Source organism: Caloenas nicobarica, chromosome 34 (assembly GCF_036013445.1).
Source record: "Caloenas nicobarica isolate bCalNic1 chromosome 34, bCalNic1.hap1, whole genome shotgun sequence".
Taxonomy (NCBI): domain Eukaryota; kingdom Metazoa; phylum Chordata; class Aves; order Columbiformes; family Columbidae; genus Caloenas; species Caloenas nicobarica.
The window spans coordinates 874,177-945,136 of record NC_088278.1 but is presented as its reverse complement, the minus strand read 5'-3'; the positions used below and the strand labels follow the sequence as shown (position 1 = coordinate 945,136).

Below are 70,960 nucleotides of genomic sequence, written 5' to 3'. Positions count from 1 at the left end.
GGGACACACCTTAGGGCTGAGGTACCTCCCATCCCTTCGGAGTGGCAACAGGAGGTTTTCATCGAACAGATGAGCTGTGAGCATGCACGTCATGTATGTGAGGTGAGAGGAACCTCAGGTGAGATGAGCCCAGGTGAAAACAAACAGCCATTCCTTGAGGTTCCATGAAGGCCTGTGGGGCAGACAGTGTCTAGAGCTCACCTCATGTTGGATGTTACATACCAGAGAAATCAGCCTAGATGCAGCACTGGGATATTTCCCCACTTAAATCGTTAGTAGGAAATATATTTGATAAGTTTAATAGAAGAGACATACATTCATCTGGTCAGGTCCTGGGCCATAGGCGTTTTATGGATGGGTATGGTGTGTTATGACATCAGCTGTGCCTCAGACACTCATAATCCAGTAAGCAGTATGTGACTGTGAAGGGGACAGTGAGGTCAGTTCTGTCTCTGGAGGTGACAGCCCGGCAGCAGGAACGTGGCTGGGAATGAACCTCTGCATAAGTACCCACAGGCCCTACCCAGGAAGAGGCCTTGGAGACAGGTTGTCATGTCCATCCCACCTGAGAACATGATGGGACAGAAACAGGGACATGCTCATGTCTATCAGAGAAGCTGAAGGTCCAGCAGCAGTCATGGTGAGGTTACTTCTCTCTGGTCTAGTGGAAGACCACAAGAAGACTAACAGGTAGGGTTCCCTGCTTGATGGGCAGTTTCTGAGGTGGTATAGCTTTCCCAAGTAGTAGGAACAACCAGGAGAGGAAAAAAAAGCTACCAAGTGCAGATTGGGAAGTGGAGACTGGATATCAGGAGGAAAAAATGTCACTGGAAGGGCAGTGCTGTGGTGCAAGAGGTCACCCAGAGGGAGCTGGATCAGCCCATGGTTTGTGTTCCAAAGAACAGGCAGGGAGGGTGCAGACACATCAGTGAAGGGACAGAAATGCTGGGGTGAGAGCAGGTGGGGAAGTGAGATGGGTGTCTGCAGCCTGCAGGGAAAGAGGGGCAGGTGTAGGACTGTGTAGAACAGCCTGTGATGGAGATGGCAAAGGGCACTGGAGGGGCTCAAGGCACCAAGAGAACCCAGGTCTCTGTCCCCTTGGCCATGGCAGTTGTCTCTGCCACTGAGGCCCGGGAGAAGACACGTTGTCCTCACGGCACTGGGGCCTCGTTGCCTCCTTGCAGCCCCATGGGGAAGCTGGAAGTTGTTTTACCAGTGTTGTCCTTCCCTCGGCCTTGCACACCCACATCCCACGGTCCCAGGAAGAGCCCTGAGCCGTGTGTGAGGGACAGGATCCCCCTTCCCATTGCCTGGAGGTCGTGGCTTCTCCTTTCTGCTGCAGAAAGCAAACCAAGGGGTTTCTCAGCATCAGAGCTGAAGAAAACACTAAAAGGAGACCTCATGGTGGCTACAGCTTCCTCACAAGGGGAGAAGGAAGAGTAGGTACTGATCTCTTCTCTCTGGTGACCAGTGACAGAACCCAAGGGAATGGCAGGAAGATGTGCCAGGGGAGGTTTAGGTTGGACATGAGGAAAAGGTTCTTCACCCAGAGGGTGCTGGACACTGGAACAGGCTGCCCAGGGAGGTGTCACGGCCCCAACCTGACAGTGTTCAAGAAGAGACTGGCCAACATCCTCAGACACACGGTGTGACCTGTGGGGTGTCCTGTGCAGGGACAGCAGTTGGGCTCGATGATCCATGTTGGTCCCTTCCAGCTCAGGACATTCTATGATTCTATGAAATACTAGGTTAAAAATCCATGTTTTCATTGTGCAGCTGAGTTGTAAACATACACATCATGTGCATGTCCACTGCGTGCATGTGGTGAGATGAACCCAAGGGAGCACTAATGCTATCAGCTATTCATTAGAGTGCCATAAATGACAGTTGGACAGAGGTGGTGTTCAGGGATCTCTTCTAACCTGTGTTATTGTAGGATTCCATGAATCTTTTCCTTGGAGAGCTCTTGCACATCAGAATAGACAGAGGAAGAGGAAGAATGGAAAAAAAGAGGCAGAAGCAGAGATATAAAATGCCCCAGTGTAAATACAGCAGCTCCTCTGAGGAATGTTTCTCTACTCAAACCCTTGATAGGAAATCTATTAGATAAATTTGATGAAACCAGCTTAGTTTTACCTGCTCACATGGGACATCTTCGCTCCAGGAAAGGGACATATTGGTCTCGGTGGCCCAAGGGGTCCAGTGATGTGATATCTTGGTCTTGGTGGACCAAGATGACTGGAGATGGTACATCCTCGTCTTGGTGGCCCAAAGTGTGCAGGGATGGGACTTCTTGTGTTCAGGAATGGGACATCTTGGCCTGGGTGGTCCAATGGGCCCAAGGGTTGGGACACTGTAGGACTTGGTGGCTCAAGATGCCTGGAGATGGGACATTTTGGGTCTTGGTGGCTTAAAAGTTCCGGAGATGAGACATCCTGCATCTTGATGGCCCAAAGTGTCCAGGGATAGGACATTTTGTGTCCAGAGATGGGACGTCTTGGATCTAGGGATGGGACATCTTGGTCTCAGTGGCCCAAAGTTTCCAGGGATGGGGCATCGGAGCTCTGAGATGGGTCATTTTGGTTCACAGTGGCCCAAGGAGTCCAAAGATGGGACATCTTGGTCTTGGTTGCCCAAGATGGCTGGACGTGGGACATCTTAGGACTTGGTGTCCCCAAAGGGTCTAGGGATGAGACATCCTTGGTCTTGGTGTCCTCACAGTGTCCAGGGATGGGACATCTAGGCCTGGGTGTCCCAAAGTGTCCAGGGATGGGACGTTTTAGGTCTTGGTGGCCAAATGTGTCCAGGGGTCTGGGATTGGACATTTTATATCTTGGTGGCCTAAGGGGTCCAGAAAAGGGACATCCTGGGTCTTGGTGGTTCAAAGTGTCCAGGGAATTGGCATCTTGGCCTGGGTGGTCCATGGATTGGGGCATTTAGGTATTGGTGGCTCAAGGGGGCTGGAGATGGGACATATTGTGTCCAGAGATGGGACATCCTGGGTCTTGTTGGCCCAAAGTGTCCAGGGATGAGACATCTTGGTCACTTTGGCATAAGGGGTCCAGGGGTGGGACATCTTGGCTCTGGTTGGCCCAAATGTCCAGGGATGGGACATCCGGGGTCTGGGATGAGACACCCTTGCTCTCTGTGGCCCAAGTGGTCCAGGGATAGGACATTTTTGGTCTTGGTGGTCTGAGGGGTCCAGAGATGGGACATTTTAGGTCTTGATCACCCAAAGTCTCCAGGGATGGTACATCCGGGTTCTGGGATTGGACATTTTATGTCTTTGTGGCCAAAGTTGTCCAGAGATGGGAAATCTTGGTCTGGGTGGTCCAAGGGGGCTGGAGATGGGACATCTTAGGACTTGGTGTCCCCAAAGTTTCCAGGAATGGGTCATCCTGGGTCTCGGAGGCTTCATGGGGTCCAGAGATGGGATATCTGGGCCTGGGTGGCCTAAAGTGTCTAGGGATGGGACATCTTGGATCCAGGGATGGGACATTTTAGGTCTTGGTCCCAAAGTCTCTAGGGATGGGATATCCGGTGTCTGGCATGGGACATTCTGGCTCTCGGTGGCCCAAGGAGTCCAGGGACGCAACATTTTAAGTTTTGGGGCCCTAATGGGTCCAGGGACAGGAAATTTAACCCTGAGCGGCCCAAGGTGTCCAGGGATGGGAGATTTTGGCTCTTAGTGGCCTCACAGTTTCCAGGGATGGGACATAGCGGCAGCGAGAACGACTCCGGTAGCAGTGCCGGCCATGGCAGCATGTCCGGCTGCCACCACGTCTCCTCTTTCACCAGGACAGGGCCATGGTGGAGTGGCCACCTCCCTGTCCTGCCAGAGGATGCAGCTCTGCACCCCCAGCCCCGCTTTTAAAGGGGTGCCTGGGTGGGGCCCTTTGTGACATCACCAGTGACATCACAATGCCCCACTGTGGCAGTTGCACATCCCCCTGAGATCCAGAGCCTTCAATGGGGCAGTCGATGGCTCCTTAGCACCTTTTGTGTCCCGCTGTGCCTGTCCCCACGTACACACCAGGGTGGTACCAAGGTGCTGACAGTCACATCCTTCCCTGCCCCGGGCAGGGTGACTTCACCTGCACCAGCTGGGGGGCAGGAGGGGTGGGACCCTCAGTCAGTTGACAGGGTCCTCAGCAAAGGAGGTGCCCAGAGAGACTGAGAAGCTTCTGGACTATGTTGTAGTATCCACAGCCTGTCACGTCCTGCCCTCAGGTATGAGTGCGGAATGGAGGGAATGGAGGTTCTAGTTTTCCTGTTCCTGGGAGAGTTTCATCCTTGGTGGAGGAGGGAGCTGAAGGTGTACCAGGTAGGACTTCTTTCATGCTCTGTGAATGTTCTTTTGGATTATGCCACCTTGACACCTGTTTACTCAGTTTATCAAGGGGTAAGTAAGCCCTCCATTATATCTCCGGGAACTCCCTTTTTAATTCCCAAAACCCACCATTGTTGTCGCATCTTAGGTTGTTCCCCCTTTCCTCTTCTAATATGCGGATGCTTCTTTCTTGGAGCACTGGTAGCAGCAGCAGTACTGGTAGAAAGGGGCAGATTCTTGACTTCAACATGACAGATTCCTCTCGACCTTTCTTCTAGGATTTTTACAGGGCCACATTTCCTATTATAATGCATCAATTCTTGTGCTGCTTCCCCCCACATCCACACCTTTTTAGTATTTGGTTGGCTGGGGGAAGTCGGGACAGGGGTGAACAGTGAATCAACGGCAGTGTCAGCTCCATCCCTCTGGCTCCCGCTTCTGGTACCCTGGCTTCTCATCAAACCTTCCAATCTTTCTACTGGGCTCATCAATGCAATTGTCCTTTGAAGGTTAATCCCAGTAGGTTTAAGTGACTCTGGGAGTCCCCTTATCAAAGGAGTGATCATGTCAGGATTCACTGGCATCATCATTGGGGATTCACATTCGGGAATCAATTTGCTTTCATGCATCATTTGCAAGCAGGCTGCTTTGTGTACACTTTCTAGCAATTGATCAGGTGTGACAGTGATTGCCAGGGGCTCTCCCCTATCGAAAGGGTTTAGCCCTCCAGCCCAATAAGCAGCTCGCTGGGTTAGGGACCACGGGGCACGTCTGTCACCAGTTGTTAAGAAAACTTCATGCCCCCAGTAACCATGAGCTTCCTGTTCACTTAACTGAATTTGGTCTCTCCCAGTTAGGGATATGTGCCACACGTGCTCCGTTTCAGGTTCTTTAGGGAGGCGCCCATACTCTTTCTTTAGTTTGCCAGCTCGTGGCAGTGTGAGGTGTTTGCTTAGTTGTAATGTGAGGGTCAGTATCCTCCTCATTTGCATAAAAATATTCTGTTTTCACTAAGGGTCTCACGTGTGGGTATTCCTCATCACGTTTTCTCACCTCCTCCAATTCTTTCAGAGGGTAAATTTGATTTATTTGTTGGATACTTTTCTCCTCTAGCTCCCGCTCCCTCAGCACTCCCGTGTTTCTTAAACATTCCTCCTTTAGAGTAGCTTTTAATGAGCGGTTTTCTTCCCTCTTTTTCTAATTGTTGTGAACAATTTTCTAATTGTTCTAAATTGGATATTGTTTTTTGCAAAATCTGCACCAGATTTTCAAGGGATTCTATAATTTTGCTTTCATTACTACGCTGCCTGAGGCGATCTTCAATCACTGCGACTAGGCTGGCTCCTCGGACAGCACAGGCTGTAGCTTTGCTGTTATCTGATCTAAACTTAGACTTAGCCTGTAGAGAAATCACTCGGTCCACTACACTCTGTAAACCAGCCCAATTATCACGAGCCCAGTCTTCTCCAGATACGGAGGGCCGAGCCCCATACTTTGCTAAAAGTGTGTAGAACGAGTCTCTATCTTTCCCTAACCAAAAATCTTGATTATCAGCCTTTTCAGTCATTCTTATTATGAAGGGACCAAACCCACTTCAGGAAGGGACAACTTAGTTATACAAAAGCACAGCAACTGCTGTGTCACCCTTCTCTTTCCCGAGTGGTTGGAGGGGCCAAAAATCTGCTATGGGAAGGCTCAACATAGTTACACAAAGACACAGGATTGCCCCTTCACTCTCCCTGGCAGGCAATTCTCATCAACATGAGAACAACACCTGTTTTTGCACTTTGAGATCCCAGAGACAGAGCCCTCAACTCAAGTTTGGAGCACTCAACACCAAGGCGTGCATGGTGTGTGGGAAATCTGAATCGCCCCCCCTTGCTTTCTGGACACCTCTCACCTTATCGGGTGTAGGGCCAGGTGTGGATGGAGTGAAACTTTCTTCCCCTATTACAGACCACACAGTACTCCTGTCCATGACACAAATTTAATGTCACAGTCCATTCGTTGATGGACTCGTGATGGTTCATTTACTTTGATCTCGAAGCGACCAAAATGCCAAGGGGTCATAATCCAACCAAACAGTGTTAACTTTATTATTTTCTCTGTAAATCGGCACGCGATAGAGAAAGTGGAGAAAAGAGAAAGAGAAAAAAAAAGGGGGAAAGAGGATTAGCTACCACCACGAGTTCCAAAGGCGTCCCTATGGTCTCAGGTCCCGAAAGCAGCGTCCTGCTGGTCCTCCGTCATGACGCGTGATCCTTTGGTGGTGTGAGCTCCATGATGTCCACTTGGGAATTGTCTTTTATGCTTCTTCGCCCCACCTCGCTCCCAGGGATTGAGGCCAATCACTGCCTTTTTTTCGCCATCCAGGCTTAACTGCGCAGGTCTGAACAGTCCCCGCTTCGCTTGCCAGAACCCGACTGCGTCGCCTCGGTTCAGTGGTCTCTTACTGGTCCGCTGGGTGACATCAAGACCTTTGTCAAGCCTCTGCGCATGCTCTTCTTTGTTGGCCTTAGTAGCAGGGAGGAGGTGGGGGCAAGTTTGGCTGAGGCAGCAGGTGAAATCCATCTTCTGGACAGCAGTTATTGTCCCCAGGTCGGAGAGACCTGTAGAACACAATTCCTTTTAGGAGGTGGGGACAAGTCTGGCTGCGGCAGCAGGTGGAATCCATACAGCAGCCATTGTTACCTGTAGCCCCCGGGTCGGAGAGACCTGTGCAACACAGTTCTTTTCCTCAGGCCTCTCTCCAAGCCATTGTCCAATTCTTTCTGTCAGGGTATCTGTTCTCCAAGTCCCTGATGGTGATGTTGAGGGAAATACTGTTCTTTGGACCGACTTTTACAGGAGGTCATGGAGAACACACAGCCAGGCTCTTCACCATGGTGTGTGGTAGAAGCACAAAAGAGAATGGGTGGAAGGTGAGAGAGGTTCAGCCAGGACACTCAGGTCACCCAGAGAGGCTGCACAGGCTCTGTCTTTGCAGGTTTTCAATCTCTGATTGAATTAAGGCTTGAACACCTTGGTCTGACCCAGTTTCTGACAGGTTGGACTGCAGACTCCTGAGGTCCCTTCAACCTCAGTTCTCCTAACGATCCCATTTTGATGCTGGGCTCTGTTTCTAATAGAAGCAGAGCAGACGATTTTGGGCCATGAATCCCCCTGTGCTGTAGGTGACCATCTAAACCAACATCTCAACCAGTGAACCAGCCAACAGCTCAGTGTGACTCGCTCTGGGCAAAGTGTGAGGAGTCCTGGGCAGGGAAGGTTTAGAGGGCATGGGGTGCTATGCAAGACACAAAATGATCTTGGCTTAATGCCTGCAGGCCCAACAGATGTCACTTAATGTCAATGAAAATTAAAATAAGAAGAACTGAAGACAAAGATCCAAAGCAAAGGAAGGTGTCAACATACTTGTCTTTATTTTTCTTTTTTTCTTTGGGAGGGTTTCTTTTCTTTGAAAAGCAAAGAGTTTTCCAGAACTGGGAATGGATTTAGGACACAAATGTCTTCAGCTCCAGGGACACAAACATCTGGTGCCAGTGTAGATGCCCCGGGAACCCCTGCCCAGGCTCCCCCTGCATTGCAAGGTGCTCTGGTCTCCCCCAGGTCCTCTGTGATAGAGGCCAATCCCAGGCCAGCACCTCAGGTGCACTGGGGCCCCGAAAATGGCACTGACTGTTTATGGTGAGACAACTGATGACTGATGTCTGCCTGGAAAGCTGCACTTTGTTTTTGTTGTTGTTGGTTTGGTTTGGTTAGGTTTGGGTTTTTTGGGGTTTTTTGGGTTTTGCTTGTTTGTTTTGTTTGTTTGTTTGTTTCTGGGGGTTTTTGTTTGGTTGGTTTTTAACATCTTAAAACAAAAATTCCACAACAAACAAAAAAACACCCACCAGAAACACAAAAAAATGCTAAACAGTGAATTACCAGGAAGTGTACTAAGGGTACGAAAACAAATATTGGTCTTCTCCTGTACTTTTATTTCCAGCACTCTATTATTTCAACTCCCTCGTCATTCAGGAGTTTCCACCTCTCCTGATTAAATGCCCATGTCAAAGGACAACTTTCCAGCAGACTATCTGGACGTTTGCCCTTCCCAGTGCTCTCAGGTTTCCTCCTCCACTTGCTCTTTGGTCATTCAGTTGCCTCTCAACTCTCTGGTTTCTGCTTTGAGCTTCAGGGAGTTACAAACTTGCCCCATTCTTCAGAAGTCTAATTAACATGGTAGTTAATGTGTTAATTGTGTTTATGTATATCCTTTCCTATCTCTCTGTCTAAAACAGTTCTTGTGTGGATGTCCCTTGTGAATGGTGGACCTCATTAGATCCAGCTTACACACACAGTTGAGGAAAGTGTTTTAGTGTTTATGAAATTGTGTAGTATTTACACAGGAGAGCAGGTGGGAGCTGGTGTGCAGGAGCTGCAGCATCCACCTGCAGAGCTCAGTGGAGAAGTCTGATGTGAGGAAAAGTGATGCAAGTCCCAGGTGGCCAATGAGGGAACGGGCAGACTGGGGGTGGGGGGTGAGGAGCAAGGTTGTCCATACAGTGTCCAGCCTCAAGGGACTGTTCTCCTGCCTGTCCAGATGTCTTCAGGAGACCCTCTGGATCAATGTCCATTGCAGAATGCTGCTGTCACTTCTTCTGCACACTGAAAAATGACAGAAAATACCCTTGAAAGAAAAAACCCTCCTTTATGAAATCTTCTTTGAAGTCTTCATCAGTAAGTGTCCCATTGAAACCTCCCCAGTTAGTTCTACAAGTCTTGAAGATTTGAAGAAAATTAGGAAGGAAACATGGCTTGTTAGGGCTTTCTGTGTTTTAATGAGCCCCATGGCGTATTTGGTGCTGAGTCCATGAACCTCAGATACCAAGGACAGACTGAAGAATCTCCTCAAGAAGCCCAAGTCAGAAGCAAAGCCCAAAGTACCTTGAAGCATTAATGGGCCCCACTGAGGGCTGTTACTGACAAAGCCTCCCCAGGGACTCGTTAGAGCAGATAATTGGAGGCAGTGATTGCATCAGGCAAAGGCAAAGTGCAGCAGCTCTGATGCTGAGAAAGACATTGATTTGTTTGATGAAGGACAATGGCCAAGCCTTGACCCCCTGCCCCTAGGAAGGGAGATCCTGTCCCTCACATGTGTCTCAGGGCTCTTCCTGGGGATGTGGGGATGATGCCCAGTGCAGGACAATGGTGTGACACTCCCTGGGGGGTGCAAGGAGGCAATGGGGTGCCATGGCCATGACAACCATGTGTCTCCTCTTCAGCCTCGCTGTCAGGGACATCAGCCATAGCCAAGGGGACAAAGACCTCAGGTCTTTCAGGGACATCCAGCCTTGCCAGCACCCTTGGCCATCTCCACCACGATCCATCCTACACTGTCCCAGGCCTGTGGCTGTTTCCCCACAGGCTGCAGACACCCCATGCGCTTCCCCAGCTTGTTCTCACCCCAGTGTGTCCCCACCTGTGCTGCTGTCTCTCCATCCTCACCCGCTGTTCCTTGAAACACAAAGCCATGACTGATCCAGAGTCCTTCTGAATGAACACAGCACTGTGCTCAGAATGACATTTCTTTACCCTGAGGTCCACTCTGGACCTCCAGAGCTGCAGTTTCTGACGGTTTTCCTTTCTCATGTTGTTTCCCTCTACCAAAAAAAAAAAAACCAACAAACCCAAAAAAGTGCCATCATCTTGGAAAGTGATTTTCAAGATTTCTGAAGCTACTAGTACTCTTTCTTGTCGTGGTTTTACCACAGCCACCAACTAAGACCATGAGAGCTGCTCACATCCTGCTCCCGGTCTCCAAGTGGGATAAGGGAGAGAACTGAAGGGGAAGGGAGAAACCTGTGGGTTTAGAAAAAAAAAATTATAAGACAATAAAAATAATACACTACTACTACTAATAGACTAGAATATACATAAAGTAAAATATATGATACTCAGTGCAATCCCTCACATAACTCCAGTTGTGCCAAACAGACAGCCCAAGAGAAGGGAGCGCCCTGGTCCTGAACAGCCGATCCCAGCAAGAGAAAGTAAAAGTGCGAAAGGCCCAAAGGCCAACTGCAAAATGGCAGAACGGCAAAAGGCCAGACTGACATCGAACTTCTGACAGAATGAAACTTCTGAATGGAACTAACCAAACTAGCCAGAAAACCCAAAGTAACGGATGTAACAAGCCCTAAAAGCCGGCTCCAGCTTTAGACTGAGCATGACGCTAATCATAGGGAATATTTCATTGATCAGCCTGCATGTCAATCCAGGTGCTGTCCTGTCTGTGTCCCCTCCTGCCGAGTTGCATCTGCAGCTGGATGGCCAAAGAAGCCCTTGCTTTCCCTGACAACAGCCAAGATATCAGTGAGTTCTGACATTCCTTTCATACCAAATGGCAAACACTGTAAAGCTGCTAAAAGAAAAAATTAAATCTATCCCAGGGAAGAAACAGCGTTATTATTCTCGTAGCAAATTTAAACAAAAGACTGTATTAGCTATGGAGGAGAGAGATTCAAAATGCATGAAGAAAATTAACTCAATCTCAGTAAAAACAGCACGTTTCCTCAGCCTCCACTTCACCAGGCTAAAGAAGTTTGGGTCTCTGAACACCTCCACACATGACCCAGACTCTCTCCGGCCACACGACATCTCCTCCCCGTTCCTCCAGAGTGGGGAACCTCCCACTGGGACACCCCGCTCCAGATGTGACCACACCAGTGCGGAGTCAAGATGGACAATAACTGCCCTTGGCTGGGTGGCCACGCTCCTCCCAGTGCAGCCCAATGTGCTCATGGGCATATTCCTGTTTAGCACCACGGAGGGTTGTGACCAGCGGCACAAAGCCCAGCAGGAGGTACCATGAGGAGCACTGAAGGACACTGTACTACCCAACATCTCCTCCTCACAGGTGTCCCTTGGGTCCCTGGAACCACCTCAGTGACAAGGGGGAGAGCACTGCCTGTATGGGGTGGAGGAGATGGGGTCTGGAATGAGGGTCCTGGGGCAGTTTCTCCTGGTTGTTCATGCAGCAACAAGCTGGGCTGGATATTTGGAGAGAGGAACTCTTCCTAAGGGCCTCCAATGGGCATGGGGATGGTCTACAGTTTCCTGCATGCTGCCTTTTCTGGTGGAGATCACAGAGGCTGCCGGCCCTTTAGAGGACCCAGAACAGGCCTTGTCCTTCGTCCGGTCACAGCTGGACCCCAGTTCTCCAGCTCGGCCCCAGCTCAGGAGCCTTGTCTAGGGGTGACTTTTGGGGTAAGGTTGACAAGAGGGGTGCATAAGTTTGTCTTAAGGACATGTGATGAGCACCAGGACTGAAGTACCAGAGCAAAATGATGTGGCTTCTGGGCGAATACTTTCTTCGGTGCAAATCCCGAAACAGAGTCCCAGACTTGCTTTCCATGCCACCCTTCACGAGGGATGATGCACTAAGAGATGGCAAGTGGGGGACACCAATCCTTCTCCAGCTACTTCCCGGGCCTGGTGAAGCACCAGGACAGCAAGGACTTCTGGCCCTGCACCCTGAACTCTGGGTATAATCTTGGGGCAGCTGAACACCAGCATTTTTCTCTCCAAGGCAATTTCCAGCCCCAGTCAGCTCCTGTCTGATCTCCCTCCATCCCTCCTCTGATCTGGTCTGGTGCTCCTGGCCCCTTCCCTGTGCTCCCCACAGGGCCCCAACCTGGCACTGATGCTCTACAGAGCAGGTTGGCTGCAGGACCATGGGGTGACTCCACACTGGTTGTGCTGCTCCGTGAGGGACACAGATGCAACTGCATGGGCTGCACTGTCACTGAGCTCTTTCCCAGGGGTCTGAAGCTCTGGAATGGGTTCAGAGCATTTCTTGGGACTCATTGGATTTTCCACTCATTTCAGTTCAGCAATCCCTTCCTTGCCCTTCAGGTGCCTGGAGATTGGTGCAGGAAGACACGGCCTGTGCCTTTCCCAGGGATGGAGGTAGGCTGACCAGCCCGTAATTCATCAGATTCTCCTTCCTGCCCTTCTTGAAGATGGGTTTGACATCCTCGTTTCCCCAGGATCTCAGAACTTCTCTGATTCTGCTGTCACTTTTGAAAGCACTATCCGGAATCATGGGCAAGGGTGATGTAGCAGACAGGAGCACTTGCAATGAGCCTGTCCCAGCAGCTGAGATGAATCTCACTGGGCCAGTGGGGTTTGTTCCTGGAGTCACACACAGAAATGCCAGGGTTCCAACAGGCATCCCTCTCTGAGCCGGTTTGAGGACTCCTTATGCACCCAGGGATGTTCAGAGACAGAGTCTGTCCCTTTTACACACAGAGGAAGGAAACACTCTGTTTCTCTGGCCTCCTGCTGCCACTCCCAAGGGACGGGAGGCACCTCAGCCTGAGCCCAGCTCTGTCACACAAGTGCCCATTGCCTGTCCCTGCCTGCGCTCACAGGACTGACACACAGCAGGACGGTGACCAGGCTGCCAGAGCACTCAGGCCTTGCACCAACACAAGGGATGAGAAGGAGAGTGTGGGAGTGGAACGAGAACAGCTCTGGAAGGCCAAGCGCTGGTGCTCCCTGGCAGTGCTGCCAGGCTGGACTCTTTTCCCCTCCTCCCATGCACAGGAACTGTCCCTGCAGCTCCAAACAGGCCTTGCAGGAAGGATATAGTGAAAATGAAGTCACTCCAGGATGCTTTATTTTATTTAAATACACACAGATCATGGCTCCTCATTTACACAGCCAGTGGTTAAAAAAGAAAAGGAGACAGTGAATTAGAAAGGGGATGAAAATGTTATCACTATTTAAAAAAAGGCTAATAACAACAGAAAATACAGATGAGAGACTGGACCTGTAACCAGTTACATTAAAACTGCAAAGTAGAAGCAGAAGAGCAGTTTATTGCTTCAGAAAACACTAAGATATGAGTTTCCACAGGGCATCCTTGAGCTCCTGGTTCCTCATGCTGTAGATGAGGGGGTTCACTGCTGGAGGCACCACCGAGTACAGAGCAGACACCACCAGGTCCAGGGATGGGGAGGAGATGGAGGGGGGCTTCAGGTAGGCAAACATGGCAGTGCTGACAAACAGGGAGACCACGGCCAGGTGAGGGAGGCATGTGGAAAAGGCTTTGTGCCGTCCCTGCTCAGAGGGGATCCTCAGCACGGCCCTGAAGATCTGCACATAGGACAGCACGTTGAACACAAAACACCCAAATCCTAAAGAGACACTAACCACAAGGAGCCCAGCTTCCCTGGAGTAGGACTGTGAGCAGGAGAGCTTGAGGATCTGGGGGATTTCACAGAAGAACTGGTGCAGGGCATTGCCCTTACACAGTGGCAGTGAAAATGTATTGGCCGTGTGCAGCAGAGCAATGAGAAACCCAGTGGCCCAGGCAGCTGCTGCCATGTGGACACAAGCTCTGCTGCCCAGGAGGGTCCCGTAGTGCAGGGGTTTGCAGATGGCAACGTAGCGGTCGTAGGACATGATGGTGAGAAGAGAATACTCTGCACCTAACAAGAAACCTAAGAAGACAACCTGGGCAGCACATCCTGCAAAGGAAATGGCCCTGGTATCCCACAGAGAGTTGGCCATGGATTTGGGCACAGTGATGGAGATACAGCCCATGTCGAGGAGGGCGAGGTTGAGCAGGAAGAAGTACATGGGGGTGTGGAGGTGCTGGTCACAGGCTATGGTGGTGATGATGAGGCCGTTGCCCAGGAGGGCAGCCAGGTAGATGCCCAGGAAGAGCCAGAAGTGCAAGAGCTGCAGCTCCCGTGTGTCTGTGAACGCCAGGAGGAGGAACTGGGTGATGGAGCTGCTGTTGGACATTTGTTGTATCTAAGCATGGGCACTGTCATAGGAGGAAAAGATAGTGACAATTTAGGGGAGACTTCTCTGAGCAAAACCAAAGCCGTTTCCCACAGACCCTTCCACAAAAAGACCCTTTTCTTTTTCCAGGAGAACGTCCCGGCTGGAGCCCTCATCGGTGCTTGATGAGTGTGCAATGAAGAGCAGGGTCTCTGCCCAGGGGCTCTTGAGGAGTCAGCCTGAGCCTGTGTGATGGGGTGGGGCAGGGGCCAGTCCTGGGGTTCAGCTTTGTCAGATGGAACCGCTGCTGCTGCAGAAGGGACTGTCAGCATCTGTACCCGCAGGCCTGAGAAACTGAGTTTGAGAGGTTTGGCGCTTCTACAGCTCCTTCTCCCCTTCCACCCTGGAGAGTGTTCTTGGGTGACAGAAACCCTCAGCATTTCTGCTGCACTCAGGGAGAACAGAGCGAGTCCTGCGAGACCAGAGGATGCCTGTGGGTCAGTGCAGAGTGAGGGCAGCTGCTCTGTCCCTCTGTCTTCCTCCAGCTGCCCTGGGCTGGCACCTTTCTGAGATGGAGGCTGATCACACTGCCATGTTACCCTGAAAAGCCACCAGGCACTGCTGAGAGCAGGGGGATCCACCTCAGACCATGACATGTCCCACCCTTTCCTAAGGTCTCAGCCTGTTTAGCTCGGGATACACACACCTCATTCAACCAACCAAACAGCATTTTGTCTGTCACAGCTTCTCCTTGGAGCCTTCAGATACCACACAGATGCTGTAGGACTGGTTTGCATCCTGGAGGATAGTTCAGAGCATCTATGGAAACTCCCAGGAGATATCCAAGTGTCCTAATGATGCCATTCAGGGAGACTCAGCTCATTCCCCAGCCCCACACACTGCATTGCCCACAGCCCCACAGGTCAGAGCAAAGCTGGGACACGTGTTCCCATGGACACACCTGCAGGAAAGGACCCACAAGATCAGGCTGTGACTCTGCAGCTGAAACTCCCATCCCCAGAGAGCCTGACAGCAAGAACCAGATCACAACAGCAGTGACCCAGAGCAGTGGAGCAAGAAGGAAACTGCGGTGAGGGTGGGTGTGAGAGAGGCCAGGGCAGAGGCAGCCGGGCACTCAGACAGCGTCACCCTTCCCCAGCTGTGCAGCCACCTCCCACACACCAGCATTGCCGGGCAGCTGCTCTCAGCCCCTGTGCTCTGCAGAGGGAACTGGAGCTCTGGCTGCACAGGAGCTGCTTCATGCCTTGGAGCCTCCGGCCCTGAGGGCAGAGGCTTTGCTGGGTGGGAGAGGAGGCGAGGGGGCTGCTCACAGGAGGGATCTGCACTGCGGGGATCATACGGAGTTTTTTGTGTTCCCCCTCCCATAACAATTCCAGGGTTAGTTTCCTCTCCTTTCTGATAATTTCCCTGCTGCTTGGAGATTTTCCTCCTGGGAGGTGTTTCCCTGTCCATGTCTCTTCCCTGTTAGTACTCACAGACCCCATCCCACCCTCTGTGCCCTCACCCTGGCCCTACAGATCCTGCCTGTTCACAGGGCACTGCCTGGGGGCATCTTCCTGTTTGCAGGCTGGAAAACAGGACAGGTCAGATTTAGGCTGATGGGTTCTGCAAAGGTGATGCAGGTGCTGTGCACAGGCAGAGCAGCGGCTGAAGGGATGTTCTGAGGCTTCTGGCAGATGTACTGATCATTCAAAGTTGCAGTTCAGGAGTCTCAGTGACTTGTTTAAGCATGAGAGCTCATTTTCCTTTTATCCTTTCCTGCGCTCTCCAACCGTCGGGATAGGAAACTGAAAAGGCAGGCTCAGGAAAGATCCTTATCTGTTTAGACAATCCTTGCATTGATCTTCTGCTTGAGGCATCCGCTTGGAAAAATCCTGGGGGTGATCTGAAGCTGTGAAACAGCCCTGACCCACACAGCACCCCCTCCACAGTAGAAGCACCTTCCCTGCCCTGATAAGGGTCCCTCCTTCCCCGTACAGCTTCCCCCCACAGCACCGTGGGGATCTCCCCGGGCAGGCTGAGTGCTGACCCTGGCAGGCGGCAGAGTCCCTGCCCCGGCACAGCCCTGGGGTGCAGGGACCCTGCTCTGCAGGACAGCCCTGGGCACCCCTGGGTGCTCACCCACCTTCACAGCTGTTCAAAATTGCCTGACAAGAGCCCTCTCCTTACTATTCCCTCAAGCTGTGCCTGTGCTAACTTGAGGAGATGCCTCCAGGAGCTACAGCTGCATTGCCCTGCACCCAGAGACTTACCATGGCAAGGGCTGCAAAGATTTCTCCTCCAGTGAGCTCTCAGTCATCCTCTCCATCCTGACCACCTTTCATCTCTCTCTGCCTTGCTCGTCTCCCTGAGATCCCCAGGCAGAGCCCTCAGCCCTGCTGCGCTTTGCAGAGGAGCTGCTCCTGGGCAGAGCTGTCTCTCTGCAGCGCTGCCGCTTGCCATGAGCTCCCTCTGTCCCAGGAGCCCAGCCCAGCTCAGCAGCACAGGAGCAGCCAAAGGAGCTTTAATGACCCCTCTGGTGGGTTTGCTGCTGAGTCCATGAACCTCAGACCCTGGAGGAAGCTGAAGAAACCTCTCAAGAAGCCCAAGTCAGATTCAAACTCCAAAGTTTCTTGTAATGTTACTGCGTCCCCCTGAGGAACACTACTGATGAACCGACCCCAGGGTCTGGTTAGAGAAGAAAAACGGAGGCAGAGATGACAGGTCCGGACAAGCAATGTGAAGGTCTCTCTGATGATCAGTACACCTGGATGTGTTTCATTAACCAAAGGGCCAAGCCCTGACCCCCAACCCTGGGATGGCAGATCCTGTCCCTCCCACGTTGCCCAGGGCCCTTCCTGGGACAGTGTGATGTGGGGCTGTGCAAGGCCAAGGGCAGGACTATGGTCCCACACCTCCCAGGTTCCTGGCTGGGGACAAGGAGGCCATGAGGCCCCTGTGCTGTAAGGACAAGGTGTCTCCTCATAGGCATCAGACCTGGAGACAACAGCCATAGCCAAGGGGAGAAGAAGTTCCAGCTGTTAGTGTTCACATGCAGATGGTTTATCCTGATGAGAGCGTCTATCCCAAGATAACATCATGAGGAGTTACAGGACACTACGAATAGACCTGCAGGAGAAACTTTGCGGTCTTGAGGGGCTAGTGCTCGTAATGCCAGAGGTCTGGACTTAGAGGGGGAGTTTCCCTTCATGTGGGACGGCAGCAGGAATGTGTGGAGCTCTGCCCGGGGACAGAGAATATCAGCTGAAATTTGAGGACTCAGCGTGAGAGGGCAGAGCAACATGGACAGTGTTGTGGTGGGTGGACATCAGCTACTGACTCACTGATGAGGAAGAGGAATTAGATGAGGCCTCCTTCAGACAAAGGAAAGAAGCCTCATGTTTTCAGGCAGTGTCCTCATGGCAAACCTAAGATATCCCAATATCTGCAAGGTACCAGACATGCAGGAGGGGTTTGGAGCTCATGGACAACATCTTCCTGACACGGGTGACTGAGGAGTCAGTGAGGTGAGGTGCCCTGTGGGACTTCACACTTGCAAACCAGAAAGGGATGGTCAGGGATGGAACAGTCAGGGCTGGGAAAGTAGAGTTGAGGCTCCTGGAAGATGATAACAAGGCAAAGAGCAGGATTTCAGGAGAGCAGGCTTTGGCCTGCTGAGGGACCTTTGGGTCCCATGGGATATGACCTTGGTGTCTGCAGTGTTTTTTCTCTCACATTTCCTCCCTGCTCTCTCCAAACTGCTGTTGTGCAGCGGTTTTTACCCTTTCTCAAATACAATATCACAGAGGTGCTGCCAGCATCCCTGAGTGGCTCAGATTTGTCAAGGAGTGGGTCCATCTTGGAGCCAGCTCATATCGGCTCTGTCTGACATCAAACTCCTGTTGTCTTCTCAGAGAGGTGAGAAGTGTAGCACACCAACACTCACTCCAGTTCCAAGACTTTGCCATGTAAACCCAATACAGGGTGATAAAGTGTCGGATGTTACAAACTTCTTGATCATGGAGAAGAAATGGAAAAGATCTTCTGTTAGTAACCTGAGGAAGTCTCCAGTCAATGAGCAGGTTCCTATGGGGAACTGTAATTGCCCTGACATTCACTGGCCAGGCAAAGCGGCAGGTGCCAACAGTCCAGAGGATCTTGGGACAACTTCTTAACGTGACTGCCTGCTGGGCCAACAAGGGCGATGCTCACCTGGATCTGAAACTGGGAGACAAAGAAGAGCTGGTGAGGGATGTGCACATCAGTGTCCACCTTGGCTGTGGTGACGAGGCAACAGTGGGATTCCAGGCACCAGAGGGGAGGGAGGAAGGCCAGCAGCAGAGCACAGGCTGGTGGGCTCCAGAGGAGAAGACTTTCACATGCTGGGAGATGGTGGCCAATAAAGGTGGTGACATGGAAGTAGGTCTGAAGGGTGAAGGAGCTCAGGAAATCTGAGAAGCCTCACAGGACAGCCTGCTCCAAGCACAAGAATGATCTCTCCAAGTACCCATGAAAAGAAGACTTTATGTCATGAGGCTGCTTGTCTGAACTGACAGAGCTCCAGGGCAAAAAGGCAGGTGGGAGGTGGAAGCAGGTCAAGCTGTAAAGGAGGAATTTAGAATCCTTGTCCATGGATGTGGGGATGATGCCAAAGCTGCCCTGGACTTGATACCTGCAGGGGAGGCTGAGGGCAGCAAGATGAGCTGACATTGCTTCCTTACAGTAAAAGAATAGACAGGGAGAACGTGGGCCTGCTGCTGAACTTCGTAAGAGTAGTATCAGACAGGACTGAGGTACTTCACGGCTTCTTTGCCTCCATCTCCACCAGCAAGGTCTCCTGGGACTTTGTTCCTGAAGGCAGGAGTCTGGAGAACAGCCAGGAGTGGATGGGGCTCAAGTCAGGAGTTACCTGAGCAAACTCAGACACCATTACAGAAAAGGAGATGGGTCACTTGACCAGCTCCCTGAACACAAGTATCGCTGTGCTGTGGCACCTGAGATTCCCAGGAACACCCACCTCTTGGTCCAGAGTTGTGTGACTCCTCTTGCGGTGTCCTGGCCTGTCTCCTCACTCAAGTGGTGCTTTAGGCACCCACTTTTCTGACACATTCAGTCTTTATCAGGAGATTCTCTAGATCAATATTGGAGATTGTTGATACCAGCTGTTCTGGAAATGAGGGCATTGGGAGGGGGATGGAAATATAAGAAATTTGTCTTTATTACTATTTACTATGGAGATGCTCACTGTTTGGCTACAGTTCTGAAATCTGTCTAATCATCCACACCAGACTTGACGCCTTTAGGCAAGTGCTGCAGAGAGCCTTGGCTTGTAAGCGCATTTTGGCTGTTAATGAGCCCTCTGCTGCCATGGTCCTGAACTGCAGCTACTGAAAGAATTAACAAACTCCTAATGAAGTGAAAGGCAGAAACAAACCCCAAGTTTCTGAGGGTGTTTGGGACCCCACGAGGGGCCATCGCTGACACAAGCAGTCCCTGTCCCTGGAGGCTGCTGAAGGAAAAGCCTGGAGACGATGGTCAGAGGTGGTAAAGGCGATGTGGAGGTGGCTCTGGTGCCCTGTCAGCCCTTCATGGTTGTTTAGCATCAGAATGGCCAAGCCCTGACCCCCAGGGCCTGGCAAAGGAGACCCTTGCAGTCAAATGTTTCTCAAGGCTCTGCCTGTGGTCACTGGGAGGGTATTTGTGTTTTGGGTGTGGCTTTGGTGCCAAGTGCTGTTACTTTTACCACAAGGCTATGGTTTTCTGAGGATTTGGCAATGCCTGTGAGGTCCCCCAAGCTCATGCAGCTTCTTTCATAGACCTGCAATGGTCAACAATCACCTGAGCTGTCCCAGTCCCAAACTTGCTTGAATCCGCTCTTTGGATCCATGGCCCAGCACTGAAAGCACACATTCCTTCTTCTGCTGCCCTAAAATAAAAAAGAAAAATCAATCTATTCCACATTAGCACGATCAGCCAATGGTCTTTAGGTCTTCTTCTTTAACACGTTTACTACTATGCATAGACCCGTGTCTTCCTGCACTCCCATGTGTCTCTCAGACCTTTCACTCTTGTCCTCCAGGAGGCTGGTGCTTCCTCCGGGCTCATGGATGATTCCTGAGGACCATCCAAGCATGGGGAGTGCAAGAGAGGAGCAGAGCAAGGTCAGCTCATGGGCCATGCCTGAGCACAGCCCCCCCAGCAGCAGCCATTCCCCATCTCCCAGGCACAGCCATGCCCACAGCATGCAAATGTCACTGCCATATATGACTAGTCCAAGAGAAGCCTGCCTTCTTTCCAGGATCCCCCAAAGTCTTTCTCCTATTCCTCCTCCACCCGCAGACATCAGCCACATCCCACTTGCAGGCTCAGACATGGTTGTAAGGATTTGCTGAAGTCATCAGCCATCACCCTTTTCTACCTCACATCCCCTGACCCTCCCACACCACACATGGCCGCTCACTGCTGCTCAGGGCCTCTCTCTCTTCGGAAGAGGCCTTGAGCTTCTTGGTTCTTCCTGGTGCTTATTATCATCTTCCTCCCTCCCTCCAGAGCTCATGGTGAGGTTTCTTGTCCATAACAGCACCTTTATGACCATGTTTACTAAATGGGTGTCTTTTTGTGAGCATTTGTGCAGAAAGAGTAGTCTCAGGAAAAAAACAAATATATAAAAACTGATGCTGAGTGAAATGCCATGAAGACCTGAGGAGTTACTCCCATTGCTGTGTCTCTCCTGGAAGGAGTCTGTCCTGAGAAGGGCATCCGGCTTCTGCCACTCTGGAGAGGCACATGAGCAGTGTCCGTGCACCTGGGGAGGAACAGGGTGATTTTTGCCAGACCACCCTTCATCTGAACCACTTAGATATGTACTTACGGATGGGGTGTCGTGCCTTATACTGCAAATACCTATTTGATTGGCACTGCCAGTGGGGCTACCACAGATGCAGACTGCTGTGTTACAGATATTTACTGGTTTTAATACTGACACTCTTAGAGAAATTATACAAAGACTTGAATGATTATTGATGCCTCTTAACATGATTATCCACAGAAGGCCCAGCAGCTTTGCATCTCAAGAAATGGGATGCCAGAGGCCAAGGGCAGGATGGCTTGGGCTCTGTCCTGGCATCTGGAAACTGAAGTGTGCACCCATCTCCCAACACCTGCCCTGCTCAGTGAAGGGTGTGAGAAACTCTGAAGTCACAGTCATGACAGGTATCTTATGTGTAACTGCAGACAGTGTTGTCCTGCCAGCTCAGGATTGGAGCTTCCATCCCTGAAGGTATTGAAAAGATGTGTAAACATGGTGCTTAGGGATATGGTGTAATGGGTGGGCTTGGCAGTGTTGTATTTACTACTGGACTTCAGGACCTTAAGGGTCTTTTCCAACCTAATTTATGATTTGAGATAAAACCATTTCAATTCCCATCACCCCCAGCTTCCCCCGAGGTCGGCTGTTGTGTGGCACCACTCACCTGGCTCTCCAGGCAGGTTGGGCACTGGTTTGGTGCCTGCATTGGGAGTTTTCCCCTTTCTGGGGTAAAAGACCTTCAATGAGAGACAGTTGTAGAGATTTGGGTTGCAGAGATTTGAAGCAGTCCTTACAAAGTCTGAGCAGGCTCAGTTTTGGAGCCAGCGAAAAATAGAGACAATCTCAAGGATGTTTTTGAAAAGTGGTACAATCACTAATAAGAATAACAGGGAATTCCTTATTCTTGATGGTGATGATGATGATGAAGTAAAGTTTTTTCATTTCATTCCCAACAGTCATTATTGCTTCTCAAAAGAGCTGCTACGTCTCAGTAGCTGACCTCTTGCATGGAGTTCTTTTTAAGAGCTTTTTCTCTCACTTCTACTAGTTTTATAATTTAAAAAGTACATCCTAGGAGAGAATTGCCCTGAAATCATCCCTCTTTCATGCTTTTTCCCCCTTTTTTTCTGTTGTGAGAGGAGGTGACATAGGGCAGTTTTATTTCTTTTTTGACCAAAGAATGACAAGGAACAGATCTCAGGTCAGTGCAAAGGCAGAAAGGAAGCCAGAATGTTTATGTGGTGTGCACTGACACACACCATCACCTGCATTTCCAGTCTCTCAAGTCCCAACAGTGCAGCAGAGACTGGAGTTCTGAGCTCCCTTCATCTGCCCTTCGTGACACATGTAAAATGAAACTACCCCAGCCAAAAGTTGGTTTTGATTCTCTTCACAGCCTGAAGCACCACATGGGTCAGGAGACGAGCCAGGATACCCAACGAGGACTCACATGCTCTGCACTTAAAGTTCAGGTGCTCCCGAGAATCTCAGCAGACAAGTTGTGCCGATTCCTGGGTGCAAGGAGCTGGTCAAGAGCCCCGTCTCCATTTCTGTAACGATGGCTTTGCTGCCTGGCTGATGTGCAGACTCTGTACATGGATGCTGACATCTGTTGAGCAACCTGCTCTGTAAGGATGAACAAGGTGGGCATGAGGACAGCAAAACAGAAGAACCTGGGTGGGGGCAAATGAAAAGGGATGCACAAGATGTGGTCAGGGCTGTTTGGGGGCAGTTGTAAAACAGCCCTGCACCTCATGTGAATTTTTTCTGTGGTCAGAGAGAACCTGAGAACTGTCCCTAAATTGAAAACATGAAGGGGATGAAAGGACAGCATCATTCAGGCTGGATGGGACCTTGGGAGGTGTCTTGACCAACCTCCTGCTCAAAGCAGGGTCAGACCAGATTACTCAGGGCTTTATCCAAACACATCTTGGTCACTTTCTGGGACAGAGTGCATGCGCACCCCTGGGAAACAGCTTCCAGGGCTTGACTGTCCTCAGGATTGGAAAGTTTCTCCCTTTCTATAGCAGCTTTCCAGGCCTGACCATCCAGATTGGTTTTTACCCATCTACTTACACACTGACACAGATCATAATAGCCTACCTTGGACACAAGAATATTGTGGGGGATGATGCTGAATGCCTTGCTGACTTCCAGGTAACAGACCACCACTGCTCTCCACACATCCAGCAACCCTGTCCTTTCATCACAGAAAGCAAAGAGGATGGACAGGCACAACCTGCCCTGGGTAAACCCTGTCACCTTCAGACACCCAGAACTGGGGTCCCAGTGAACATGTTCTGGGGCACAGCCCTTAGTTCCTCTGCTCACCCATTGGCCATTTTTGAAAAGTGCACCCAATGTGTGAGAGCTGCCAGTGGTCAGGGAGTCCCCCCAGTCTCCATGAGCTTTCCAAGAAGGTGGAGAGTGGCCTCACTGTGACATGGTCCTGCTGTCTCAGCTCCTAGGATGCTGCCCCTCCTGTCCCATAGACTGGAAAGGATTGTGTTGGTTCCAGGGACCCCTGACTTGATCCCCATCCACTGCTGGTTGTTCTGCCTCCAGCCACAGAGGCCTGGGAGACCTTGCTGGTGAAGATGGAGGACCAGAGACACAGAGAATATCACTTCTCTCCCTTACTAAATTAATCAGTACCCACACGGTGTCTTTGTTTCTCCTTTAACTCTTCCTGCAGTAGTAACAGCTCATTATAGGGCTCTTGAATTGACTTACAGATCTAGACTGAGTTTTGATCTGGACTGTTGCTGTGCTTGGAGGCTGCTGTCCTTGCAGACCAGATGAACTAACTTCTGCCACCCTGCCTTGGCAGTTTATTCCGTCCGTGTCACAGCTCTGTCTGCAACACTGACAGCTCCAGCTCAGCCAGTCAGGTCCCTGGCTGAGGCCATTGCCTCACATCTGGGCTGAACCACCCCAGCTGTGGCGCCAGGAAACCTCTGAGTTGCCCCGTGGAAACCTGGTACCAAGTGTCCAAGACTACGTGCATGCAAAGGCTTTGCTTCAGAGCAGAGACATGACATGGCCAAAAGATTGCTGAATGTCTCTCTAGATCTAGGAGTATAAACCCAGAATATAATGCCTAAATTCATTCCGGTGAACATATTCCTCCCCCAGTTTGCAGAAATTAGATCCTTTGCTGTAAACTTTCTGGTGTTCTGTCTAATAGTGGGACAAGAAAAGCTGATTCTCCTACCAATTTATTTTCTAATAGGAAGAATACAATGCTGGCAAGAAGTGCCTCTGCAGAGGAGAGAGAATCAACATCACTGATTACTTGAGGTTGTTTCAAAGGATGTGCCCCCGGAGCCCCAGGGACAGCTGGAGGGAGCCCAGAGGGGACAGAGGAAGGGACATCATGGGCTGCTCTTGTGCTGCTGAGCTGGGCTGGGCTCCTGGGACAGAGGGAGCTCATGGCAAGCGGCAGCGCTGCAGAGAGACAGCTCTGCCCAGGAGCAGCTCCTCTGCAAAGCGCAGCAGGGCTGAGGGCTCTGCCTGCAGCACCGACGACAGAGGAGCCAGGGAGAGACAGGGAAACGCAGTCTGGGGTGGTGAGATGGCTGAGAGATCACTGGGGGAGAAATCTTCACAGTCCTTAACACAGTAAGTCTCTGGGTGCAGGGTGGTGCAGATGAGGATCCTGCAATTATCTCCCAGAGCTGGCAGATCCCATGGCTGGAGTGGAGGAGAAGGATCTGTTCCTTAGCATGGACAGGGCACGACAGCTGCCATCTCCCAGCTGCAGGGAGCCCAGGGCTGTCCTGCAGAGCAGGGTCCCTGCACCCCAGGGCTGTGCCAGGGCAGGGACTCTGCCGCCTGCCAGGCTCAGCGCTCAGCCTGCCTTGGGAGATCCCAACAACACGGAGAGGGGAAGCTGTGGGGGGAAGGAGCGACCCCCAGCAGGGCAGCGTCCTTCTGCTGCTGGCTTCTCCATGGGTCAGGGCTGTTCTTCCAATAGGAGGTTTCAAGGAGAAGATGTATACAGGTATTACTACAAAGATCAGGCGCTTTCCCGAGTCTGTCCTTTCAGTTTCCTATTCCAAGACTTGGGGAGTGGGGGGATAGAGGAAAGGATAAATGCAAAAGGAGCTCTCGAGTTGTAAGCAGTCACTGAGACTCCTGAACTGCAACTCAGAGTCATCAGTACATCTGCCAGAAGCCTTATAACATCCCTTCACCACCCCTCTGCCTATGGACAGCAGCAGTATCACCTTGGCTGGACACATCTGGCTTAGATGGACCTGTCCTTTTTTGGAGCCTGCAAACCTCTGTTCTCAGCAGTGCCTGGTGGCTTTTCAGGGTAACATGGCAGTGTGATCAGCCTCCACCTCAGAAAGGTGCCAGCCCAGGGCAGCTGGAGCAAGACAGAGGGACAGAGCAGCTGCCCTCACTCTGCACTGACCCAAAGGCATCCTCTGGTCTCGCAGGACTCGCTCTGTTCTCCCTGAGTGCAGCAGAAACTTTGAACCCCAGGTCCATCCCCTGCCCCCTGTTCCATGACCCCTGCTGCAGAGCAGGGCTGACTCCTGGGCAGCCAGCGGGCACAGGCCCTGCTCCTCACAGCACCTCCAGCCAGCACCACCCAGGGCTCAGCCACGGACCCGAAGGAAGGTCTGGAAAAGGACAAGGGGTGTGGAGCAGGGGAGGGTGTGTGAGAAATGGCTTTGATATTGCTCAGAGAAGTGTCCCCTATCTTTTCATTTTCTTTTCGCGTATGACAGTGTCCACGCCCAGATACAGCAAATGTCCAACAGCAGCTCCATCACCCAGTTCCTCCTCCTGGCGTTCACAGACACACGGGAGCTGCAGCTCTTGCACTTCTGGCTCTTCCTGGGCATCTACCTGGCTGTCCTCCTGGGCAACGGCCTCATCATCACCACTATAGCCTGTGACCAGCACCTCCACACCCCCATGTACTTCTTCCTGCTCAACCTCGCCCTCCTCGACCTGGGCTGCATCTCCATCACTGTGCCCAAATCCATGGCCAACTTTCTGTGGGATACCATGGTCATTTCCTTTGCAGGTTGTGCTGCCCAGGTCTTCTGTGTATTTTTCTTGTTTGGTGCAGAGTATTTTCTTCTCACCATCATGTCCTACGACCGCTACGTTGCCATCTGCAAACCCCTGCACTATGGGACCCTCCTGGGCAGCAGAGCTTGTGTCCACATGGCAGCAGCTGCCTGGGCCACTGGGTTTCTCAGTGCTCTGCTGCACACGGCCAATACATTTTCACTGCCACTGTGCAAGGGCAATGCCCTGGACCAGTTCTTCTGTGAAATCCCCCAGATCCTCAAGCTCTCCTGCTCACAGTCCTACTTTAGGGAAGCTGGGCTTCTTGTGGTTAGTGTCTGTTTATCATTTGGGTGTTTTGTGTTCATTGTGCTGTCCTATGTGCAGATCTTGAGGGCCGTGCTGAGGATCCCCTCTGAGCAGGGACGGCACAAAGCCTTTGCCACGTGCCTCCCTCACCTGGCCGTGGTCTCCCTGTTCCTCAGCACTGCCATGTTTGCCCACCTGAAGCCCCCCTCCATCTCTTCCCCATCCCTGGACCTGGTGGTGTCTGTTCTATATGCATTGGTGCCTCCAGCAGTGAACCCCCTCATCTACAGCATGAGGAACCAGGAGCTCAAGGAGTCCATTAGGAAAGTGATTTCATGGGCGTTTGTCAATACTGACCATCTTTCCATCACTGTCCACAAATGATGTCTAATTGTATCCCAATGCAGGCCTGTACCCTGTTTTATCCCTTTTACTTCGTTAGCATTACCCATATTGTTATTTATGGTTATTATGTTTGTACATAACTGTTCATGTTTAGCTCACTATCCTGAATAATGAACCCATTATAAATAGTTTTAAAACACCTGAAACCTGTATAAATGTTTTTCTAACACTGTGTCAGAGCTTAGTCTCCCATAGCATCTCTGTGACAAAATGACATCTCCAGAGTGCAGTTCTTCAAGATTTGGTTGTTCTTCCAAAGTTGTTTTCAACAACAGGCCCAGGAATTTCCCTCAAAAGGGCCCGAGGAAAAAGCTCGATGTCACCTTGGAAGCTGATTCACAACAGAGTTGTGATTTAAGACACAACCCTTGCTGTCTGTTGACAGTGGAGATGGGGAGTGGTCATGAGATACAGTCAGACTGGGCTGTCCCAGTGCATGATGAGGCAGAGGACAATCCTCCAGGAGAGGAATCTGGAGCTGCCCGAGAGCCCGTGAGATACACACGGACCGGCTGTGCCTGAGGTGGGCAGTGACAGGACCCCACAGAGTGAGACATGGCCCAAGGTGGAGTCATCAAAGGGAAAGCACTAAATGCAGGTATCTGCAGGGAAACAAAGAGGGACACAGACAATCTGACACAGACCAACTCCAACAGGCAACAGCGCCCTCACAGCCACCACACCAACAGCAGCACTTACACAACCATGAGCAACAGAACTGACCCTGTCCTGTTCCCCCTCTCAGACTGATCTGGTGTGAAGGTTGCACGAGTGTTCTGTACATCCTGGTTAGAACCTACCTGCAGTTTCACACACCCCTGTGGTCCCTCCAGTGTGGACCCGGGGTTTGGGTCAGCCCCGACTCAGAGATATTACCCACTTGGACATTCCAACCCTGGGGTTCTCCAGATCCTGGTGTCCTCCTCCTCCTTGCTAGCCTCACTTAGAATTGACCAAGAAGGTGTGTACATGCCATCGCACCCAAACGCACACACAGTAGTGAGCCCACTCACACAGCAAAGAGCCAGGAGCAGAGTTTAATTAGTTTTGTAGTTTAACGCTGACAGACAGCTCAGCACCACATAGTCTGTCACTCACTGCCCCACAGCAGGATGAGGCGGAGGATTGGAAACACAAAAGAAAACTCGTGGGTTGAGATTAAGACAGTTTTATAGGTAAAGCAAAATCTATGCATGTAATCAAAGAAAACTAAGGAATTCATTCACTGCATCATCGGCAGGAGGGTTTTCAGCCATCTTCAGAAAAGCCGGGCTCCATCACATGCAATGGTTACTTGGGCAGACAAACGCCATCACACCGAATGTCCTCCCCTCCCTTCTTCTCCCAGATTTTATTGTTGACCATGCTATCCTATGTTGTGGAACACCCCTTTGGTCAGTTTGGTTCAGCTGTCCCAGCCATGTCCCCTCCCAATTTCTTGTGCAACCCCAGCCCCCATGCTGGTGTGATTGGTGTGAGAAGCAGAAAAATCCTTGATACTGTGCAAGCACTGCTCAGCAATGACTGAAGCATTGGGGTGGGACAAACAGTATTTCCATCACAAATGTAAAATGGACTCATAAAAGTTGCTATGAAGATAATTAACTCTACCCCAGCTGAAACCAGTATGATAAGCAGGACAGACCATGGTGATGAGGCAGGGGATTTGGCCAGAACAGCACTGACCAGCCACCTCCCCACGGGCAGCTGGTCCCTTGAATCCCCCTCCTCCCCACTCTTCCACAGGCTGCTTCTTCCACGATCCAAATTTCTCTGCCCCGATCTCCTCACAATTCATAACCATCATCAGTTACTTTTTCCCCAGTGGGCTCAGGTTTTCTCCACTTGCACTCAAATTTGATAGTTTGCATTCCATTGCCTTGGTCCTCTGGGACTTCGGTGGCATCACTGGTGGCTCCTCCAGGCGCTGATGGCCTTGCAAGACTTGACTGCCCAGACAGTCCCCAGTGCTCCCCTCTGTGCAGTCTGGCCAACCTGGTCACATCTGCAGCCACCTGTGAGGCCCAGCTGGCACACACGGAGCTGCCCATACTGCTGGTCCCTTCTCACATCCCTCAGCTTCTCATGCATGTCCCACAGTTTCCCGTGGCACGTACAGGTGGTTTCAGCCCAGGGCAGGGCCTCACCAGGGGCTCACTCATCTTTCTGCAGCCTTCCCGTCTGGTGTCCTTGATGACCTCATGATACCTGCCTACCTCTGGCCAATCACATTGCTGTCATGAGGTGACCTCACAAGTAATAATCCAGGCATGTTGGCTTTGCCTACGTCTACCCCAGGTAACTGCAATAGAAGTGGCATCACAACCCACCTCCAGCCGTGTCATCTTCCCCTTCTCCTGCATCTCCCGTCTCCCAGGCTCTCAGCACTGCTGGGGGTGTTTTCCAGCATCCAGGTGACATCACCAGGCCTGTCTCACCACATGCCCAGTTGGGTTGTTTCCAAAGATGTGATCTCAAAATCCACCTCCCTCCCATGATGCCTCACCTTGCATCATCCTCTTCTGGCACCAGGGGTCACCTTCCAGCCAACCTCCCACACACTGCCCCTTTACCTGCCTCTACTCTTTCCTACCCAGCACAGGGCAGGGCTCCTCAGGAAGGCAGGCGGGTGGATGAGGAGGTGGAGATGAGCTCTGTGCAGAGGGGAGCCTGGCGTGCACAGCCCTTGCCTTGGAGGGAGCTTCATGGTCACAGGTCCTGGATTACATGGCAAGTTGGACCATCTCTCGGTTTGCTGGGAGGGCAGCAGGGCTGGGCACAAGCAACCCAGGAGGTTCCTGCAGGATGTGGAAGACAGCATTTTGAGACAAACACTGGACGAGCCGACTAGGGCCGGTCTCTTACTGACAGACAAGGTGGATCAGGCTGGGGATCTAAGGATGAGGGCGGCCATGGCTGCAGTGACCGTGAGATGGTGGAGAAGCAGGGCAACTGCAGAACAACAGTGCAGTCCTGCAGGAGAGCTGATTTCAGTTAGCTGAGGATCTCCTTGGGCTGTCCTGGAGAACAGAGGGACTGCTGTCTTGGATCTTCAGGGACAGCTTCATCAAAGCCCAGGAAGAAGCCAATCTGATGGTCAGGGAGTCGAGCAGGGCCTGGCAAGAGGTCAGGATGGGTGCACAGCAACCCCCTGCCTTAGGAGATCAAACAGCAGAAGGACGTGCAGGGAGGCTGAAGGGGAACAGGCTGCCCAGGAGACAGACAGACAGACACCTGGCCTGGGGGTGCAGGGATGGAGCCAGCAAAGCCAGCGCTGAGCAGTGGCTGAAATGGCCATGCAAGGGGAGCGCACCCAGGAGGGCTTCTCCAAAGATATTGTCAGTACAAGGAAGGCAGCTGAGGGAACCCTGGTCCCAGTGGCCAGTGGAGCAGGGGACGGAGTGACAAAGACAGTATCAAAACAGCAATTTTTCAGAAGAAAGATTCTTCCTTTGAGAGTGCTGGTAGGAAATGTACTTTGCTGAGTAACTGGGCGCACCTATGCATTTTACTCTTCATTTACCTCTACATAAATATTTCTTTTTCCTTATACTCACATAGAAAGACAGATAACACAGGTCTGTTGAGATCACTGTCAACATGACCATCTACAAAGAGAACAGTTCAATTAACCTTTATATTCTTCTTTCCTCCATCAGGCAAGAGTGGCCAACAGCTTCGAGCATGACTCACTCTGTGCCAAGAGTAAAAAGTGGCATTGACAGTCCAGGGCAGTGGATTTTTTGGTGCCTTCGACTCTGTGCAAGACACAAGGATTATCTTTCTTAATGCTGTAGGCTTTGGTAGGACAGAAGTCTAGAGAGCATTTTCTAAAAATAGAGAGAAAAAGAAACAAAATGAAAGATGTAGAGTGAAGGAAATGTCTTCTTGCAACTTTAAGCATCAAACGTTGTTGGTGTTGTAATTCTCCTTTCTTTGTTTTGATACTTTAAATACCAGTGTTTTCCCATGACATCAAAATGACACTATTTTGGATGTGCATTAAGAGCAAGAAGAGAACTTCTCTTCTTCCACAAGATTTGCCTTGTCAGCACTCTGTTAGTCTGTGCATCTGATCTCCCTCATCGTTCAGGTATTTCCTCTGCCCTAACTAAACTGACCATGTCTGAAGTCCCATTTCCAGCAGCTGATCTGCACACAAGCACTTGCGATCGGTCTCTGGATTGCCCTTCCTCTTACTCTTTGATCACTCAGACACTTGTCAACAATCCAGTTGCTGCTTCCAGCTTCAAGGAGTTAAAAGCTTCCTTGTCTTTCAGTAGTCTGTCTAATTCTGTCTTTAGCCAACTCTTTTATTGTGTTTATTTTCTAATTTCCTTTCTGTCTAAATCATTTCTTGCATGGTTATGCCTTGGAGAGAGTGAACCTCATTGGTGGCGGTTTTTCCTTGGCATACAGCTGAGGAATGTGTTTTCTTTTAACCATGATTCTTATCAGTTTATTTTGTTTGTTCAAAAGTAAGGAGAAGTCCCTCTTTGCCTGTGTGCAGCCAGGTCTCCAAGGAGAGCAGATGGGAGCTGGTGCAAAGGAGCTGGAACATCCAGCTGCAGGCTGCAGTGGAGAAGTCTGGTGTAAGGAAAAGGGATGCAAGTCCCAGGTGGCCAATGAGAGAAATGATGGGGTTGGGGAGGTGAGGAGCAAGGTTGTCCACACGGTGTCAGAGCTCAAGGGACAGCTTCTCCAATCAGTCCAGACCTCCTTAGGAGAGACCTGGGTCAATATCAGATAATGCTGCAATCACCTCTTCTGCACACGGAAAAAAAATAAACTATATCATTTATGAAATTAAAAAAAAAAGTCAGTTTTATTAGAATGTTTTTGAAATCACTCTCCATAACTACAGTAGGAAATGTCTCTAATTAACTGTACAAGACTAGAAGGAAATTACAAGGAGACATGGTTTCTTAGAGCTTTCTTCAGTGTGATGAGCCCCATGGTGCATTTGGTGCTAAATCCTTGAACCTCAGGTGCTGAGAGGAGATTGCACAAACCTCTCCAGAAGTCAAAGTCAGAAGAAAAAAGTACTAAGTCCCTTGAAGTATTAATGAGTTCCACTGAGGGCAAGTACCAGCAAAGCCTCCCCAGGGGCTCGTTAGAGCAGAGAACTGCAGGCCATGCTGGCAGATAAACAAAGGGTCATGTGCAGGCAGCTGAGGTGCTGAGAAAACCCTGGTTTTGTTGGATGAAGCAGAGAGGCCAAGGCCTGACCCCCAGCCCCTGGGAAGGCAGATCCTGTCCCTCACCTGTTGCTCAGGGCTCTTCCTGGGGCAGGGGGATGTGGGCTGTGTGATGCTGAGTGAAGGACAATGGTGTGACAGTTCCCAGCCTTACTGGGGTGTGCAAGGAGGCCATGAGGTGCCCCAGTGCCTGAGGACAACATGGCTCCTCATAGGCCTTGGTGGCAGAGATGATTGCCATAGCCAAGGGGACAAAGACTTGGGTTCTCTTGGTGACATCCAGCCTTGCCAGTGCCCTTTGCCATCTCCACCACGGGTTGTCCTCCACTGTCCCACAGCTGCTTCTGTTTCCCTGCAGGCTGTAGACACCCATCTCGCTCCCTCCCCTTGCTCTCACCCTGGTATTTCCACACATTGGCTGATGTGTCTCCACTCTCATGCTCTGTTCCTTGAAACACAAGGAGGTGGACTGATCTCATGCTCCTTCTGGATGATTTCTCATATCGCAGCACCACCCTTTGAGTGACATTTCTTCCTCCTCATGTCCATTCCAAGCTGTGCTGTGTGGCAGTGTTTCTGCTGTAGAAAGGAGGACCCTGAAAACTACTGACCTGTCAGCCTCTGACCTGTGCCTGGGAAGACCATGGAACAGATCCTCCTAGAAGCTGGGCTAAGGCACAAGGAATGGTGACTCAACCAGTTCCCTGGGCAGCCTGTTCCACTGCTTCACAACCTTTCCCATGAAGAAATGCCTCCTAATATCAATTCTGAACCTTCCCTGGCACAAGCTGAGGCCATTTCCTCTCATCCTATCACTTGCTACTCAGGAGAACAACAACACCCTCCATGCTACAACCTCTTTTCAGGTAGTTGTAGAGAGTGAAAAGGTCTCCCCTCAGTCTCCTTTTCTCCAGGCTAAACACCCCAGGGTCCCTCAGCTGCTGCTCAGAAGACTTGTGCTCCAGACCCTCAACAGCCTTGTCCCGTCCTCTGCACTCACTCCAGCACCTCAAGGTCTTTCTTATAGTGAGGAGCCCAAAACTGAACTGAGGATTCGAGTTGTGGCCTCACCAGCGCTGAGTACAAGGGGATGATCACTGCCCCAGTTCTGCCCACTACACTATTCTTGATGCACGCCAGGAGGCCATTGGCCTTTTTGGCCACCTGGGCACACGCTGGCTCGTGTTCAACTGCTGTCAATCAACACCCCCAAGTCTTTTTCCACCAGGCAGCTTTCCAGCCACTCTTCCCCAAGCCTGTATTGTTGCAGGGGATTGTTATAAACCAAGTGCAGGACCCGGCACTTGGCCTTGTTGAATCTCAGATAATTGGCCTCAGTCAGCCAACGTCCCTCTGTGTGGCCTTCCCACCCTCCAGCAGATCAACACTCCCACCCAGTTTGGTGTCATCTGCAGACTTACTGAGGGTGCACTTGATCCCTTCATACCGATCATTGGTAAAGAGATTAAACAGAACTGGCCCCAATACTGAGCCCTGGGGACAACACTCGTGACCGGACAACAACTGGATTTGGCTCCGTTCACCACAACTCTTTGGGCCCGGCCCTCCAGCCAGTTCTTTATCCATCACAGATACACCATCCAGGCCATGAGCTGCAGCTTCTCCAGGAGATGCTGTGGGATACGGTGTCAAAGGCTTTACTGAAGTCTAAGTGCACAACATCCACAGGCTGTGTGGCGGATTCACTCCCCCACAACAGACTTTCCCTCATCTGCTAAGTCACCTTGTCACCGGTCACCTTGTCACAGAAGGAGATCAGGTTGGTCAGGCAGGACCTGCCTTTCATAAAGCCATGCTGATTGGGCCCGATTGCTCGTCTCGTATGTGTGACCTCCCAGTCCCTTTCCCAGCCCTGTTCCTGCTGTTGGCCTGTCCCCTGCAGGGGCACAAGTGACTCACAGTCCCCTCCACAGCCATTGGCTTCCTACTGGACTGTGAGTTCCTGAGACACAGCTGAGCACATGGCATCGTACCCAGCCATCACCCTCCTTGTGCTCCAGTGTGTGAGCAGGTAAAACTAAGCTGGTTTCATCAAATATATCTAATAGATTTCCTATCAAGGGTTTGAGTGGAGAAACGTTCCTCAGAGGAGCTGCTGTATTTACACTGGGGCATTTTATATTTCTGCTTCCGCCTCTTTTTTTTTCTTCTTCTTCCTCTTCCTGTGTCTATTCTGATGTGAAAGAGCTCTCCAAGAAAAGATTCATGGAATCCTAGAATAATACAGGTTGGAAGAGATCCCTCAACACCATCTCTCTCCCACTGAACTTTATGGATCCCTAATGAATATCTGAAAGCATTTGCGCTCCCTTGGGTTCATCTCACCACATGCACACAGTGGACATGCACATGATGTGTATGTTTGCAACTCATCTGTACAATGAAAACATGGGCTTTTGACCTAGTATTCCATAGAATCATAGAATGTCCTGAGTTGGAAGGACCCACAAGGATCATTGAGTCCAACTCCTGTCCCTGCACAGGACACCCCACAGTCCACACCGTGTGTCTGAGGGCCTTGTCCAGTCTCTTCTTGATCACTGTCAGGTTGGGGCCGTGACACCCCCCTGGGCAGCCTGTTCCAGTGCCCAGCACCCTCTGGGTGAAGAACCTTTTCCTCATGTCCAACTGACCCTCCCCTGGCACATCCTCCTGCTGTTCCCTCGGGTTCTGTCACTGGTCACCAGAGAGAAGAGATCAGTACCTACCCTTCCTTCTCCCCTTGTGAGGAAGCTGTAGCCACCATGAGGTCTCCTTTTAGTGTTTTCCTCAGCTCTGATGCTGAGAAATCCCTTGGTTTGCTTTCTGAAGCAGAAAGGAGAAGCCATGACCTCCAGGCAATGGGAAGGGGGATCCTGTCCCTCACACACGGCTCAGGGCTCTGCCTGGGACCGTGGGATGTGGGTGTGCAAGGCCGAGGGAAGGACAACACTGGTACAGCAACTTCCAGCTTCCCCATGGGGCTGCAAGGAGGCAACGAGGCCCCAGTGCTGTGAGGACAACATGTCTTCTCCCAGGCCTCAGTGGCAGAGACAACTGCCATGGCCAAGAGGACAGAGACCTGGGTTCTCTTGGTGCCTTCCAGCCTCACCAGCGCCCTTTGCCATCTCCATCACAGGCTGTTCTACACCGTCCTATCCCTGCCCCTCTTTCCCTGCAGGCTGCAGACACCCATCTGCTTCCCCACCTGCTCTCACCCCAGCATTTCTGTCCCTTCACTGATGTGTCTGCACCCTCACTGGCTGTTCTTTGGAACACAAACCATGGGCTGATCCAGCTCCCTCTGGGTGACCTCTTGCACCACAGCACTGCCCTTCCAGTGACATTTTTTCCTCCTGATATCCAGTCTCCACTTCCCAATCTGCACTTGGTAGCTTTTTTTTCCTCTCCTGGTTGTTCCTACTACTTGGGAAAGCTATACCACCTCAGAAACTGCCCATCAAGCAGGGAACCCTACCTGTTAGTCTTCTTGTGGTCTTCCACTAGACCAGAGAGAAGTAACCTCACCATGACTGCTGCTGGACCTTCAGCTTCTCTGATAGACATGAGCATGTCCCTGTTTCTGTCCCATCATGTTCTCAGGTGGGATGGACATGACAACCTGTCTCCAAGGCCTCTTCCTGGGTAGGGCCTGTGGGTACTTATGCAGAGGTTCTTTCCCAGCCACGTTCCTGCTGCTGGGCTGTCACCTCCAGGGACAGAACTGACCTCACTGTCCCCTTCACAGTCACATACTGCTTACTGGATTATGAGTGTCTGAGGCACAGCTGATGTCATAACACACCATACCCATCCATAAAACGCCTATGGCCCAGGACCTGACCAGATGAATGTATGTCTCTTCTATTAAACTTATCAAATATATTTCCTACTAACGATTTAAGTGGGGAAATATCCCAGTGCTGCATCTAGGCTGATTTCTCTGGTATGTAACATCCAACATGAGGTGAGCTCTAGACACTGTCTGCCCCACAGGCCTTCATGGAACCTCAAGGAATGGCTGTTTGTTTTCACCTGGGCTCATCTCACCTGAGGTTCCTCTCACCTCACATACATGACGTGCATGCTCACAGCTCATCTGTTCAATGAAAACCTCCTGTTGCCACTCCGAAGGGATGGGAGGTAATTCAGCCCTAAGGTGTGTCCCCCTGCTCTGTATTCATCTGAGACGTCCCATGTCACGTGGAATGGACACAGGGAGGGATCTCAGTTCAAGGAAGCACATCCCAGTGCTGCATTCTGGTGGTTTCCCATGGGATGTTACTCTCAACATGAAGTGACCTCGAGACACTGTCTGTCCCATGGGCCTTCATGGAACCCCCTGGAATAACTGATGGCGTTTGTGCTCACTTGGGTTCATGTCAACTCGTGTACATTATGTGCATGCTCACATCTCATCTGTACAATGCAAACTTGGACTGCTGAGCTACTCATTCAGTGTCCCTCCATGGAGGGAAGACAACCTCTGTGAGCTGGGGTGAGAGGACAGGGCTGGAAATGGAGGTTGTGAGGGGCCAGTCCATGACGATGCCCTGGGGCAGCTTCCGCGGGGTGTCCAGTGCACAGGGGCACAGCCCAGCCCCTGCTCTGCTGGTCCTGCAGGTCTCTGGCAGGAGGCCTGGCTGTGAGAGGACACTGCTGTGTGCCCAGCCCTGCACACACACACTGTTTATCTCTACACTGCTGTTTACACCTGCAGGCTGCTTTCTTGTGCATGTCCTGAAGACGAACTTGAAGAAGACCTAAGCCCTCAGACACTGCCCTATGAACATCACTTTCCTTTATAGAAGTAGTGTTACGGAGGCCAGCTCTGTCACAGCAGTGCCCATGGCCTGTCCCTGCCTGCGCTCACAGGACTGACACACAGCAGGACGGTGACCAGGCTGCCAGAGCACTCAGGCCTTGCACCAGCACAAGGGATGAGAAGGAGAGTGTGGGAGTGGAACGAGAACAGCTCTGGAAGGCCAAGCGCTGGTGCTCCCTGGCAGTGCTGCCAGGCTGGACTCTTTTCCCCTCCTCCCATGCACACAGGAACTGTCCCTGCAGCTCCAAACAGGCCTTGCAGGGAGGATATAGTGAAAAACACATCACTACGGGACCCTTTATTTTGTTTAAATACGCACAGATCACGGCTCCTCATTTACACAGCCAGTGGTTATAAAAGAAAAGCAGACAGTGAATTAGAAAGGGAATGACAATGTTATCACAATAAAAAACAACTTCAATAAAAACAGAAAATACAAATGAGAGGCTGGACCTGTAACTAGTTACATTAAAACTGCTATGTGGAAGCAGATGGGCAGTTTATTGCTTCAGAAAACACTAAGATAGGAGTTTCCACAGGGCATCCTTGAGCTCCTGGTTCCTCATGCTGTAGATGAGGGGGTTCACTGCTGGAGGCACCACCGAGTACAGAACAGACACCACGAGATTGAGCAATGGGGAGGAGAAGGAGCGGAGCTTAAGGTAGGCAAACATGCCAGTGCTGACAAACAGGGAGACCACGGCCAGGTGAGGGAGGCACGTGGAAAAGGCTTTGTGCCATCCCTGCTCAGAGGGGATCCTCAGCACGGCCCTCAAGATCTGCACATAGGAGAAAAGAATGAAAATAAAACACCCAAATACTACTAAGAGACTAACCACAAGAAGCCCAAGTTCCCTGAGGTACGAGTTTGAGCAGGAGATCTTGAGGATCTGGGGGATTTCGCAGAAGAACTGGTCCAGGGCATTGCCCTTGCACAGTGGCAGTGAAAATGTATTGGCCGTGTGCAGCAGAGCATTGAGAAACCCAGTGGCCCAGGCAGCTGCTGCCATGTGGACACAAGCTCTGCTGCCCAGGAGGGTCCCGTAGTGCAGGGGTTTGCAGATGGCAACGTAGCGGTCGTAGGACATGACTGTGAGGAGAGAAAACTCTGCACCAATTAAGAAACATACAAAGAAGACCTGGGCAGCACATCCAGCAAAGGAAATGACCCTGGTATCCCACAGAGAGTTGGCCATGGATTTGGGCACAGTGATGGAGATACAGCCCAGGTCAAGGAGAGCGAGGTTGAGCAGGAAGAAGTACATGGGGGTGTGGAGGTGCTGGTCACAGGCTATGGTGGTGATGATGAGGCCGTTGCCCAGGAGGGCAGCCAGGTAGATGCCCAGGAAGAGCCAGAAGTGCAAGAGCTGCAGCTCCCGTGTGTCTGTGAATGCCAGGAGGAGGAACTGGGTGATGGAGCTGCTGTTGGACATTTGCTGCCTGTGGGCATGAGGACCTGTGCAAGGAGGAAAAGACAGTGACGGTTTAGATGAGACTTCTCCGGGAATAAACAAAGCCATTTCCCACAGACCCTCCCACAAAGAGACCCTTTTTTCCATGAGAACATCCTGGCTGGAGCCCTGGTTGGTGCTTGATGAGTGTGCAATGAAGAGCAGGGTCTCTGCCCAGGGGCTCTTGAGGAGTCAGCCTGACCCTGAGTGATGGGTGGGGCAGGGGCCAGTCCTGGGGTTCAGCTTTGTCAGATGGAACCGCTCCTGCTGCAGAAGGGACTGTCAGCATCTGTACCCACAGGACTGAGAAACTGAATTTGAGAGGTTTGGAGTTTCTACAGCTCCTTCTCCCCTCCCACCCTGGGAAGTGTTCTTGGGTGTCAGAAACCCTCAGCATTTCTGCTGCACTCAGGGAGAACAGAGCGAGTCCTGTGAGACCAGAGGATGCCTGTGGGTCAGTGCAGAGTGAGGGCAGCTGCTCTGTCCCTCTGTCTTGCTCCAGCTGCCCTGGGCTGGCACCTTGCTGAGATGGAGGCTGATCACACTGCCATGTTACCCTGAAAAGCCACCAGGACTGCTGAGAGCAGAGGGACCCACCTCAGACCTCGACATGTCTCACCCTTTCCTCAGGTCTCAGCACCCCACTTCTATCCCAGGACACACACGGCTCATTTCATAAACCAAACAGCATTTCCTCCATCATACCATCTCTGCACTTCTGCATGAGTAATCCAGATAATGCTAACGTGCTATAGGACAGGTTTGCATCCTGGAGGGAAGCTCGCAGCTTGGGAGAAAAACTCAAGGAGACAGCCAAGTGTCCTAATGATGGCATTTGATTCAGGGAGACTCAGCTCATTCCCCAGCCCCACACACTGCATTGCCCACAGCCCCACAGGTCAGAGCAAAGCTGGGACACGTGTTCCCATGGACACAGCTGCAGGAAAGGACCCACAAGATCAGGCTGTGACTCTGCAGCTGAAACTCCCATCCCCAGAGAGCCTGACAGCAAGAACCAGATCACACCAGCAGTGACCCAGAGCAGTGGAGCAAGAAGGAAACTGCGGTGAGGGTGGGTGTGAGAGAGGCCAGGGCAGAGGCAGCCGGGCACTCAGACAGCGTCACCCTTCCCCAGCTGTGCAGCCACCTCCCACACACCAGCATTGCCGGGCAGCTGCTCTCAGCCCCTGTGCTCTGCAGAGGGAACTGGAGCTCTGGCTGCACAGGAGCTGCTTCATGCCTTGGAGCCCCCGGCCCTGAGGGCAGAGGCTTTGCTGGGTGGGAGAGGAGGCGAGGGGGCTGCTCACAAGAGGGATCTGCACTGCGGGGATCATACGGAGTTTTCTGTGTTCTCCCTCCCGTAACAATTCTGAGTTTAGTTACCTCTCATTTCTGATCATTTCCCTATTCCCTGGAAATTCTGCCCCTGGGAACTGTTTCCCTGTCCATGTCTCTTCCCTGTCAGCGCGCACAGACCATCCCACCCTCTATGCCCTCACCCTGGCCCTACAGATCCTGCCTGTTCACAGGGCAGTGCCTGGGGGCATCTTCCTGTTTGCAGACTGGGGAAAAGGACAGGTCAGATTAAGCCTGACGGGTATAGCCAATGTGATGCTGGTGCTGTGCACAGGCAGAGCAGCAGCTGAAGGGATGTTCTGAGGCTTCTGGCAGATGTGATGATTAATCGGAGTTGCAGTTCAGGAGTCACAGTGACTAGTTTAAGCATGAGAGCTCATTTTCATTTTTTCCTTTCCTGCACCCCCCAACCCTTGGGATAGGAAACTGAAAAGGCAGGCTCAGGAAAGCTCCTTATCTGTCTAGACAATCCTTGCATTAATCTTCTGGTTGAGGCATCCCCTTGGAAAAATCCTGGGGGTGATCTGGAGCTGTGAGCAGACCTGACCCACGCAGCTTCCTCTCCACAGCAGAAGCACCTTTCCTGCCCTGATAGGGGTCGCTCCTTCCCCCCACAGCTTCTCCCCACAGCACCGTGGGGATCTCCCCGGGCAGGCTGAGCGCTGGCCCTGGCAGGCGGCAGAGTCCCTGCCCCGGCACAGCCCTGGGGTGCAGGGACCCTCCTCTGCAGGACAGCCCTGGGCACCCCTGGGTGCTCATCCAGCTTCACAGCTGTTCAACATTGCCTGCCAAGAGCCTCCTCCTCACAGATCCCTCAAGCTGTGCCTGTGCTAACTTGAGGAGATGCCTCCAGGAGCTACAGCTGCATTGCCCTGCACCCAGAGACTTACCGGGTCAAGGGCTGCAAAGATTTCTCCTCCAGTGAGCTCTCAGTCATCCTCCCCATCCTGACCACCTTTCATTTCTCTCTGCTTTGCTCGTCTCCCAGAGAACCCCAGGCAGAGCCCTCAGCCCTGTTGCGCTTTGCAGAGGAGCTGCTCCTGGGCAGAGCTGTCTCTCTGCAGCGCTGCCGCTTGCCATGAGCTCCCTGTGTCCCAGGAGCCCAGCCCAGCTCAGCAGCACAGGAGCAGCCCATGATGTCCCTTCCTCTGTCCCCTCTGGGCTCCCTCCAGCTGTCCCTGGGGCTCCAGGGGCACATCCTTTGAAACAACCTCAAGTAATCAGTGATGTTGATTCTCTCTCTTCAGCAGTGACGCTTCTTGCCAGCATTGTGTTCTTTGTATTAAAAAGTAAATTGGTATGAGGATCATCTTTTCTTCTCTTATCATTAGGCAGGACAAAAAGAACGTTACAGGAAAGGATCTAATTTCTAAAAACTGGGGGAGGAATATGTTCACCTGAATGAATTTAGGCATTATATTTTGGTTTTATACTCATAGGTCTAGAGAGATATCCAGCAATCTTTTGGCCACGTCACGTCTGTGCTCTGAAGCAAAGCCTTTGCACACATGGGATCTTGGACACTTGGTACCAGGTTTCCACGGGGCAACTCAGAGGTTTCCTGGTGCCACAGCTGGGGTGGTTCAGCCCAGATGTGAGGCAATGTCCTCAGCCAGGGACCTGACTGGCTGAGCTGGAGCTGTCAGTGTTGCAGACAGAGCTGTGACACGGACGGAATAAACTGCCAAGGCAGGGTGGCAGAAGTTAGTTCATCTGGTCTGCAAGGACAGCAGCCTCCAAGCACAGCAATGGTCCAGATCAAAACTCAGTCTAGATCTGTAAGTCAATTCTAAAGCCCTATAATGAGCTGTTACTACTGCAGGAAGAGTTAAAGGAGAAACAAAGACACCGTGTGGGTACTGATTAATTTAGTAAGGGAGAGAAGTGATATTCTCTGTGTCTCTGGTCCTCCATCTTCACCAGCAAGCTCTCCCAGGCCTCTGTCACTGGAGGCAGAACAACCAGCAGTGGATGGGGATCAAGTCAGGGGTCCCTGGAACTAACACAATCCTTTCCAGTCTATGGGACAGGAGGGGCAGCATCCCAGGAGCTGAGACAGCAGGACCATGTCACAGTGAGGCCACTCTCCACCTTCTTGGAAAGCTCATGGAGACTGGGGGGACTCCCTGACCACTGGCAGCTCTCAGACAGTGTGTGCACTTTTCAAAAATGGCCAATGGGTGAGCAGGGGAACTAAGGGCTGTGCCCCAGAACATGTTCACTGGGACCCCAATTCTGGGTGTCTGAAGGTGACAGGGTTTACCCAGGGCAGGTTGTGCCTGTCCATCCTCTTTGCTTTCTGTGAGGAAAGGACAGGGTTGCTGGATGCGGAGAGAGCGGTGGTGGACTGTTACCTGGAAGTCAGCAAGGCATTCAGCATCATCCCCCACAATATTCTTGTGTCCAAGGTAGGCTATTATGATCTGTGTCAGTGTGTAAGTAGACGGGTAAAAAACAATCTGGATGGTCAGGCTTGGAAAGCTGCTATAGAAAGGGAGACACTTTCCAATCCTGAGGACAGTCAAGCACTGGAAGCTGTTTCCCAGGGGTGCGCATCCACTCTACCCCAGAAAGTCACCAAGATGTGTTTGGATAGAGCCCTGAGTAATCTGGTCCGACCCTGCTTTGAGCAGGAGGTTGGTCAAGACACCTCCCAAGGTCCCATCCAGCCTGAATGATGCTGTCCTTTCATCCCCTTCATGTTTTCAATTTAGGGACAGCTCTCAGGTTCTCTCTGACCACAGGAATAATTCACATGAGGTGCAGGGCTGCTTTACAAGTGCCCCCAAACAGCCCTGACCACATCTTGTGCATCCTTTTTCATTTGCCCCCATCCAAGTTCTTCTTTTTTGCTGTCCTCATGCCCACCTTGTTGATCCTTTCAGAGCAGGTTGCTCAACAGGTGTCAGCAAGGGCAGATGAAGGGAGCTCAGAACTCCAGTCTCTGCTGCACCATTGGAACTTCAGAGACTGGAAATGCAGGTGACGGTGTGTGTCAGTGCACACCACATAAACATTCTGGCTTCGTTTCTGCCTTTGCACTGACCTGAGATCTGTTCCTTGGCCTTCTTTGGCTAAAAAATAAATAAAACTGCCCTATGTCACCTCCCCTCACACCAGAAAAAAGGGGGGAAAATTATGGAAGAAGGGTGATTTAAGAGCAATTCTCTCCTAGGAAGTACTTTTTAAATTATAAATCTGGTAGAAGTGAGAGAAAAAGCTCTTAAAAAGAACTCCATGCAAGAGGTTAGCTACTGAGATGTAGCAGCTGTTTTGAGAAGCAAGAATGACTGATAGGAATGAAATTAAAAAACTTTAGTTCATCATCATCATCATCAGGAATAAGGAACTCCCTGTTATTCTTATTAGTGATTGTACCACTTTTCAAAAACATCCTTGAGATTGTCTCTATTTTTCACTGGCTCCAAAACTGAGCCTGCTCAGATTTTGAAAGGACTGCTTGAAATCTCTGCAACCCAAATCTCTACAACTGTCTCTCATTGAAGATCTTTTACCCCAGAAAGGGGAAAACTCCCAATGCGGGCACCAAAACAGTGTCCAACCTGCCTGGAGAGCCAGGCCAGTTGTGCCACACAACAGCCGACCTCGGGGGAAGCTGGGGGTGATGGGAATTGAAATGGTTTTGACTCAAATCATAATTTAGGTTGGAAAAGACCCTTAAGGTCATAAAGTCCAATCGTAAATACGACACTGCCAAGTCCACCCATTACACCATATCCCTAAGCATCATGTCTACACATCTTTTCAATACCTTCAGGGATGGAAGCTCCAATCCTGAGCTGGCAGGACAACACTGTCTGCAGTTCGACATAAGATACCTGTCATGGCTGTGACTTCAGAGTTTCTCACACCCTTCACTGAGCAGGGCAGGTGTTGGGAGATGGGCGCACACTTCAGTTTCCAGATGCCAGGACAGAGCCCAAGCCATCCTGCCCTTGGCCTCTGGCATCCCTTTTCTTGAGATGCAAAGCTGCTGGGCCTTCTGTGGATAATCATGTTAAAATGCATCAATAATCATTCAAGTCTTTGTGTAATTTCTCTAAGAGTGTCAGTATTAAAAATAATAATAATTAAAAAAATAGAAAAGGGTTCATCTGCCTACATATAAATATCTGTAACACAGCAGTCTGCATCTGTGGCAGCCCCACAGCCAGTGCCAATCCAATAGGTATTTTCAGTATAAGGCATGACACCCCATCCATAAGTACATATCTAAGTGGTTCAGATGAAGGGTGGTCTGGCAAATCACCCTGTTCCTCCCCAGGTGCACCGACACTGCTCATGTGCCTCTCCAGAGAGTGGCAGAAGCTGGATGCCCTTCTTGGGACAGACTCCTTCCAGGAAAGACACAGCAATGGGAGTAACTCATCAGGTCTTCATGGCATTTCACTTGGCATCAGTTTTTATATATTTGTTTTTTTCCTGAGACTACTCTTTCTGCACAAATGCTCACAAAAAGACACCCATTTAGTAAAACATGGTCATAAAGGTGCTGTGATGGACAAGAAATCTCACCATGAGCTCTGGAGGGAGTTAGGAAGTTTATAACAAGCGCCAGGAAAAACCAAGAAGCTCAAGGCCTCTTCTGAAGAGTGAGAGGCCCTGAGCAGCAGTGAGCGGCCATGTGTGGTGTGGGAGGGTCAGGGGATGTGAGGTAGAAAAGGGTGATGGCTGATGACTTCAGCAAATCCTTACAACCATGTTTAACCCCGCAAGTGGAATGTGGTTGATGTTTGTGGGTGGAGGGGGAACAGGAGGAAGATTTTCAGGTTTTTATGGAAAGAAGGCAGGCTTCTCTTGGACTAGTCATATATGGCAGTGACATTTGCCTGCTCTGGGCATGGCTGTGCCTGGGAGATGGGGAATGGCTGCTGCTGGGGGTGGCTGTGCTCAGGCATGGCCCATGAGCTGACCTTGCTCTGCTCCTCTCTTGCACTGCGCATGCTTGGATGGTCCTCAGGAATCATCCATGAGCCCGGAGGAAGCACCAACCTCCTGGAGTGTTGGCCCATTATTGGAGGACAAGAGTGAAAGGTCTGAGAGACACATGGTAGTGCAGGAAGAGAGGGGTCTATGCGTAGCAGTAATTGTGTTAAAGAAGAAGACCTGAAGAGCATGGTCTGGTCATGATAACGTGGAATAGATTGATTTTTCTTTTTTATTTTAGGGCATCAGAAGAAGGAACATGTGCTTTCAGTGCTGGGGCATGGATCCAAAGAGCGGATTCAAGCAAGTTTGGGACTGGGACAGCTCAGGTGATTGGTGACCATTGCAGGTCTATGAAAGAAGCTGCATGGGCTTGGGGGACCTCATAGGCATTGCCAAATCCTCAGAAAACTAGAGCCTTGTGGTAAAAGGAACAGCACCTGGCACCAAACCCACACCCAAACCACAAATACCCTCCCAGTGACCACAGGCAGAGCCTTGAGAAACATTTGACTGAAAGGGTCTCCTTTGCCAGGCCCTGGGGGTCAGGGCTTGGCCATTCTGATGCTAAACAACCATGAAGGGCTGACAGGGCACCAGAGCCACCTCCACATCGCCTTTACCACCTCTGACCATCGTCTCCAGGCTTTTCCTTCAGCAGCCTCCAGGGACAGGGACTGCTTGTGTCAGCGATGGCCCCTCATGGGGTCCCAAACACCCTCAGAAACTTGGGGTTTGCTTCTGCCTTTCACTTCATTAGGAGTTTGTTAATTCTTTCAGTAGCTGCAGTTCAGGACCATGGCAGCAGAGGGCTCATTAACAGCCAAAATGCTCTTACAAGCCAAGGCTCTCTGCAGCACTTCGCTAAAGGCTTCAGGTCTGGTGTGGATGATTAGAGAGATTTCAGAACTGTAGCCAAACAGTGAGCATTTCCTTAATAAGTAGTCATAAAGCCAAATTTCTTATATTTCTGTCCCGCTCCCAATGCCCTCATTTAGAGAACAGTTGGTATCAACCATCTCCAGTAAATATTGATCTAGAGAATCTCCTGATGAAGACTGAATGTTTCAGAGAAGTGGGTGCCTGACGCACCACTTGAGCGAGGAGACAGGCCAGGACACCTCAAGAGGAGTCACACAACTCTGGACCAAGAGGTGGGAGCTCCTGGGAATCTCAGGTGCCACAGCACAGCCATACTTGTGTTCAGGGAGCCGGTCAAGTGACCCATCTCCTTTTCTCTAATGATGTCTGAGTTTGCTCAGGTAACCCCTGACTTGAGCCCCATCCACTCCTGGCTGTTCTCCAGACTCCTGCCTTCAGGAACAAAGTCCCAGGAGACCTTGCTGGTGAAGATGGAGGCAAAGGAGCCATGAAGTACATCGGTCCTGTCTGATTCTACTCTTACGAAGTTCAGCAGCAGGCCCACGTTCACCCTGTCTATTCTTTTACTGTAAGGAAGCAATGTCAGCTCATCTTGCTGCCCTCAGCCTCCCCTGCAGGTATCAAGTCCAGGGCAGCTTTGGCATCATCCCCACATCCATGGACAAGGATTCTAAATTCCTCCTTTACAGCTTGACCTGCTTCCACCTCCCATGTGCTGCCTTTTTGCCCTGGAGCTCTGTCAGTTCAGACAAGCAGCCTCATGATGTAAAGTCTTCTTTTCATAGGTACTTGGAGAGATCATTCTTGTGCCTGGAGCAGGCTGTCCTGTAAGGCTTGTCAGATTTCCTGAGCTCCTTCACCCTTCAGACCTACTTCCATGTCACCACGTTTATTGGCTGCCATCCCCCAGTATGTCCGTGTCTTCTCCTCTGGAGCCCACCAGCCTGTGCTCTGCTGCTGGCCTTCCTCCCTCCCCTCTGGTGCCTGGAATCCCACTCTTACCTGGTCATGACAGCCAAGGTGGACACTGATGTTCACATCCCTCACCAGCTCTTCTTTGTCTCCCAGTTTCAGATCCAGGTGAGCATCGCCCTTGTTGGCCCAGCAGACAGCCACGTTAAGAAGTTGTCCCAAGATCCTCTGGACTGTTGGCACCTGCCGCTTTGCCTGGCCAGTGAATGTCAGGGCAATGACAGTTCCCCATAGGAACCTGCTCATTGACTGGAGACTTCCTCAGGTTGCTGACAGAAGATCTTTTCCATTTCTTCCCCATGATCAAGAAGTTTGTAACACCCAACACGTTATCACTCTGTATTGGGTTTACATGGCAAAGTCTTGGAACTGGGGGTGAGTGTGGCTGTGCTACAGTTGTCACCTCTCTGAGAAGACAACAGGAGTTTGATGTCAGACAGAGCCGATATGAGCTGGCTCCAGGATGGACCCACTCCTTGCCAAATCTGAGCCACTCAGGGATGCTGGCAGCACCTCTGTGATATTGTATTTGAGAAAGGGTAAAAACCGCTGCACAACAGCAGGTGGGACAGAGCAGGGAGGAAATGTGAGAGAAAAAACACTGCAGACACCAAGGTCATATCCCATGGGACCCAAAGGTCCCTCAGCAGGCCAAAGCCTGCCCTCCTGAAATCCTGCTCTTTGCCTCGTTATCATCTTCCAGGAGCCTCAACTCTACTTTCCCAGCCCTGACTGTTCCATCCCTGACCAATCCTTTCTGGTTTGTAAGTGTCAAGTCCCACAGGGCACCTCACCTCACTGACTCCTCAGTCACCCGTGTCAGGAAGATGTTGTCAATGAGCTCCAAAACCCTCCTGCATGGCTGGTACCTTGCAGATATTGGGATATCTTAGGTCTGCCATGAGGACACGGCCCTGAAAACATGAGGCTTCTTTCATTTGTCTGAAGGAGGCCTCATCTAATTCCTCTTCCTCATCAGTGAGTCAGTAGCTGATGTCCACCCACCACAACATTGCCCATGTTGTTCTGCCCTCTCATGCTGACTCCTCAACTTTCAGCTGATATTCTCTGTCCCCAGGCAGAGCTCCACACATTCCTGCTGCCGTCCCACATGAAGGGAAACTTCCCTCTAAGTCCAGACCTCTGGCATTACGAGCACTAGCCCCCCAAGACCACAAAGTTTCTCCTGCAGGTGATATTCGTAGTGTCCTGTAACTCCTCATGATGTTATCTTGGGATAGACGCTCTCATCAGGATAAACCGTCTGCATGTAAACACTAACAGCTGGAGCTCCTTCTCCCCTTGGCTATGGCTGTTGTCTCCAGCTCTGATGCCTGTGAGGAGACACCTTGTCCTTACAGCGCAGGGGCCTCATGGCCTCCTTGTCCCCAGCCAGGAACCTGGGAGGTGTGGGACCATAGTCCTGCCCTTGGCCTTGCACAGCCCCACATCACACTGTCCCAGGAAGGGCCCTGGGCAACGTGGGAGGGACAGGATCTGCCTTCCCAGGGCTGGGGGTCAGGACTTGGCCCTTTGGTTAATGAAACACATCCAGGTTTACTCAGCATCAGAGAGACCTTCACCTTGCTTGTCCTGACCTGTCATCTCTGCCTCCAGTTTTCTTCTCTAACCAGACCCTGGGGTCATTTTCTCAGTAGTGTTCCTCAGGGGAACCCAGTAACATTACAAGAAACTTTGGAGTTTGAATCTGACTTGGACTTCTTGAGAGGTTTCTTCAACTGTGTCTCAGAGACTGAGGTTCATGGCCTCAGCACCAAAGCCACCAGAGGGGTCATTAAAGCGCCTGGGGCTGCTCCTGTGCTGCTGAGCTGGCCTGGGCTCCTGGGACACAGGGAGCTCATGGCAAGCGGCAGCGCTGCAGAGAGACAGCTCTGCCCAGGAGCAGCTCCTCTGCAAAGCGCAGCAGGGCTGAGGGCTCTGCCTGGGGATCTCAGGGAGACGAGCAAGGCAGAGAGAGATGAAAGGTGGTCAGGATGGGGAGGATGACTGAGAGCTCACTGGAGGAGAAATCTTTGCAGCCCTTGCCATGGTAAGTCTCTGGGTGCAGGGCAATGCAGCTGTAGCTCCTGGAGGCATCTCCTCAAGTTAGCACAGGCACAGCTTGTGGGATCTGTAAGGAGGGGGCTCTTGTCAGGCAATTTTGAACAGCTGTGAAGGTGGGTGAGCACCCAGGGGTGCCCAGGGCTGTCCTGCAGAGCAGGGTCCCTGCACCCCAGGGCTGTGCCAGGGCAGGGACTCTGCTGCCTGCCAGGGTCAGTGCTCAGCCTGCCCGGGGAGATCCCCACAGTGCTGTGGGGAGAAGCTGTGGGGGGAAGGAGTGACCCGTATCAGGGCAGGAAAGGTGCTTGTGCTCTGGAGAGGGTGCTGTGTGGGTCAGGGCTGCTCACAGCTCCAGATCACCCCCACGATTTTTCCGAGGTGATGCCTCAAAGAGAAGATCAATGCAAGGATTACCAGACAGATAGGGAGCTTTTCTGAGCCTTTCTTTTCAGTTTCCTATCCGAAGCGGTGAGGGGTACAGGAAAAGAGAAAAGGAAAATGAGCCCTCCTGCTTAAAAAAGTCACTGAGACTCCTGAACTGCAAATTTAAGTGATCAGAATGTCTGCCAGAAGCCTCAGAACATCCCTTCAGCCGCTGCTCTGCCTGTGCACAGCACCAGCATCACATTGGCTATACCCGTCAGTCTTACTCTGACCTGTCCTTTTCCCCAGTCTGCAAACAGGAAGATGCCCCCAGGCAGTGCCCTGTGAACAGGCAGGATCTGTAGGGCCAGGGTGAGGGCACAGAGGGTGGGATGGGGTCTGTGAGCTCTAACAGGGAAGAGACATGGGCAGGGAAACACCTCCCAGGCGGAGAATCTCCAGGCAGCAGGGAAATGATCAGAAATGAGAGGAAACTAAACTCAGAATTGTTATGGAGGGAGAACAGAGAAAACTCCCTTTGATCCCCTGCAGTGCAGATCCCTCCTGTGAGCAGCCCCCTCGCCTCCTCTCCCACCCAGCAAAGCCTCTGCCCTCAGGGCCGGGGGCTCCAAGGCATGAAGCAGCTCCTGTGCAGCCAGAGCTCCAGTTCCCTCTGCAGAGCACAGGGGCTGAGAGCAGCTGCCCGGCAATGCTGGTGTGTGGGAGGTGGCTGCACAGCTGGGGAAGGGTGACGCTGTCTGAGTGCCCGGCTGCCTCTGCCCTGGCCTCTCTCACACCCACCCTCACCGCAGTTTCCTTCTTGCTCCACTGCTCTGGGTCACTGCTGGTGTGATCTGGTTCTTGCTGTCAGGCTCTCTGGGGATGGGAGTTTCAGCTGCAGAGTCACAGCCTGATCTTGTGGGTCCTTTCCTGCAGCTGTGTCCATGGGAACACGTGTCCCAGCTTTGCTCTGACCTGTGGGGCTGTGGGCAATGCAGTGTGTGGGGCTGGGGAATGAGCTGAGTCTCCCTGAATCAAATGCCATCATTAGGACCCTTGGCTGTCTCCTTGAGTTTTTCTTCCAAGCTGCGAGCTTCCCTCCAGGATGCAAACCTGTCCTATAGCACGTTAGCATTATCTGAATTACTCATGCAGAAGTGCAGAGATGCTATGATGGAAGAAATGCTGTTTGGTTTGTGAAATGAGCCGTGTGTGTCCTGGGATAGAAGTGGGGTGCTGAGACCTGAGGAAAGGGTGAGACATGTTATGGTCCGAGGTGGGTCCCTCTGCTCTCAGCAGTGCCTGGTGGCTTTTCAGGGTAACATGGCAGTGTGATCAGCCTCCATCTCAGAAAAGTGCCAGCTCAGGACAGCTGGAGCAAGACAGAGGGACAGAGCAGCTGCCCTCACTCTGCACTGACCCACAGGCATCCTCTGGTCTCGCAGGACTCGCTCTGTTCTCCCTGAGTGCAGCAGAAATGCTGAGGGTTTCTGACACCCAACAACACTCTCCAGGGAAGTTGCAGGAAGCTGCAATAAAACAAGCCTCTCAAACTGCCTTGTTCCGTCCTGGTTCATTATCACTAGGAGAGCAGATGCTGACAGTCCCTCCTGCACCAGGAACGGGTCCATCTGACACAGCTGAACCCCAGGTCTGTCCCCTGCCCCCCGTTCCCATGACCCCTGCTGCAGAGCAGGGCTGACTCCTGGGCAGCCAGTGGGCACAGGCTGAAGGAAGGTCTGGAAAAGGACAAGGGGTGTGGAGCGGGGGGAGGGGGTATGTGATTTTGCTCAGAGAAGATTCTCCTAAATTGTCACTTTCTTTTGCTCCTATGACAGTGCCCCATGCTCATCAGCAAATGTCCAACAGCAGCTCCATCACCCAGTTCCTCCTCCTGGCGTTCACAGACACACGGGAGCTGCAGCTCTTGCACTTCTGGCTCTTCCTGGGCATCTACCTGGCTGCCCTCCTGGGCAACGGCCTCATCATCACCACCATAGCCTGTGACCAGCACCTCCACACCCCCATGTACTTCTTCCTGCTCAACCTCGCCCTCCTTGACCTGGGCTGCATCTCCACCATTGTCCCCAAGTCCATGGCCAATTCCCTCTGGGACACAAGGGCCATTTCTTATATGGAATGTGCTGCCCAAATCTTTTCCTTTGTCTTTCTCATTTTGGCAGAGTTCTATCTGCTCACCGTCATGTCCTACGACCGCTACGTTGCCATCTGCAAACCCCTGCACTACGGGACCCTCCTGAGCAGCAGAGCTTGTGTCCACATGGCAGCAGCCGCCTGGGCCACTGGGTTTCTCAATGCTCTGCTGCACACGGCCAATACATTTTCACTGCCACTCTGCAAGGGCAATGCCCTGCACCAGTTCTTCTGTGAAATCCCCCACATCCTCAAGCTCTCCTGCTCACAGTCCTACTTTAGGGAAGCTGGGCTTCTTGTGGTTAGTGTCTGTTTATCATTTGGGTGTTTTGTGTTCATTGTGCTGTCCTATGTGCAGATCTTGAGGGCCGTGCTGAGGATCCCCTCTGAGCAGGGACGGCACAAAGCCTTTGCCACGTGTCTCCCTCACCTGGCCGTGGTCTCCCTGTTCCTCAGCACTGCCATGTTTGCCTACCTGAAGTCCCCCTCCATCTCCTCCCCATCCCTGGACCTGGTGGTGTCTGTTCTATATGCATTGGTGCCTCCAGCAGTGAACCCCCTCATCTACAGCATGAGGAACCAGGAGCTCAAGGAGTCCATTAGGAAAGTGTTTTCATGGGCGTTTGTCAATACTGACCATCTTTCCATCACTGTCCACAAATGATGTCTAATTGTATCCCAATGCAGGCCTGTACCCTGTTTTATCTGTTTTACTTTGTTAGCATTACCCATATTGTTATTTATGGTTATTATGTTGGTACATAACTGTTCATGTTTAGCTCACTATCCTGAATAATGAACCCATTATAAATAGTTTTAAAACACCTGAAACCTGTATAAATGTTTTTCTAACACTGTGTCAGAGCTTAGTCTCCCATAGCTTCTCTGTAACAAAATGACATCTCCAGAGTGCAGTTCTTCAAGATTTGGTTGTTCTTCCAAAGCTGTTTTCAACAACAGGCCCAGGAATTTCCCTCAAAAGGGCCTGAGGAAAAAGCTCGATGTCACCTTGGAAGCTGATTCACAACAGAGTTGTGATTTAAGACACAACCCTTGCTGTCTGTTGACAGTGGAGATGGGGAGTGGTCATGAGATACAGTCAGACTGGGCTGTCCCAGTGCATGATGGGGCAGAGGACAATCCTCCCGGAGAGGAATCTGGAGCTGCCCGAGAGCCCGTGAGATACACACGGACCGGCTGTGCCTGAGGTGGGCAGTGACAGGACCCCACAGAGTGAGACATGGCCCAAGGCGGAGTCATCAAAGGGAAAGCACTAAATGCAGGTATCTGCAGGGAAGCAAAGATGGGCACAGACAATCTGACACAGACCAACTCCAACAGGCAACAGCACCTTCACAGCCACCACACCAACAGCAGCACTTACACAACCATGAGCAACAGAACTGACCCTGTCCTGTTGCCCCTCTCAGGCTGATCTGGTGTGAAGGTTGCACAAGTGGTCTGTACATCCTGGGTAGAACCTACCTGCAGTTTCACACACCCCTGTGGTCCTTCCCGTGTGGACCTGGGGTTTGGGTCAGCCCAGACTCAGAGATATTACCCACTTGGACATTCCAACCCTGGGGTTCTCCAGATCCTGGTGTCCTCCTCCTCCTTGCTAGCCTCACTTAGAATTGACCAAGAAGGTGTGTACATGCCATCACACCCAAACGCACACACAATAGTGAGCCCACTCACACAGCAAAGAGCCAGGAGCAGAGTTTAATTAGTTTTGTAGTTTAACCCTGACAAGCAGCTCAGCACCACATAGTCTGTCACTCACTGCCCCACAGCAGGATGAGGCGGAGGATCGGAAACACAAAAGAAAACTTGTGGGTTGAGATAAAGACGGTTTTACAGGCAAAGCAAAATCTATGCATGTAATCAAAGAAAACTAAGGAATTCATTCACTTCATCATTGGCAGGAGGGTTTTCAGCCATCTTCAGAGAAGCCAGGCTCCATCACATGTAACCGTTACTTGGGAAGACAAATGCCATCACCCCGAATGTCCTCCCCTCCCTTCTTCTCCCAGATTTTATTGTTGACCATGCTATCCTATGTTGTGGAACATCCCTTTGGTCAGTTTGGTTCAGCTCTCCCAGCCATGTCCTCTCCCAATTTCTTGTGCACCCACAGCCCCCATGCTGGTGGGGTTGGTGTGAGAAGCAGAAAAACCCTTGATACTGTGCAAGCACTGCTCAGCAATGACTGAAACATTGGGGTGGGACCAACACTGTTTCCATCACAAATGTAAAACGAACTCATACAAGTTGCTATGAATATAAGTAACTCTATCCCAACTGAAACCAGTCTATTAAGCAGGACAGACCATGGTGTTCAGGCAGGGGATTTGGCCAGAACAGCACTGACCAGCCACCTCCCCATGGGCAGCTTGTTTCTTGAACCCCCCTCCTCCCCACTCTTCCACAGATGGCTATTTCCATGATCCAAATTTCTCTGCCCCGATCTCCTCACAATTCATAGCCATCATCAGTTTCTTTTTCCCCAGTAGGCTCGGGTTTTCCCCACTTGCACTCAAATTTGATAGTTTGCATTCCATTGCCTTGGTCCTCTGGGACTTCAGTGGCATCACTGGTGGCTCCTCCAGGCGCTGATGGCCTTGCAAGACTTGACTGCCCAGACAGTCCCCAGTGCTCCCCTCTGTGCAGTCTGGCCAACCTGGTCACATCTGCAGCCACCTGTGAGGCCCAGCTGGCACACACGGAGCTGCCCATACTGCTGGTCCCTTCTCACATCCCTCAGCTTCTCATGCATGTCCCACAGTTTCCCGTGGCACGTACAGGTGGTTTCAGCCCAGGGCAGGGCCTCACCAGGGGCTCACTCATCTTTCTGCAGCCTTCCTGTCTGGTGTCCTTGATGACCTCATGATACCTGCCTACCTCTGGCCAATCACATTGCTGTCATGAGGTGACCTCACAAGTAACAATCTGGCCATGTTGGCTTTGTCCACATCTACCCCAGGTAACTGCAATAGAAGTGGCATCACAACCCACCTCCAGCCGTGTCATCTTCCCCTTCTCCTGCATCTCCCGTCTCCCAGGCTCTCAGCACTGCTGGGGGTGTTTTCCAGCATCCAGGTGACATCACCAGGCCTGTCTCACCACATGCCCAGTTGGGTTGTTTCCAAAGATGTGACTTCAAAATCCACCTCCCTCCCATGATGCCCCACCTTGCATCATCCTCTTCTGGCACCAGGGGTCACCTCCCAGCCAACCTCCCACACACTGCCCCTTTACCTGCCTCTCCTCTTTCCTACCCAGCACTGTCGTTTCTGCTGGGCAGGCAGCAACGTGCTCCCCATGGGGACTGCAGAGCCCTGGTGGGACAGCTCGGTGGTGGGAGGGCAGCCATGGGTGGGCAGGGCTCCTCAGGAAGGCAGGCAGGTGGATGAGGAGGTGGAGATGAGCTCTGTGCAGAGGGGAGCCTGGCGTGCACAGCCCTTGCCTTGGAGGGAGCTTCATGGTCACAGGTCCTGGATTACATGGCAAGTTGGACCATCTCTCAGTCTGCTGGGAGGGCAGCAGGGCTGGGCACAAGCAACCCAGGAGGTTCCTGCAGGGTGTGGAAGACAGCATTTTGAGACAAACACTGGACGAGCTGACTAGGGCTGGTCTCTTACTGACAGACAAGGTGGATCAGGCTGGGGAGCTAAGGATGAGGGCGGCCATGGCTGCAGTGACCGTGAGATGGTGGAGAAGCAGGGCAACTGCAGAACAACAGTGCAGTCCTGCAGGAGAGCTGATTTCAGTTAGCTGAGGATCTCCTTGGGCTGTCCTGGAGAACAAAGGGGCTGTTAAACTCTCTTGGATATTCAGGGACAACATCCTCAAAGCCCAGGAAGAAGCCAATCTGATGGTCAGGGAGTCGAGCAGGGCCTGGCAAGAGGTCAGCATGGGTGCACAGCAACCCCCTGCCTTAGGAGATCAAACAGCAGAAGGACGTGCAGGGAGGCTGGAGGGGAACAGGCTGCCCAGGAGACAGACAGACAGACACCTGGCCTGGGGGTGCAGGGATGGAGCCAGCAAAGCCAGCGCTGAGCAGTGGCTGAAATGGCCATGCAAGGGGAGCGCACCCAGGAGGGCTTCTCCAAAGATATTGTCAGCACAAGGAAGGCAGCTGAGGGAACCCTGGTCCCAGTGGCCAGTGGAGCAGGGGACGGAGTGACAAAGACAGTATCAAAACAGCAATTTTTCAGAAGAAAGATTCTTCCTTTGAGAGTGCTGGTAGGAAATGCACTTTGCTGAGTAACTGGGCGCACCTATGCATTTTACTCTTCATTTACCTCTACATAAATATTTCTTTTTCCTTATACTCACATAGAAAGACAGATAACACAGGTCTGTTGAGATCACTGTCAACATGACCATCTACAAAGAGAACAGTTCAATTAAGCTTTATATTCTTCTTTCCTCCATCAGGCAAGAGTGGCCAACAGCTTCGAGCATGACTCACGCTGTGCCAAGAGTAAAAAGTGGCATTGACAGTCCAGGGCAGTGGATTTTTTGGTGCCTTCGACTCTGTGCAAGACACAAGGATTATCTTTCTTAATGCTGTAGGCTTTGGTAGGATAGAAGTCTAGAGAACATTTTCTAAAAATGGAGGGAAAAAGAAACAAAATGAAAGATGTAGAGTGAAGGAAATGTCTTCTTGCAACTTTAAGCATCAAACGTTGTTGGTGTTGTAATTCTCCTTTCTTTGTTTTGATACTTTAAATACCAGTGTTTTCCCATGACATCAAAATGACACTATTTTGGATGTGCATTAAGAGCAAGAAGAGAACTTCTCTTCTTCCACAAGATTTGCCTTGTCAGCACTCTGTTAGTCTGTGCATCTGATCTCCCTCATCCTTCAGGTATTTCCTCTGCCCTAACTAAACTGACCATGTCTGAAGTCCCATTTCCAGCAGCTGATCTGCACACAAGCACTTGCGATTGGTCTCTGGATTGCCCTTCCCCTTACTCTTTGATCACTCAGACACTTGTCAACAATCCAGTTGCTGCTTTCAGCTTCATGGACTTAAAAGCTTCCTTGTCTTTCAGTAGTCTGTCTAATTCTGTCTTTAGCCAACTCTTTTATTGTGTTTATTTTCTAATTTCCTTTCTGTCTAAAACATTTCTTGCATGGTTATGCCTTGGAGAGAGTGAACCTCATTGGTGGCAGTTTGTCCTTGGCATACAGCTGAGGAATGTGTTTTCTTTTAACCATGATTCTTATCAGTTTATTTTGTTTGTTCAAAAGTAAAGAAAAGTCCCTCTTTGCCTGTGTGCAGCCAGGTCTCCAAGGAGAGCAGGTGGGAGCTGGTGCAAAGGAGCTGGAACATCCAGCTGCAGACTGCAGTGGAGAAGTCTGGTGTAAGGAAAAGGGATGCAAGTGCCAGGTGGCCAATGAGAGAAACGATGGGGTTGGGAAGGTGAGGAGCAAGGTTGTCCACACGGTGTCAGAGCTCAAGGGACAGCTTCTCCAATCAGTCCAGACCTCCTTAGGAGAGACCCTGGGTCAATCAAGAAGAGACATGGTTTCTTAGAGCTTTCTTCAGTGTAATGAGCCCCATGGTGCATTTGGTGCTGAGTCCTTGAACCTCAGGTGCTGAGAGGAGATTGCACAAACCTCTCCAGAAGTCAAAGTCAGAAGAAAAAAGTACAAAGTCCCTTGAAGTATTAATGAGTTCCACTGAGGGCAAGTACCAGCAAAGCCTCCCCAGGGACTCGTTAGAGCAGAGAATTGGAGGCCATGCTGGCAGATAAACAAAGGGTCATGTGCAGGCAGCTGAGGTGCTGAGAAAACTCTGGTTTTGTTGGACGAAGCAGAGAGGCCAAGGCCTGACCCCCAGCCCCTGGGAAGGCAGATCCTGTTCCTCACCCGTTGCTCAGGGCTCCTCCTGGGGCAGGGGCATGTGGGCTGTGTGATGCCGAGTGAAGGACAATGGTGTGACAGTTCCCAGCCTTACTGGGGTGTGCAGGGAGGCCATGGGGTGCCCCAGTGCCTGAGGACAACATGGCTCCTCATAGGCCTTGGTGGCAGAGATGATTGCCATAGCCAAGGGGACAAAGACTTGGGTTCTCTTGGCGACATCCAGCCTTGCCAGTGCCCTTTGCCATCTCCACCACGGGTTGTCCTACACTGTCCCACAGCTGCTTCTGTTTCCCTGCAGGCTGTAGACACCCATCTCGCTCCCTCCCCTTGCTCTCACCCTGATGTTTCCATACATTGACTGATGTGGCTCCACTGTCTTGCTCTGTTCCTTGAAACACAAGGAGGTGGACTGATCCCATGCTCCTGGATGATTTCTTGTACCACAGCACTACCCTTTGAGTGACATTTCTTCCTCCTCATGTCCATTCCAAGCTGCGCTGTGTGGCAGTGCTTCTCTCTGCTGGAGAAAGGAGGATCCTGAAAACTACTGACCTGTCAGCCTCTGACCTGTGCCTGGGAAGACCATGGAACAGATCCTCCTAGAAGCTGTGCTAAGGAACAAGGAGGACAGGGAGGTGATTTGAGACAGCCAGCACGGCTTCACCAAGGGCAAGTCCTGCCTGACTAACCCAGTGGCCTTCTACGATGGAGTAACTACGTCAGTGGACAAAGGAAGGGCAATGGATGTCAGATCTATCTCGACTTCTGTAAAGCCTTTGACGTGGTCGCTCACAACATCCTTCTCTCTACATTGGAAAGGTATATATTGGATGGCTGGACTGTTTGGTGGGTGAGGAACTGTTTCAATGGCTGCACCCAGATAGCGGTGGTCAATGGCACAATGTCTGGATGGCCACTGGTGACAAGTGGTGTCCCTCAGGGGTCCATACTGGGATCAGTATGGTTTAATATCTTCATCAATGGCATAGTGGGATCAAGTGCACCCTCAGCAAGTTTGCAGATGTCACCAAACTGAATGGTGTTGCTGACACACCTGAGGGACAGAAGGCCATCCAGGGGGACCTGGATAAGCTCAAGAAGTGGATTCATGTGAATCTCCAGAGGTTCAACGGCGCCAAACGCAAGGTCCTGCACCTGGGTTGGGGCAACCCCCGCTGTCAGTATGGGCTGGGGCATGAGGGGATTGAGAGCAGCCCTGACGAGGAGGACTTGGGGGGACTGCTGGTTGAAGACTGGACAGAAGTTGGCAATGTGCGCTTGCAGCCCAGAAAGCCAATCTTATTTTGGGCTGCATCCAGAGGACCATAACCAGCAGGTCAAGGGAGGAGATTCTGCCCCTCTGCCTCGCTCTGCTGAGACCCCAGCTGGAGTCCTGCATCCAGCTCTGGAGCCCTCAGTACAGGACAGACATGGACCTGTTGGAGAGGGTCCAGAGCGGGGCCACCAAGATGATCAGAAGGCTGGGACAGCTCTGCTGAGAGGACAGGCTGGGAGAGTTGGGGTTGTTAAGCCTGGAGAAGACAAGGCTCCAGGGAGACCTTATTGCAACCTTTCTGTACTTAAAAGAGACTGATAAGAATGACGGGGCCAGACTTTTTAACAGGGCCTGTTGTGACAGGACAAGGGGTGATGGTTGTGAGCTAGAAGAGGGGAAATTCAGGCCAGACACGTGGAAGACACTTTTTACAATGCAGGTGATGAAACATGACCACAGGTTGCCGAGAGAGGTGATGGGTGCCCCATCCCTCGAGACATCCCAGGCCAGGCTGGATGGGACTCTGAGCAACCTGATCTGGTTGAAGATGTCCCTGCTCATGGCAGGGGGGTTGGACTAGATGGCCTTTGAAGCTCCCTTCCAACACTCTTTATGATTCTATGATTCCTGCCACAAAGGAAATTTCCACAGTCTGGGAGATAACCCTTCAAGCATAGAATCATAGAATCATGGAATCATTTGAGATGGAGCAGACCATTGAGACCACTGAATCCAACTCCAGCACTAAACCATGTCCCTAAGAACCTCGTCTATACATAAACACCTCCAGGAATGGTGACTCAACCACTTTCCTGGGCAGCCTGCTCACTGCTTCACAAACTTTTCCATGAAGAATGTTTCCTAATTTCAATTCTGAACCTTCTCTGGTACAAGCTGAGGCCATTTCCTATGAGAGGAAGCCAGGTAGATGCCCAGGAAGAGCCAGAAGTGCAAGAGCTGCAGCTCCTGTATATCTGTGAATGCCAGGAGGAGGAACTGGGTGATGGAGCTGCTGTTGGACATTCGCTGCCTGTGGGCATGAGGACCTGTGCAAGGAGGAAAAGACAGTGACAGTTTAGATGAGACTTCTCTGGGAAAAACCAAAGCCATTTCACATATGCCTTCCCCCTGCTCCACACCCCTTGTCCTTTTCCAGACCTTCCTTCAGCTCCATGGCTGAGCCCTGGGTGGTGCTGGCTGGAGGTGCCGTGAGGAGCAGGGCCTGTGCCTGCTGGCTGCCCAGGTGTCAGCCCTGCTCTGCAGCAGGGGTCATGGAATGGGGGCAGGGGACGGACCAGGGGTTCAAAGTTGTCATCTGAAACTGCTGCTGGTGAAAAAGGGCCTGTGAGCATCTGCACAGTGACAGAGAATGAAACAGGATGGTAAAATGAAATTTGAAAGGTTTGGTTTTTTTACAGCTTCACAGAATCATAGAATGTTAGGGATTGGATGGGACTTCGAAAGATCATCTAGTCCAATCCTGCGACTCCCCTGGAGAGTGTTCTTGCGTGTTCAGAAAGTCTCATCATTTATGCTGCAGGGAGAAGAGAGCAAGCCCTGCGAGACCAGAGGATGCCTGTGGGTCAGTGCAGAGTGAGGGCAGCTGCTCTGTCCCTCTGTCTTGCTCCAGCTGCCCTGGGCTGGCACCTTTCTGAGAGGGAGGCTGATCACACTGCCATGTTACCCTGAAAAGCCACCAGGCACTGCTGAGAGCAGAGGTTTGCAGGCTGCAAAAAAGGACAGGTCCATCTAAGGCAGATGTGTCCAGCCAAGGTGATACTGCTGCTGTCCATAGGCAGAGGGGTGGTGAAGGGATGTTATAAGGCTTCTGGCAGATGTACTGATGACTCTGAGTTGCAGTTCAGGAGTCTCAGTGACTGCTTACAACTCGAGAGCTCCTTTTGCATTTATCCTTTCCTCCATCCCCCCACCCCCCAAGTCTTGGAATAGGAGACTGAAAGGACAGACTCGGGAAAGCGCCTGATCTTTGTAGTAATACCTGTATAGATCTTCTCCTTGAAACCTCCTATTGGAAGAGCAGCCCTGACCCATGGAGAACCCAGCAGCAGAAGGATGCTGCCCTGCCGGGGGTCGCTCCTTCCCCCCACAGCTTCTCCCCTCAGTGTTGTTGGGATCTCCCCGGGCAGGCTGAGCGCTGACCCTGGCAGGCGGCAGAGTCCCTGCCCCGGCACAGCCCTGGGGTGCAGGGACCCTGCTCTGCAGGACAGCCCTGGGCACCCTGCAGCTGGGAGATGGCAGCTGTCGTGCCCTGTCCATGCTAAGGAACAGATCCTTCTCCTCCACTCCAGCCATGGGATCTGCCAGCTCTGGGAGATAATTGCAGGATCCTCATCTGCACCACCCTGCACCCAGAGACTTACTGTGTTAAGGACTGTGAAGATTTCTCCTCCAGTGATCTCTCAGCCATCTCACCACCCCAGACTGCATTTCCATCTCTCTGCCTGGCTCCTCTCCCTTCGGTGCTGCAGGCAGAGCCCTCAGCCCTGCTGCGCTTTGCAGAGGAGCTGCTCCTGGGCAGAGCTGTCTCTCTGCAGCGCTGCCGCTTGCCATGAGCTCCCTCTGTCCCAGGAGCCCAGCCCAGCTCAGCAGCACAGGAGCAGCCCATGATGTCCCTTTCTCTGTCCCCTCTGGGCTCCCTCCAGGTGTCCCTGGGGCTTCAGGGGCACATCCTTTCAAACAACTTGAAGTAATCAGTGATGTTGATTCTCTCTCCTCTGCAGTGACACTTCTTGCCATCATTGTGTTCTTTGTACTAAAAAATAAATTGGTATGAGAATCATCTTTTCTTGTCCCATCATTAGGCAGGACAAAAGGAACGTTACAGGAAAGGACCAAATTTCTAAAAACTGCAGGAGGAATACGTTCACCTGAATGAATTTAGGCATTATATTTTGGTTTTATACTCATAGGTCTAGAGAGATATCCAGCAATCTTTTGGCCACGTCATGTCTGTGCTCTGAAGCAAAGCCTTTGCACACATGGGATCTTGGACACTTGGTACCAGGTTTCCATGGGGCAGGTCAGAGGTTTCCTGGTGCCACAGCTGGGGTGGTTCAGCCCACATGTGAGGCAATGTCCTCAGCCAGGGACTTGACTGGCTGAGCTGGAGCTGTCAGCGTTGCAGACAGAGCTGTGACACGGACGGAATAAACTGCCAAGGCAGGGTGGCAGAAGTTAGTTCATCTGGTCTGCAAGGACAGCAGCCTCCAAGCACAGCAACGGTCCAGAGCAAAACTCAGTCTAGATCTGTAAGTCAATTCAAGGGCCCTATAATGAGCTGTTACTACAGCAGGAACAGTTAAAGGAGAAACAAACAACTTGAAGTTACTGATGAATTCAATAAGGGAAAGAAGTGATATTCTCTGTGTCTCTGGTCCTCCATCTTCACCAGCAAGGTGTCTCAGGCCGCTGTCACTGGAGGCAGAACAACCAGCAGTGGATGGGGATCAAGTCAGGGGTCCCTGGAACTAACACAATCCTTTCCAGTCTATGGGACAGGAGGGGCAGCATCCCAGGAGCTGAGACAGCAGGACCATGTCACAGTGAGGACACTCTCCTATCCACCATCTTTGAAAGCTCATGGAGACTGGGGGCACTCCTTGACCACTGGCAGCTCTCAGACAGTGTGTGCACTTTTCAAAAATGGCCAATGGGTGAGCAGGGGAACTAAGGGCTGTGCCCCAGAACATGTCCACTGGGACCTCATTTCTGGGTGTCTGGAAGAGAAGGTGACGGGGTTTACCCAGGGCAGGATGTGCCTGTCCATCCTCTTTGCTTTCTGTGAGGAAAGGACAGGGTTGCTGGACGTGGGAAGAGCAGTGGTGGTCCGTTACCTGGAAGTCAGCAAGGCATTCAGCATCATCCCCCACAATATTCTTGTGTTCAAGGAAGGATATTATGGTTTGTGTCAGTGTGCAAGTAGGTGGGTAAAAACCATTCTGGATGGTCAGGCTTGGAAAGGTGCTATAGAAAGGGAGAAACTTTCCAATCCTGAGGACAGTCAAGCCCTGGAAGCTGTTTCCCAGGGGTGCGCATCCACTCTGTCCCAGAAAGTGACCAAGATGTGTTTGGATAAAGCCCTGAGTAATCTGGTCTGACCCTGCTTTGAGCAGGAGGTTGGTCAAGACACCTCCCGAGGTCTCATCCAGCCTGAATGATGCTGTCCTTTCATTCCCTTCATGTTTTCAATTTAGGGACAGCTCTCAGGTTCTCCCTGGCCACAGGAATAATTCACATGAGGTGCAGGGCTGCTTTACAAGTTCCCCCAAATAGCCCTGACCACATCTTGTGCATCCCTTTTCCTTTGCCCCCATCCAGGTTCTTCTGTTTTGCTGTCCTCATGCCCACCTTGTTCATCCTTACAGAGCAGGTTGCTCAACAGGTGTCAGCATCCATGTACAGAGTCTGCACACCAGCCAGGCAGCAAAGCCATCGTTACAGAAATGGAGACGAGGCACTTGACCAGCTCCTTGCACCCAGGAATCGGCATTTCTTGTCTGCAGAGATTCCTGGGAACACCTGAAATTTAAGTGCAGAGCATGTGAGTCCTCATTGGGTATCCTGGCTTGTCTCCTGACCCATGTGGTGCTTCAGGTTGTGAAGAGAATCAAAACCAACTTTTGGCTGGGGTAGTTTCATTTTACATGTGTCACGCAGGGCAGACGAAGGGAGCTCAGAACTCCAGTCTCTGCTGCACTGTTGGGACTTGAGAGACTGGAAATGCAGGTGACGGTGTGTGTCAGTGCACACCACATAAACATTCTGGATTCCTTTTTGCTTTTGCACTGACCTGAGATCTGTTCCTTGGCCTTCTTTGGCTAAAAAAGAAATAAAACTGCCCTATGTCACCTCCTCTCACACCAGAAAAAAAGGGGGAAAAATTATGAAAGAGGGGTGATTTAAGAGCAATTCTGTCCTAGGAAGTACTTTTTAAATTATAAATCTGGTAGAAGTGAGAGAAAAAGCTCTTAAAAAGAACTCCATGCAAGAGGTTAGCTACCGAGATGTAGCAGCTGTTTTGAGAAGCAAGAATGACTGATAGGAATGAAATTAAAAAACTTTAGTTCATCATCATCATCATCATCAGGAATAAGGAACTCCCTGTTATTCTTATTAGTGATTGTACCACTCTTCAAAAATATCCTTGAGATTGTCTCTATTTTTCACTGGCTCCAAAACTGAGCCTGCTCAGATTTTGAAAGGACTGCTTGAAATCTCTGCAACTCAGATCTCTACAACTGTCTCTCATCGAAGATCTTTTACCCCAGAAAGGGGAAAACTCCCAATGCAGGCACCAAACCAGTGCCCAACCTGCCTGGAGAGCCAGGCCAGTTGTGACACACAACAGCCGACCTCAGGGGAAGCTGGAGGTGATGGGAATTGAAATGGTTTTGACTCAAATCATAATTTAGGTTGGAAAAGACCCTTAAGGTCATAAAGTCCAATCGTAAATACGACACTGCCAAGTCCACCCCTTACACCATATCCCTAAGCACCATGTCTACACATCTTTTAAATACCTTCAGGGATGGAAGCTCCAATCCTGAGCTGGCAGGACAACACTGTCTGCAGTTACACATAAGATACCTGTCGTGGCTCTGATTTCAGAGCTCATTGGCAGAATTTCTCACACCCTTCACTGGGCAGGGCGGGTGTTGGGAGATGGGCACACACTTCAGTTTCCAGATGCCAGGACAGAGCCCAAGCCATCCTGCCCTTGGCCTCTGGCATCCCATTTCTTGAGATGCAAAGCTGCTGTGCCTTCTGTGGATAATCATGTTAAAATGCATCAATAATCATTCAAGTCTTTGTGTAATTTCTCTAAGAGTGTCAGTATTAAAAATAGTAAATATCTGTAACACAGCAGTCTGCATCTGTGGTAGCCCCACTGGCAGGGCCAATCCAATAGGTATTTGCAGTATAAGGCATGACACCCCATCCATAAGTACATATCTAAGTGGTTCAGATGAAGGGTGGTTTGGCAAAAATCACCCTGTTCCTCCCCAGGTGCACCGACACTGCTCATGTGCCTCTCCAGAGAGTGGCAGAAGCTGGATGCCCTTCTCGGGACAGACTCCTTCCAGGAGAGACACATCAATGCAGGTAACTCATCAGGTTTTTATGGCACTGCACTCACTATCAGTTTTGACATATTCGGTGTTTTCCTGTGACTACTCTTTCTGCACAAATGATCATAAAAAGACAACCATTTAGTAAGCCATGGTCATAAAGGGGCTGTTATGGACAAGAAAGCTCACCATGAACTCTGGGGTGAGCGAGGAAGTTTATAATAAGCACCAGGAAGAACCAAAGAGCTCAAGGCCTCTTCTGATGAGCGGGAGGCCCTGAGCAGCAGAGATTGACCATGTGTAGTTGTGGGAGAGGGACAGGGCATGTCAGGGAGAAGCAATGAGATGTCTAATAGCTTTAGTGAACCCTTACAGCCATGTCTGAGCCCAGAAATGGAAAGCAGTTGTTGTCTGCAGGTGGAGGAGGAATAGGAGGAAGATTTTCCTGGGAATATGGAAGGAAGAAAGGCCTCTCTTGGGCTAATCATATATGGCAGTGACATTTGCATGCTGTGGGCATGGCTGTGCCTGGGAGATGGGAATGGCTGCTGCTGGGGGGGCTGTGCTCAGGCATGGCCCATGAGCTGACCTTGCTCTGCTCCTCTCTTGCACTGCCCATGCTTGCATGGTCCTCAGGAATCATCCATGAACATGGTGGATGCATGGAGCTTCTGGAGTGATGTGGTACAGATACCAATAGAGGATTCAAGCAAGTTTGGGACTGGGACATTGAGGTGATTGGTGACCATTGCCAGGTGCATGAAAGAAGCTGGAGGAGTTGTGAGGAACTCACAGGCATTTCCAACTCCACAGAAAACCAGAGCCTTGCAGTTAAAGCAACAGCACTTCACATGAAACCCACCCTCAAAACACAAAACACTCACACTGACCACAGGCAAAGCCTTGAAAAACATTTGAGAAAAATATACCAGGTCCCAGGGATCAAGTCTCAGCCATTCTGGTGATAAACAAGCATCAAGGGCTGACATGGCACCAGAGCCACCTCCACATTGCCCTCACCACCTGTAACCAGTGTCTTCAAGTCTTTCCTTCACCAGCCTCCAGGGACAGGGACCTCGACTGGTTGTTTCCTTTGCAGCTTTGTCGGTGATGGCCCTTCATGGGGTCTGAAGCACGCTCAGAACCTTGAGTTTTGCTTCGGCCTTTCACTTCATTAGAGGTTTGTTCTTTCAGTAGCTGCAGTTCAGGATCACGGCAGCAGAGGGCTCATTAACACTAAAATGCCCTTACATGGCAAGGCTCTGTGCATCATTTTCCTAAATGCTTGAAGTCTGGTGTGGATGATTAGAGAGATTTCAGGAATAGCCAAGCAGAGAGCATTTCCATAATAAATAGCAATAAAACAGTATTTCTTCTATTTCCTTTCCTCCTCACCCTTCCCTGCCTTTCCACAATAGGTGGTATCAGCAGTCTCCTGTTCATATTGATGTGGAGCATCTCCTGATAAAGACTGGATATGACAGAAATGTGGGTGCCTAAATCACCAGAGCACCTCCAGAGGAATCACCCTCCTCTGGACCCAGAGGTGGGTGTTCCTGGGAATCTCAGGTGCCACAGCACAGCGATACTTGTGTTTAGGGAGATGGTCAAATGACTCATCTCCTTTTCTGTAATGGTGTCTGAGTTTGCTCAGGTAACTCCTGACTTGAGCCCCATCCACTCCTGGCTGTTCTCCAGATTCCTGCCTACAGGAACAAAGTCCCAGGAGACCTTGCTGGTGAAGGTGGAGGCAAAGAAGCCGTGAAGCACCTCAGTCCTGTCTTACGAAGTTCAGCAGCAGGCCTGCATTCACCCTGTCTATTCTTTTACTGCAAATGAAGCAGTGTCAGCTTATCTTGCTGCCCTCAGCATCTGCTGCAGGAGTCAAGTCCAGGGGAGCTTTGGCATCATCCCCACATCCATGGACAAGATTTCTAAATTCTTCCTTTGCAGCTTCCCCTGCTTCCACCTCCTGTGTGCTGCCTTTTTGCCCTGGAGCTTCACCAGCTCAGAGGAGCAGCTTCATGAGATAAATGCTTCTTTTCATGGGTACTTGGAGAGATCATTCTTGTGCTTGGAGCAGGCTGTCCTGTAAGACTTCCCAGATTTCCTGAGCTCCTTCACCCTTCAGACCTACTTCCATGTCACGATGTCACCATCTCGCCCGTCATCCTCCAGTATGTCTGTGTCTTCTCCTCTGGAGCCCACCAGCCTGTGCTCTGCTGCTGGCCTTCCTCCTCCTCTCTGTAAAGCAGTTGGCCCAAGATCCTCTGGACGGTTGGCACCTGCTGCTTTGCCTGGCCAGTGAATGTCAGGGCAATTACAGTTCCCCATAGGAACCTGCTCATTTACTGGTGACTTCCTCAGGTTGCTGACAGAAGATCTTTTCCACTTCTTCTCCATGATCAAGTAGTTTGTAACACCCAACACATTGTCACCATCTACCGGGTTTACATGGCAAAGTCTTGGAACTGGGGTGAATGTGGGTGTGCTACAGTTGTCACCTCTCTGAGAAGACAACAGGAGTTTGATGTCAGACAGAGCCGATATGAGCTGGCTCCAAGATGGACCCACTCCTTGCCAAACCTGAGCCACTCAGGGATGCTGGCAGCACCTCTGTGATATTGTATTTGAGAAAGGGTAAAAAACGCTGCACAACAGCAGGTGGGAGAGAGCAGGGAGGAAATGTGAGAGAAAAAACACTGCAGACACCAAGGTCATATCCCATAGGACCCAAGTAGGTCCTTCAGCAGGCCAAAGCCTGCTCTCCTGAAATCCTGCTCTTTGCCTTCTTATCATCTCCCAGGAGCCTCAACTCCACTTTCCCATCCCTGACTGTTCCATCCCTGACCAACCCTTTCTGGTTTGTAAGTGTGAAGTCCCACAGGGCACCTCACCTCACTGACTCCTCAGCCACCCATGTCAGGAAGATGTTGTCCATGAGCTCCAAAACCCTCCTGCATGGCTGGTACCTTGCAGCTATTGGGATATCTTAGGTCTGTCATGAGGATATTGCCCTGGAAACATGAGGCTTCTTTCCTTTGTCTGAAGGAGGCCTCATCTAATTCCTCTTCCTCATCAGTGAGTCAGTAGCTGATGTCCACCCACCACAACATTGCCCATGTTGTTCTGCCCTCTCATGCTGACTCCTCAGCCTTCAGCTGACATTGTCTGCCCCAAGACAGAGCTCCACACCTTCCTGATGTTCTCCCACATGAAGGGAAACTTCCCCTCTAAGTCCAGAGCTCTGGCATTATGAGTACCAGACCCCCAAGATGCCACAGTTTCTCCAGGAGGGGCTATTTGTAGTATCCTGTAACTCCTCCTGCTGTTAACTTGGGAGAGACACCTTTATCAGGTTAAACCATCTGCATGCAAAGATTAACAGCTGAGCTAATTGTGCTTGAGAAACTTTGGAATTCACCCATCAAAGAGCTCTGAAGTTGTACAAGGAGAAGCGGCCAGTCCTGTATCGGGGCAGGAGAATAACCCCATCCATCAGGACAGAGCAGGACCTGACACACTGAGCAGGGACCCTGAGGAGAAGGGCCTGGGCACTACAAGGGCCGCCACACAAGCCCGTGCCGCACGCTCACCATGAACAAGGCAGCTGCACCCGGGGCTGCATGAGGAGGAGCGTGGGCACCCAGACACCTGGAGTTCTCATCCCATTCGGTTCAGCACTGGTGTGACCCCACACACACGGGTGTGTGCCAGTGTGCAGCTCCCAGTTTGGAGAAGCAGGGAGGAACTGGAGAGGGTAGGGCTCTACCAAGGCAGGGTTCAGGACCTTGTGCACATGGTGTGGGATGCTGAGGGACCTGGGCTGCTTTGGCCCAGCAGCGCTGGGGAGGCTGCAGCAGTGTAGGAGTAGCCTGAGAGTGCTGGAAGGGTGGTTTCAGAGATGGTGGAGGTTTTCTTCATAGTGGGAAAGAGCATGAGAAAGAAATAATGGCACAGAGTGCAGCTGGGGAGGTCCAGGCTGGACATGCGCAGCAAGGAATGTGAGTGGAAGGGCAGTGCTGTGGTGGAGCAGGTCACCCAGAGGGAGTCTGCATCAGCCCAAGGCTTTGTGCTTCAAGGAACAGCTGGGGAGGATGGAGAGAGATCAGCAAAGGAAGGAAGATGCTCAGACAAGAGCAAGGTGGGGCAGCAGGGGGGATGTGTCCAGCCTGCAGGGCAAGAGGTGCAGGGGATGCCACAGCATAGGACAGGCTGTCGTGGAGAGGATCAAGGGATGTGAAGAGGCTGAAAACCCCCAACAGACATGAGCTCCTTCTCCCCTTAGCTGTGGCTGTTGTCTCCAGCTCTGATGCCTGTGAGGAGACACCTTGTCCTTACAGCACAGGGGCCTCATGTCCTCCTTGTCCCCAGCCAGGAACCAGGGAGGTGTGGGACCATAGTCCTGCCCTTGGCCTTGCACAGCCCCACATCACACTGTCCCAGGAAGGGCCCTGGGCAACGTGGGAGGGACAGGATCTGCCTTCCCAGGGCTGGGGGTCAGGGCTTGGCCCTTTGGTTAATGAAAAACATCCAGGTTTACTCAGGATCAGAGAGACCTTCACCTTGCTTGTCCTGACCTGCCATCTCTGCCTCCAGTTTTCTTCTCTAACCAGACCCTGGGGTCAGTTCCTCAGTAGTGTTCCTCAGTGGGATGCATTAACATTACAAGAAACTTTGGAGTTTGAATCTGACTTGGACTTCTTGAGAGGTTTCTTCAGCTTCCTCCAGGGTCTGAAGTTCATGGACTCAGCAGCAAACCCACCAGAGGGGTCATTAAAGCGCCTTGGGCTGCTCCTGTGCTGCTGAGCTGGGCTGGGCTCCTGGGACAGAGGGAGCTCATGGCAAGCGGCAGCGCTGCAGAGAGACAGCTCTGCCCAGGAGCAGCTCCTCTGCAAAGCGCAGCAGGGCTGAGGGCTCTGCCTGGGGATCTCAGGGAGACGAGCAAGGCAGAGAGAGATGAAAGGTGGTCAGGATGGGGAGGATGACTGAGAGCCCACTGGAGGAGAAATCTTTGCAGCCCTTGCCATGGTAAGTCTCTGGGTGCAGGGCAATGCAGGTGCAGCTCCTGGAGGCATCTCCTCAAGTTAGCACAGGCACAGCTTGAGGGATCTGTAAGGAGGGGGCTCTTGTCAGGCAATTTTGAACAGCTGTGAAGCTGGGTGAGCAGCCAGGGGTGCCCAGGGCTGTCCTGCAGAGCAGGGTCCCTGCACCCCAGGGCTGTGCCGGGGCAGGGACTCTGCCGCCTGCCAGGGTCAGCGCTCAGCCTGCCTGGGGAGATCCCAACAACACTGAGAGGGGAAGCTGTGGGGGGAAGGAGCGACCCCTATCAGGACAGGAAAGGTGCTTCTGCTGTGGAGAGGATGCTGTATGGGTCAGGGCTGCTCACACCTCCAGATCACCCCCAGGATTTTTCCAAGGGGATGCCTCAACCAGAAGATTAATGCAAGGATTGTCTAAACAGATAAGGAGCTTTCCTGAGCCTGCCTTTTTTGTTTCCTATCCCGACAGTTGGAGAGTGCAGGAAAGGATAAAAGGAAAATGAGCTCTCATGCTTAAGCAAGTCACTGACACTCCTGAGCTGCAAGTTTGAATGATCAGTACATCTGCCAGAAGCCTCATAACATCCCTTCACCACCTCTCTTCCTGTGGACAGCACCTGCATCACCTTTGCTGAACCCATCAGCCTTAGGCTGACCTGTCCTGTTTTCCAGCCTGCAAACAGAAAGATGCCCCCAGGCAAACAGGCAGGATCTGCAGGGCCAGGGTGAGGGCACAGAGGGTGGGATGGGGTCTGTGAGCAATGACAGAGAAAAGACATGAACAGGGAAACACCTCCCAGGAGGAAAATCTTCAGGTAGCAGGGATGTGATCTGGGAAAGAGAGGAAATCAAAACCAGAAATGCTGCGGGAGGGAGAACAGAGAAAACTCCCTATGACCCCCTGCAGTGCAGATCCCTTCTCTGAGCAGCCCCCTCGCCTTCTCTCCCACCCAGCAAAGCCTCTGCCCTCAGGGCCGGGGGCTCCAAGGCATGAAGCAGCTCCTGTGCCGCCAGAGCTCCAGTTCCCTCTGCAGAGCACAGGGGCTGAGAGCAGCTGCCCGGCAATGCTGGTGTGTGGGAGGTGGCTGCACAGCTGGGGAAGGGTGACGCTGTCTGAGTGCCCGGCTGCCTCTGCCCTGGCCTCTCTCACACCCACCCTCACCGCAGTTTCCTTCTTGCTCCACTGCTCTGGGTCACTGTTGGTGTGATCTGGTTCTTGCTGTCAGGCTCTCTGGGGATGGGAGTTTCAGCTGCAGAGTCACAGCCTGACCTTGTGGGTCCTTTCCTGCAGCTGTGTCCATGGGAACACGTGTCCCAGCTTTGCTCTGACCTGTGGGGCTGTGGGCAATGCAGTGTGTGGGGCTGGGGAATGAGCTGAGTCTCCCTGAATCAAATGGCATCATTAGGATCCTTGGCTGTTTCCTTGAGGTTTCCTTCCAAGCTGTGATCCTCCCTCCAGGATGCAAACGTCCTACAGCATATGTGTGTTATCTGAAAGCCCCATGGAGAAGCATAGAGATGCTGTGACCAAGAAAATGCTGTTGGGCTTGTGAAATGATCCGTGTGTGTCCTGGGCTAAACATGTCGTGGTCTGAGGTGGATCCCTCTGCTCTCAGCAGTGCCTGGTGGCTTTTCAGGGTAACATGAAAGCAGTGTGATCACCATCTCAGAAAGGTGCCAGCCCAGGGCAGCTGCAGCAAGACAGAGGGACAGAGCAGCTGCCCTCACTCTGCACTGACCCACAGGCATCCTCTGGTCTCGCAGGACCTGCTCTGTTCTCCCTGAATGCAGCAGAAATGCTGAGGGTTTCTG

General features: G+C 51.5%; 2 protein-coding genes across 2 annotated transcripts; both read left to right on the top strand.

Annotated features, from left to right (window-relative positions):
• The first annotated feature begins 25,676 nt into the window (after positions 1-25,676).
• Positions 25,677-26,636, top strand: LOC136000734 (olfactory receptor 14A16-like). The gene has a single exon (XM_065654686.1). The coding sequence runs from the start codon at positions 25,677-25,679 to the stop codon at positions 26,634-26,636; it is 960 nt and encodes a 319-aa protein (XP_065510758.1).
• Positions 26,637-50,570: 23,934 nt separating this feature from the next.
• On the top strand, positions 50,571-51,530 carry LOC136000751 (olfactory receptor 14J1-like). The gene has a single exon (XM_065654705.1). The coding sequence runs from the start codon at positions 50,571-50,573 to the stop codon at positions 51,528-51,530; it is 960 nt and encodes a 319-aa protein (XP_065510777.1).
• The last annotated feature ends 19,430 nt before the right edge of the window (positions 51,531-70,960 follow it).

Coding starts and splice junctions, on each gene's coding strand:
- LOC136000734 (XM_065654686.1), top strand. CDS start 25,677: ATGTCCAACAGCAGCTCCATCACCCAGTTCCTCCTCCTGGCGTTCACA.
- LOC136000751 (XM_065654705.1), top strand. CDS start 50,571: ATGTCCAACAGCAGCTCCATCACCCAGTTCCTCCTCCTGGCGTTCACA.